This window comes from Lycium barbarum, chromosome 7 (assembly GCF_019175385.1).
Source record: "Lycium barbarum isolate Lr01 chromosome 7, ASM1917538v2, whole genome shotgun sequence".
NCBI lineage: Eukaryota > Viridiplantae > Streptophyta > Magnoliopsida > Solanales > Solanaceae > Lycium > Lycium barbarum.
The window spans coordinates 113,770,141-113,832,951 of record NC_083343.1 but is presented as its reverse complement, the minus strand read 5'-3'; the positions used below and the strand labels follow the sequence as shown (position 1 = coordinate 113,832,951).

The following is a 62,811-nucleotide window of genomic DNA, read 5'->3' as shown; positions in this document are numbered from 1 at the left end:
AATCTGAAAATTTATCTTCAAATTTTTCATTTCTGATGGTTAGTATCCATCTTTATAAGTTGGTTGAGTATGACTATTAAAATTCAAATTATAATTGTGAGAATGACTTATCAAATTCATCGACAGGAAAAAAAAAGTTCAATCAGTGGTTTGTAAAGGAATAATAGAAAGATTCATGAATTTACTCTAGCTAGAAATCAATACAAAGATTACCAAGTGCACTAAACATTAATATGTTTATATATTAAAGAGATTTTATGTCGCTGATTCATCGTACAATATTCAAAAAATAAATGTATATTTACACTTTTGTATAAAGTTATTATAGGAGTAATGATTGGTTGAAGGGTAAAAAGTTGTTCAATATTTTACGGATATTTTGATAATTCAACTTTCAACTTAGGACTTCTCACTTTTAGAATAGTATAAATAGATAGATATGAATGTGAGTTTAACTGAATCAACCTTTTCTACTTAAATTGTACATTATATATATATAAAAAGAATTTGAAATATAATAAAATTTAAGTTTTGAACCCATTAACTCAAAACTCATAACTTAGCAGATTTAAATTTTAAATTCGTCTCTATATTTTTTGACATGTAACCAGGGCTTTCTTATTCAAGTGGGGCTGGAAAATCCGGGCTGGAACCCTACTGGCAGATACGAAACCGCTTTGGTGGATTTGTTTGATTATTTGTGTGTCTCCACGTTTTATGTGTGCCAAATTATTGCAAGGTCAAACCACCAACCTCACTTGCTACCCTGGAAATAGTACTGAAATTCAAGGTCTCAATTTAACTCTAAGGAAGTATTTGAATGGAGGAGATATTTTGTTTCTAAAGTCATATAATACAGTAGGAAAAATCTACATATCTAGATATTAAGAAAAAAAATAGAAGTTTGTATAGACATATAAACCAAAGATAAATTGTACAATTTCACCTATATATCAATTATTTCAATGGGGTACAGTATTATTATTACGATCCAAAACTGGAGGGTCGTGTGATTATTGGCACCTAGTGAACTATCCCACCCACAGTATGAAGGGACTTTTACCTAAGAGATATAAAATTAGGGGTTAAAATTACCCGGTAAGCAGAATAATTTGTTTCTCAAAAAGTACAATAATTCCCTTCTACAAAATATATATAATCTGATAAAAAAAAAACACAATTATGTTGTTGTATATAATATGTATGTCGTGTGTATGTCAATACTAGCAAATTATGCCCGTGCGATGCACGGGGCCCAACATAATTAATTTGGTTACTCAATTTAGTTATTTTTTATGGTTTATATATTTTGCAAAAGATACTGTGATTCTCCTTAGTGAGTCTCCATAATTTTTTTTTTCTTTTCCTCTTATTTTTCCCCTTAATTTATCAATTGTTGTTAAAATTTGTTTTATTTTAATTATGTTCGCCTCTTTTTATATACAGTAAGTTGACAATTAAAGTATCATACATGTCAAGTTTATAATCACAAGATTCAAAAGATTTTTTATTATATTATACACATTTTTAATTTAGAACCACAAGATTTAAAAGTCTATTTTTATTTCTTAAATTTCGTGTCTAGTCAAACATAGACACTTAATTGAGATAGAGGGAGTATATGCCAAATGAAGGAAATGAAAGGACAATTGATACATTGCGGACACGTGGGACCTAAAAAGTAAATACACAAGAGATAGTATTAATGTTAAACTTTTGAAATGTACACATGTTAGTCCCGGCTTAGAGTACAATTTCAGTTGTTTTTTGTATAACTTATTGTTGTTGTGTTGGTCCACCTTGGACATTTGTTGTTAAATTAAAAAAAATTATGTTATTTTGGTTATGTCTGCCTCTTTTTATATTTAGTAAATTGACAATTCAAATATCCTACATGTTAAGTTTATTATCACAAGATTCAAAGGATATTTTATTATATTATACACATTTTTAATTTAGAATCACAAGATTTGAAAGTTTATCTTTATTTTTTAAACTCCTCTAGTCAAACGTAGACACTTAAATTGAGACAGATGGAGTACATGCCAAATGAAACAAGATGAACTGATGAAATTAATTTGAACAAAATACACAAAAATATAGAAAAACTTACATAAATACACAACCAACCACAAACAATTGGTAGCTATATCATAGAACATACACAAATACATATATTTTTCATCTTCTCAAAACCCTAAAAAACTCTAGACCACCAAAAAAACCCTAGTCACAGAGCAAATGCAACTCAGTCCAAATTTATGGGCACTGGTCCACAACCCAAAAGTCTTGGCATTTACAGCTACAACTTGCATACAATGGGAGATAAGCCGTCAACCATAATGAATGATCATTCTAGTTGGAACATCATTCACATAAAAAAAAAATGGAAAGGTTAATTGCCTTCTTATGTTTAATTTGTCCACAAAGCTTGAAATCATGGAAACCAAAAAAAAAATTGAGAGAGGGGCGGCCGCCACCCGTTGTGGTGGTGGTTGAAAGAAGGAGATAGAGAATTTTTAGGGATTTGAGAAATGAAAAATCTGAAATGGATAGTGAGTGAGAATAGAAAATGTCAAAAAATTATGAAAAAGAAGAGAGAATGGTAATGTATATTAAGTGATTAATATTGTTACCATTAAAAGGGGGATATGAGATTGGGAGTGCTAAATTGTAGGTGTATTTGTACACCAATAACTGAAAATTACTGTGTAGCTATATTAGTTAAATTCAAAAAGTATTTAGTTATTATTAGTAATTAAAACAAAAGGTAGTTAATATCACTAATTATGTACTAAAAGTAGCTATAACACGTAATTTTTCCCAAAATTAATCCTTAAACTTCAAAAGTACTTTTGAATTTGAATTAAATGAATGTTTCCAAGTTGTAACCAAGATCCAAAAGTCAGTAGAGTAAAATTACATAAAACACTTGCGTGTTGTCAACTAGAAACTTAGGTGGACCCAAACCCAAATAGGAAATATCTCAGGCTAGTCCAAAATTGTATACATAGACTTAACTCAATAGAAGGATGAGAAACGAAAACAAAATGACAAGTCAGATTCCAAAATGTCCACATTTTTAGATATTGAAAGTGATACAACAATCAATATACATCCAACACGATAAAAATTATAATTACTGCCTCATTATTGACCAAAAATAAACATATACCAATTTTTTCTTTGGTCATCAACTCGATAAAATTACAGTTGCAATAGCTTGAACTTATGGGTATTGGGACTTCGTCTTTCAGGAAGTCCAATATATAGCTGTGTCTCTACATCCACTGTTTGTCTCTGAGGATCTTCCTTTTCTTGTCGATCAATAAATAAAGGCAGCGGTCAGACTTCACACTGAAGAACAAATAAAAGAATGTTTAGCTTTTACATATAGTTCTTGAAATACATATCGGAGACAAGCAGAGGCGGATCCAGTAATTAAGTTTTATGGGTTCTTTAATTTATCGGTTCAAATTTGAAATCCCAGGGAAATCCGCAGCCGCTATTCTTTGGGTGCGCACTGGGTAATCTGCTCACTGTGTAATACCTCGCAAACTACACAGGAAATGTAAATCGCACTAGACAAGTCTGGTGCGACGAGCTCTGACTAAGAAAGCTACTTGTGAGGGGAATCGAATCTCAGGTCTCCCACGTGGAAAATATGGATTCAAATTTACTATAAGTTGCAATTTTAGAAGATGTTTACATATATATTTATGCTCCACATCAATGGTACTTAGTTTAGATGACTCTGATGCCACTAACAGTACCTCCTCCTCAGAGAAAAGTGATGAGTTTTCAGGGTGAAAGTACAAGAGAGGGGGGGGGGGGGGGGGGTTGAATTGTAAGCTTGTTTAAAAAATCTAGTCGACTGATAGCGAGACAGCCTGTACAAAATTATCAGTCCTTTGATTTGCACAAGTATAAACCACAATAAATAGTAAGGGTGCAGAATATAAGATGAGAGCAATAAAATAAATAACATCAGGAATTTTTATACTGGTTCGGAACCAATGTGGTATCCTAATCCAGTACCCTTGGGTTGCAAGGAGGTTATCTCTTTAAGCTCTTTGTAGTTTGAGTTGAGTACAGCCTTTGTGGTTTTCCTCGTTCACCACCAACGTTTTTACAAGGTTGGTTTTCACTCGCTCACCAACAACGAACAAAGTTTGGTTTTAACACGCTCACTAACAACGTACAAAGTTGGTTTTTCACTCGCTCACCAAATAAACAAACAATGACACAACCTCTCAATACAAAGCCTCACCAACTATACTATATCTCTCCTCTTTTTTTTTGTTTACACAGTAAGTCACTCAGGATTACAATGCTTATGAAAAGTAGAGCAAAGAATTTGAGAAGGTTGAGACGAAAGTATAAGTGGTTGCGTGCTTTTTCTATGCTTCGCTTGCTCCTATTTTGTACTTGCTCTTTTTTAGTTTCGACCGTTGCAGTAATATCTTTCTGTAGCAGTAAAACAGCTCAGCGATTCTCTTTCCATAGTTTGATAGCTCCGAAATATTAATTCTCCAGATCTATATTGGATGGCATATCTTTGGTCATCTCCCTTCATTAATTACTTATATGGACTTGTGGAATATTCTTCTTGGATGATGTGCTTCCTTTTTTGTCCACTTCTCTTTAATTGGTGCCAGCAAAATTTTCTTTTTATTTGCCTCTTCCTTGCACCACAAATCTTGTTACCTTCCTTCAATGCAAATACTTTCCAAAATATTTAATCCTTGCTCTTGGAAAATATCTCGGTCAAGATTATTTGTAGTTCTTGATTTTGTAGTAACTGGAAACGACACCTTCCTTCCAAAGTGTATTCAATTTTGAGATTTAAAATTGAATTTATTTTTCTCCAAGATAATAATAATAATAATAATAATAATAATGTTCTCCCCAATAATTTCTCTGCACTCTTTTTCTGGCTTGTACAAGCATGCGCTCTTATTTAAGCAACCCAAGAGAATTTCAAGATCGTCTTCATTCACCGTGGATCTGGATTAGAATGTAATCACATTCGTCTTCTTGAATTTGGACTTTAATCACTTTGAATATAGACTCTTTTGTGAACTTGAGACTTTTTTGATACTTCACAGATTTTGGATCTTCCTTGAGCAACAAATTGATCTTGATCTTTTCCTTTTGTAGAATATTTTCCTTCCATAGGATTGTAGTAAATATTCTTTCCATAATTCTTGCACCTTGATTTAGGTAAGTATTTTCTTCCACATCTTCTTCCTCAATTCCATCTCGTAATATCTTCTTTTCCATATTTGATTAGATCTTCACCAAATCCCTTTTCATCAAATAAACCTATACCAAAAATAAATTTACCACAGGTAAATGTTCTTTTATTAAAACTTATGTTGGTTTGTTATCATCAAAATTAATAGGTGAAACCTTGGACCTAACAATCTCCCCCTTTTTGATGATGACAAACCATTGAGTACAAAACTTTCAATTTTAATAAAAGACAAAATCAAGTATGATTAGAAGGATGTGAACTTCCCTGAATTAGTGAACTCCCCCTGAATGTATGTTCCTTGACTCTTGAAGCACAACTTGAAGGAGTGGCTCCCCCTCGCTTTATGCTTTCTCCTTCTTCTTGAGCATTTCCTGTCTGAAGATACTAACAAAACAAATGTTTTGTACAAGAAAACTTCTCCCCCTTTTGGCATCATCAAAAGGGTGAAATAGAAGATACAGTCAACTTCTTATAGACAAAGTATCGACTAATCAAATCTCAATATATTGCATAGAATATAACAATTAGCACATGTTAGAGCTACCAAATCTAATGATAGTTGCTAACCACATAAAGCATAAGATCCAATTGGTGAAACTATTTTAAGTCAATTTTAAGAGTACGTTATTGGAAAAACACAAATTGACTATCATGAACTTCCAAACCCACAAATAAGAACATATGAGTTAAGAGGAAAATTAATCTTCCTCACCAGAAAAGGATACAAAATTATCCACCATATATTATCATACTAAATCCTTTCTTCAATGTCCTCAAGGCAGATTCCATGTAATCTTTCATCCGATATAGATAAAATTGTGAAGCTCTTGAATTTTCATGATATACATGAATGATGTTCTTCTTTGCGAGAGAGATAGGATGAGTTTACTAGAGTATTCATGTTCAATGAATTTTCCATACACAATCTCATGAGTAATCCTTTGGAATACTTGGCTTCACTGAAGAACCTTTCATCTACCTTTGCATTATTTGAAACTTGAAGAAGTATGTTAACTCACCCTCGTAATCATCTCAAGTTCGAATACCTTGTAAAATCTTATGAAATTCTTTGTACACCTTCTCGTTAGTTACACGAGATATAAATATATGCAACTATAAAATGACAATCATGATTTTTGAAAAATCATTTTTGGAACAGAGAATTAACTTCCCTTGCTGTTCTCTTGGGAAGGTTTCAAATCAAGAATAAAATTCCAGTAGCATAAGTACTCTTTTTAAAAAATAAACTATTGGGAGATGCTTGACAAAATATTTTTCAGTTGTAAAATCATCTAAAGAAATACTTTTGACATGCATTCTGAAAAAGGCTTTATAATATGCTCATGAGAACTAACATACTAATAAAAATCTTAAGAATGAAGCAAACCTTCTTGTTGTGAAACCTTGGGCTACAAGTTTACCCTTAGTTCCTACAACCTTACCATTTCGATCTAGTTCATTTGAATATCCATAATTTCAACTCGTTTGTCTTGTCAATAAGTTCCCATATGTTATTTCCTTCATTTGCATTCAACTATTTTTGCATTGCTGGAATCTTTCATTTATTTCAAAGCTTCATCTCTGAATAATATCGTAAATACATATTCATATCAATCGATTTCTTGTGGTCCAGAGTACGCTCTTCATCTTCATTCTCAATTTCACTTCAAGAAACATTAGTCTAAAGAGAACGTGCATAAAGATCTTTCTAACTAATTGTCTAAAAGCCATAAGAATTATAAGTAGTAAAGATTACAGAATATACCATAAATTTTACCACTCTGTCCTTATCATGACGATAGACATTTGCAACCAAAGGGATGAGAATAATCAACAATTGATTTTTCTTCCTTTCCATATCTCATAAGAAGAGTTCTTAAAGATAGATCAAAAATCATAACACATGTAACTTGTGAATAATTATCAATAGTAGAAATACATACCTCTTGCCTTCAAGATTTTGAATATGTTCATATGAAGAGGTTATGAAGGCCTTGAGTTATACACCGTTCTTGGGCATTGAATAAGGCATTATTATTCTTACCAAGAGAGAAAATATCATACATTCCTTCAAAAATAATCTCAGACCCACATATATATGAATTAAATTTGTATGATATCAATAACGATTGCAAGCCTGCTTGTCCTAATAACTTATGACAGATTTAGATTTCAGAAAAATGCAAGACATGTATTCGAGTTATTCAAGGTCTCCAGGTAAAGGTTATAACCAGTACCAACAAAATAGTAGCATGACGCAATTAGTCGACTCAAACCATATATAGTTGACTAATTAAACAACAGCTAGATATACATCACCTAATGCAGTAAGAGAAACTTGAATAATCTTCAGTAATACCATTCATTTGAACTTTACCATCATATGTTGTAGTTCTTTCAATTTGTAGAATACATATGAACTTTGAAGCAACTTTAATCTCGTTCCTTGACCAGCCGCTATGCAAATGTCAATGATTCTATTTATGGCTAGACTCAAGGAATTCCTACAAAACAAATTAGTTTATGTTTGGTACCCAAGTCTTTTTGGGTCCTTCATGGTTAGTAAATTGTATAGTTGGAGATGCATGTAAGTGTTTGGGTCTCCAAACATATTTAGATCTTAAATGATTTCTAGTATAATTGACCATGCTTTATGTCCAGAATTACCACAGTAATGACATATAATATGAGAATAAGAGTGTTCACCTGTCACACCCTAACCTCGCTAGGGTGTGATGGGCACCCGACCCCATTCGCGGAGCCGAGCGAACCCGCTGACTCTTAGTGCACACATAATGTTTTTTTCATGAACTTTTAAATCAAACCGAAATGACATACATAACAGAGCTTTCAGAAACTTCCTTTATATCGTTCTCAAATCAGACAAAATCTGTAATCATATAGAGTTTATAACATGGCACAAAAGACACATCGACTGACGAAGCCGCCTACATAACTGACAACCAATACCCACGACTCTGTCTGCAAAGTCCCTAACTTCGTACAAAACCTCATAGCACACATACCCTGACTCGACAACACTCCAGGAGAAAATGGAGTTGTCATCTCCGCTGGAACATCTTCTATAGTATCTTCAACTCATCTGGGTGTACCTGCGTGGCATGAAACGCAGCCCCCGAAGAAAGGGGGTTAGTACGGAAAATGTACTGAGCGTGTAAGGCAAGAATTACAGTAAAAGAGAATCATAGCTGAACAGGGATTTACCAGAATCAAGTATGAACTTTTAGAACATCAAAGTACTTGCCTTTTCAAATGAAAATCGTGTATGTCATCATAAATCATAAATGAAAATCATGTATACCATCATCGTATATCACATATCGTATAACGTACCCCGGCCCTCCAGTAAGAGACGCGGTGAAATCATCATATATCATATATACACATGAGCGATCCACATGTAGTATGATAGTGCCGAGGAATGCACGACCCTATCCGCATTTAACATATTAGTGCCGAGAAACGTACGGCCCGATCCACACACATATATAACATATACTGCCGAGGAACGTTCGGCCCGATCCATAAATATAACATATACTGTCGAGGAACGTTCGGCCCGATCCATAAATATAACATATACTGCCGAGGAACGTTCGGCCCGATCCATAAATATATTATTTTGCTGCGGAACGTGCAACCCGATCCATAAATATAACATATACTGTCGAGGAACGTTCGGCCCGATCCATAAATATATTATTTTGCTGCGAAACGTGCAGCCCGATCCATACATATATATATATATATATATACCGTACCCGACCCTCTAGTGAGAGACTCGGTGGATCAAATCATCATATGCCCTCCTGGCCACCATAACACATCATCATCTCATCATGTCAGAATATACATATCCATAGTAATACTTCCTTTGAAAAGCATATCTTGTTCATATATACAAAAAACAGAACATATCATGTTGCCGAGGCGTCGACTCCGATCCATATAAAACATAACAAGTTAGTAGCGAATATAGCATAGTGCACCCAATGATATAACCGGCCCGAGGCTCGGCGGACGATACAATAGTAGCACGCACGAGCGGGGTAGTGAGAACCATATGTATATAAATTAATTTTAAGACTCGGTGGACAAGTATACTCGCCGACCACTGAAGGCGCAGAAACAAGTTTCGGGTCAATCCGACATAGTATGAGAAAGTTACGAGCGTTTGAAGTACAGAACGCTCTAGAGACGTTTCAGAAGCCATTTTCGGAAAATCAAAGTCATAATCATGTCACGTATCTTTCGGATATCGTTATAGAGCAAATCAAATAGAACTTTTGGAATCATATGTATGTATCAAACATATCCAAGACCCGATGGAATAATCGAACGTGTTAATATTTGGGAAATCCAAACTTTAGTCATATTAATTTTCTTTCGAATGTCATACTGAAACATATTAAACGGACGTCGGACATTATGGGTACGCATCAACACCATCTGAAATACCTTATGGAAGTCAAGGATATTAGCCATCCTAGTGGCTCTAAGAATAGGAAATTTCTTTGAATTCATACATATACGTCATTTGTTCGTTTCATAGAGATCATGCCAAAAGAAAGAAAGGTAAGCCTTACATACCTGTGTCACGCCTTATTAGCTACGCTTATTCATCCAAGCTTGCTATTCTACATTCAAGAAGATTTTGCATAATCATTAGATTCATTGTCGTTCACTTGCCTTAGCTTCTCAAACAAATTCACTTATAATCTGCCGAAATTTCGGCAGCATTTATTGTAAACACATCATCCCCGAGAACCTAACTCGGCCAAAAATACAACAACATATCCGAGAATTTAACTAGGCCAAAATATCAACAACAATACCAACAATTATTCTAACAATATCCACAGTAAGTTCAAAAAGCATACTAACATTAACAACTTCTTTCTACAAACTTTGACGACTTTCCATTTACGTTCAATTCATAATTGTTTACATATCCCAATACCAATCCGCAACCATTTAAACAATGTTCAAGAATACTTCAAAAACTCCGTACAATATTCACAATATTCCAACCCATAGGCTATGCCACCCGAAACCTTCCAAATGGAACAAGAACAATAACAACAACAACACATTTTCTTCTTTCACTTCCATGAACTTCACCAACAATTCACACACTAACAACATTGTTTTCCATAGTTACAAGAAGACTATATTCAATTCACATTAACCTCTAAAACAAGTCTCCAACCATTACAACTTCACTAGGATCATTAAACTTTCATTATCAACATGGAATCCATAACAACAACCAAAATACTAAGCAAAATTGGCCCCTTAATCTTACACAACACACACGGCCACACACATACATATACACGGCCACACCCCAACATGCATAGTTTCATGATTTCCATCCATTTCCACATACTACAACATACACAAACCATTCATAACATATAAAAATAGATTGAATTCTTACCTTTTCCACTTATTTTCTCTCTTGGCTAAAATTGCCTTTTGCAAGAATAGATATTTTTCTTGCTTCAATAATTATAGCACGTTAAAGAGGACCCTTGAATTAGTAGGAATACTAGAAGAAATTATTTTTTTGAATCAAGTTGAAGGCTTCAAGAATTGTTTTTTCTTTTCTTGGCCGAAAGGCCTCTTCCTCTTCCTCTCAATTTCTTTTCTTGAAAGTTCTTGAACAATGATGAATAATAGTGGCCCTTTTTCCCTTTTATTTACTTAATTAGCCTTTACATGGGCCTTGGCCCATGTCCCCCTTTTTGGCCGACCACTTTGGGCTTATTTCCCTTTTTTTTTCCAAGCCCAATTATTTGTGAGTAATTCTTGTAATTCATGAAACCTTTTTCCAAATTTCCAATTTTTTCCTTAGCCTTCCTCAATATTTCCGCATCAATACTTTCATGAACAACTTATGTATTGATTAAGATCAAAATATTGTCTTATCTCTTACTAGTCACAATTATCTGGAATCATCCGAGTATGTAAAATACGGGATATAACATCCTCCCGTCCTTTAGAACATTCGTCCTCGAATGTTAAACTGGCCTCATGGGGTGTCATAATACTTCGGGAGGCTCCTTTTTATAGTTGTCCTTTTTCTTCCTGCCCATTCCTTATCTCTCACCCTATTTACTTTATAATCAAACTTCTTAGTCTTTACATGAGTCCTCATTCCGTGTCATGGGCTTTCTAATCAGCTGTGCCCACTCATGATCTTTGTGCTCCCAGATTATCTCTTTTCTGTTATTGATTCGTTGTCACACCCTAATAGAAGCCCTGTTTTTGGTACGCAATCTTCGCTTAACGATCCATATGGCCACAGGCTGTTCCTTGCTCTCATTTGATCTACAGTATTACAGTCTTGCTTATCATACTATAATTATCCATCGGTTTTTTGGTGTTCCCTTTTCTTCGCCCCCCTGTTTCTTTACGTCCTTGTCACTATCCCTTTTAATCTTTCATTCCGAATATTTACCCAAAACATATGTACATAATGTTTCTTTGCTAATTATTACCCTTCGCAGTCCAGTCGCTTTTATGGTGACTTATGATTTGAATTCACCTAACTTCTTAGCTCGCAACCTCTTGAGTTCTTACAACAACTTTTTCTTTACTTCCTTCCCTCGCATTTCTCAACTCAAGTATACTTGTCTTTATTTTTTTTGTGTTGGCGCTCGTTTCATCCATCGTTTTTCCTTGTTGGCCCTTCGGTGTGGATTCCTTATAAATATGATCGAGCATCACTTTACATCGATGGTTCATATAATTCCATGGCATATCTTCTCATGTTTCATATAATTAATAGTCCACGAACTATTTTCTCGTACCCGATGAAATCTTTTATTTCAATAGTCGTTATTGTCCGAAATATCCCTTTGAATCTTATCGTTTTCTTCATTATCCTTCGGGAGTTTAGCTTGTAGATTTTTCTTGCTCCCTCTGTTACCCCTTAAAACATGTCGCTGCCTACTTAGGTACGACGCCAATTTACCCGATATGAGGGATTCAAATTGTAGCATAAACATAGCAGAATTCATGCTGGCATGAAGCATTCTCTTAAGGTGTCTTCTCTACTTTCCTTTCATGTCGGCTTCTACTTCTTTCAGATATCCTTTTAAGTCCAATACAATATGTTCTCCCCCCCTCCCCCCCTTTTTAAAGGGGATCCTTGTATGCCAACTGTATTCGAGTACCTTCGTCTACGATAATCACCTTATTCCTCGTTTTCTTTCCAACTCTGGGCATAACATATTGAAACTTTGGCACCCTTATTTGGTTAATACCTTCTTTACCGTGGCACCGGTTGCTGGGACACACACATGCCCACCGAGACAATCACATATGGGATATCCTACGCATTCATATATATATATATATATATATATATATATATATATATATATGTATAGTTGCTACTACCTTGTCCACAAAATACCTCCAAACGCTATTCAAGCCTATCCTAATTCCAGAGTTGTGACGCACTTTCTATCTCTTCACCAGGCTAGTCTGTCTCGTCCTACGCGACCTCTCGTGGCCTCCAACCATCCCATATACTCTAGCTTCCCTTTAGGTTACTCTAGCTTTTCATCCGTCTCTTACATCTAAATCTTTAGGATTTCTTGCACACTTCCCAGGTGGTCACCCGTCCTGAAATTTGTCCCACCTTAGCACGCTTAACCTCGAAACCTCGATGGAATTCAGTGCCTTAATGCTGATATAATCACGTCCACTTTCTCGCATGACCTTTATTATATGATCTGTAGTAGGTCGAAGTCTTACAGATTTCGAGACATTCTCGTAACACGTCTTTCCCTTTATAATTACTATTTTACCCTTTTCAATTTCCAGTGTTTACCTCTCACCCATGTGCATAACTGTCCTTCGTCGCCATTTCTTATAAGTACTCAGGTATCAGTATGTTCAGATTTCCACTCACCATCCGTACATAATAATCTACAGCAAAACTGCTTGTCAACTTTCTCTCAATCATTCAACAGACCTGGTTCCTCTTATACCATTCTTTCCTTTCAAAATCTGTACACAGCAAATATCAACAATACCTCACAGAGCATACGGCTATTTATCACATTCTAGCTCCGGAACTGCCAATTTCAGGTAACAGATCAAATATATCAATACTTACCGCAGTGACTTTCCATATCATCACTTACCTCCTCCCGTCATATGTAAGGCTTATATATGGAATTTCATTTTCCTATGACTTGACTCTATTGCACGATCTATGACAGAAAGAAGGTCAACAATCCCTAGATGCCCTGTAGCCTCCTGTTTATAAATGTGGCGCGCTTCACACCATAAGCAGGACTCTACTGGACACGACTTTGCAGACAACCCCTAGGACAACCTGCTCTGATACCACTTTGTCACACCCTAACCTCGTTAGGGTGTGATGGGCACCCGACCCTATTCCCGAAGCCGAGCGAACTCGCTGACTCTTAGTGCACACATAATTTTTTTTTCTTGAACTTTTAAATCAAACCGAAATGACATACATAACAGAGCTTTCAGAAACTTTCTTTATATCGTTCTCAAATCAGACAAAATCTGTAATCATATAGAGTTTATAACATGGCACAAAAGACACATCGGCTGATGAAGCCGCCTACAGAACTGACAACCAATACCCACGACTCTGTCTGCAAAGTCTCTAACTTCGTACAAAACCTCATAGCACACATACCCTGACTCGGCAACACTCCAGGAGCAAATGGAGTTGCCATCTCCGCTGGAACATCTTCTATAGTAGCTTCAACTCATCTCGGTGTACCTGCGTGGCATGAAACGCAGCCCCCGAAGAAAGGGGGTCAGTACGGAAAATGTACTGAGCATGTAAGGCAAGAATTACAGTAAAAGAGAATCATAGCTGAACAGGGATTTACCAGAATCAAGTATGAACTTTTAGAACATCAAAGTACTTGCCTTTTCAAATGAAAGTCGTGTATGTCATCATAAATCATAAATAAAAACCATGTATACCATCATCGTATATCACATATCGTATAACGTGCCCCGGCCCTCTAGTAAGGGACGCGGTGAAATCATCATATATCATATATACACATAACCGATACACATGTAGTATGATAGTGCCGAGGAACGTACGGCCCGATCCGCATTTAACATATTAGTGCCGAGGAACGTACGGCCCGATCCACACACATATATAACATATACTGCCGAGGAACGTTCGGCCCGATCCATAAAAATATTATTTTGCTGCGGAACGTCCAACCCGATCCATAAATATAGCATATACCGCCGAGGAACGATCGGCCCGATCCATAAATATATTATTTTGCTGCGGAACGTGCAGCCCGATCCATAAATATAACATATACTGCCGAGGAACGTTCGGCCCGATCCATAAATATATTATTTTGCTGCGGAACGTGAAGCCCAATCCATACATATATACTGTTACGGAACGTGCAGCCCGATCCATACATATATACATATATACCGTACCCGACCCTCTAGTGAGGGACTCGGTGGATCAAATCATCATATGCCCTCCTGGCCACCATAACACATCATCATCTCATCATGTCAGCATATACATATCCATAATAATACTTCCTTTGAAAAGCATATCTTGTTCATATATACAGAAAACAGAACATATCATGTTGCCGAGGCGTCGGCTCCGATCCATATATAACATAACAACTTAGTGGCGAATATAGCATAGTGCACACAATGATATAACCGGCCCGAGGCTCGGCGGACGATACAATAGTAGCACGCACGAGCGGGGTAGTGAGAACCATATATATATAAATTAATTTTAAGACTCGGTGGACAAGTATACTCGCCGACCACTGAAGGCGCAGAAACAAGTTTCGGGTCAATCCGACATAGTATGAGAAAGTTACGAGCGTTTGAAGAACAGAACGCTCTAGAGGCGTTTCAGAAGCCATTTTCGGAAAATCAAAGTCATAACCATGTCAAGTATCTTTCGGATATCGTTATAGAGCAAATCAAATAGAACTTTTGGAATCATATGTATGTATCAAACATATCCAAGACCCGATGGAATAATCGAACGTGTTAATATTTGGGAAATCCAAACTTTAGTCATATTAATTTTCTTTCGAATGTCATACTGAAACATATTAAACGGACGTCGGACATTATGGGTACGCATCAACACCATCTGAAATACCTTATGGAAGTCAAGGATATTAGCCATCCTAGTGGCTCTAAGAATAGGAAATTTCTTTGAATTCATACATATACGTCATTTGTTCATTTCATAGAGATCATGCCAAAAGAAAGAAAGGTAAGCCTTACATACCTGTGTCACGCCTTATTAGCTACGCTTATTCATCCAAGCTTGCTATTCTACATTCAAGAAGATTTTGCATAATCATTAGATTCATTGTCGTTCACTTGCCTTAGCTTCTCAAACAAATTCACTTATAATCTGTCGAAATTTCGGCAGCATTTATTGTAAACACATCATCCCCGAGAACCTAACTCGGCCAAAAATGCAACAACATATCCGAGAATTTAACTCGGCCAAAATATCAACAACAATACCAACAATTATTCTAACAATATCTACAGTAAGTTCAAAAAGCATACTAACATTAACAACTTCTTTCTACAAACTTTGACGACTTTCCATTTACGTTCAATTCATAATTGTTTACATATCCCAATACCAATCCGCAACCATTTAAACAATGTTCAAGAATACTTCAAACAATCCGTACAATATTCACAATATTCCAACCCATAGGCTATGCCACCCGAAACCTTCCAAATGGAACAAGAACAATAACAACAACAACACATTTTCTTCTTTCACTTCCATGAACTTCACCAACAATTCACACACTAACAACATTGTTTTCCATAGTTACAAGAAGACTATATTCAATTCACATTAACCTCTAAAACAAGTCTCCAACCATTACAACTTCACTAGGATCATTAAACTTTCATTATCAACATGGAATCCATAACAACAACCAAAATACTAAGCAAAATTGGCCCCTTAATCTTACACAACACACACGGCCACACACATACATATACACGGCCACACCCCAACATGCATAGTTTCATGATTTCCATCCATTTCCACATACTACAACATACACAAACCATTCATAACATATAAAAATAGATTGAATTCTTACCTTTTCCACTTATCTTCTCTCTTAGCTAAAATTGCCTTTTGCAAGAATAGATATTTTTCTTGCTTCAATAATTATAGCACGTTAAAGAGGACCCTTGAATTAGTAGGAATACTAGAAGAAATTTTTTTTTTGAATCAAGTTGAAGGCTTCAAGAATTTTTTTTTCTTTTCTTGGCCGAAAGGCCTCTTCCTCTTCCTCTTGCTCTCAATTTCTTTTCTTGAAAGTTCTTGAACAATGATGAATAATAGTGGCCCTTTTTCCCTTTTATTTACTTAATTAGCCTTTACATGGGCCTTGGCCCATGTCCCCCTTTTTGGCTGGCCACTTTGGGCTTATTTCCTTTTTTTTCCAAGCCCAATTATTTGTGAGTAATTCTTGTAATTCATGAAACCTTTTTCCAAATTTCAATTTTGCCCTTAGCTTTCCTCAATATTTCCGCATCAATACTTTCATGAACAACTCATGTATTGATTAAGATCAAAATATTGCCTTATCTCTTACTAGTCACAATTATCTGGAATCATCTGAGTATGTAAAATACGGGATATAACATCACCTGCAGTTACCTTATTAGTCGACTTGAACCTTACCTGAGTTGACTTGGTTGAAGTAGGGCATCTACTGGTGGACCACTTTTCAGTCAACTGGTAGTTCTTAAGGAGATGAGTCGACTTCCTTTGATCAAAGTGGTGACTAGAAGATTTGTGCAAAGTCTTCATTTGCTTGTGCAACTCAGAATTTTCTTCTTGAAGTAAGTCATATTTAGTCTGACATTCCTTAAGTCGAATATCCAAGTCTTTATTTTCTCGTTGAACTTTCTTAAATGCACCAAGAATTCTTTGCAAATCTTTCAAAGATAGATCTAGAGTTTCCTGCAAATCATCACAATTATTACAAGTCATGATAGGAGTATGACATACCTCGTCGGTTTCTTCCTCGTCACTTAAAGAAGAGGTTCTATGGTTTTTGTCGGTTTCTTTTCCTTCCAGGAAGCACATGAGCGCCATTTCTCCGTGATTACTCTCTTTATCAGATTCATCCTCGTCGCTCCAAGTTGAAATTCTAGAATTATTCTTCTTCTTGTTGTTAGGACACTTTAATTTAATATGTCCAAGTTTACCACATTCGTAGCAGTGTATGTTCTCTCTTTGTTGGACCTTTTGATTCTGGATGGATTGAGCTTTTTGCTTCTTTCTTCTTTTCCGTTTGACATTGTTGGATGCCTTATCGAAGTTTTCTTGATATTCCTTAGTTTTTACGGTGCCCTCATGGATAGCTTCCAATCTGTCCCATATTACTTTAGCAGTTTTACAAGCGGATATTTTCTCATATTCTTCTTCACCAAGAGCACAATAGAGCAGGTACATTGCTCTAGCATTTGTTTCCATAATATCCAAATATTCTTTTGTGTAGTCAAACATAGATGTCTCTTTTTCAACCTTCTTTCCATCACTATTATTTGGAATAGGTTGTGGCCCATTCTGAATAACTAGCCAGGCTATAATCTGTCGATTGAACATAGATCTTCATTCTGGCTTTCCACTGACTGTAGTATAATCTATTGAAGTAGGGTGGCCTGCTTGTTGAGAGTCCCTCTTGAAATATGGCTTCAGTAATTTGATGCCCTGCCATGGATCTTTCCTCACTTGCTGTTAAGCAAAAACAAAAATGTGAGACGAGGCTCTGATACCAATTGAAAGTACAAGAGTAGGGGGGGGGGGGGGGGGGAGGGGGGGGGGGGGTTGAATTGTAAGCTTGTTTAAAAAATCTAGTTGACTACTGTTTGGTGCCAGTCGACTGATAGCGAGACAACCTACACAAAATTATCAGTCCTTCGATTTGCACAAGTATAAACCACAATAAATAGTAAGGGTGGAGAATATAAGATGAGAGCAATAAAATAAATAACACCAGGAATTTTTATACTGGTTCGGAACCAATGTGGTATCCTAATCCAGCCCCCTTGGGTTGCAAGGAGGTTATCTCTTTAAGCTCTTTCTAGTTTGAGTTGAGTACAGCCTTTGTGGTTTTCCTCGTTCACCACCAACGTTTTTACAAGGTTGGTTTTCACTCGCTCACCAACAACGAACAAGGTTTGGTTTTAACACGCTCACCAACAACGTACAAAGTTGGTTTTTCACTCGCTCACCAACAACGACTCTTTGGTTTTCACTGAATAAACGAACAATGACACAACCTCTCAATACAAAGCCTCACCAACTATACTATATCTCTCCTATTTTTTTTTGTTTACACAGTAAGTCACTCAGGATTACAATGCTTATGAAAAGTAGAGCAAAGAACTTGAGAAGGTTGAGACGAAAGTATAAGTGGTTGCGTACTTTTTCTCTACTTCGCTTGCTCCTATTTTATACTTGCTCTTTTTTAGTTTCGACCGTTGCAACAATATCTTTCTGTAGCAGTAAAACAGCTCAGCGATTCGCTTTCCATAGTTTGATAGCTCCGAAATATTAATTCTGGATCTATATTGGATGGCATATCTTTGGTGATGCTTCTACCGTGCTTAAATGGACTTCTTTATCTCATTAGGAGAGAACATTTATTAAGGAATGAGTCATCAATGATTATTCTCATTCCTTATATAACTCAATACCATTACTGCATCTCCCTTCATTAATTACTTATATGGACTTGTGAAATATTCTTCTTGGATGATGTGCTTCCTTTTTTGTCCACTTCTCTTTAATTGGTGCCAGCAAGATTTTCTTTTTATTTGCCTCTTCCTTGCACCACAAATCTTGTTACCTTCCTTTGATGCAAATACTTTCCAAAATATTTGATCCTTGCTCTTGGAAAATATCTCGGTCAAGATTATTTGTAGTTCTTGATTTTGTAGTAACTGGGAACGACACCTTCCTTCCAAAGTGTATTCAAATTTGAGATTTAAAATTGAATTTATTTTTCTCCAAGATAATAATAATAATAATGTTCTCCCCAATAATTTCTCTGCACTCTTTTTCTGGCTTGTACAAGCATGAGCTCTTATTTAAGCAACCCAAGAGAATTTCAAGATCGTCTTCATTCACCGTGAATCTTGATTAGAATGTAATCACATTCGTCTTCTTGAATTTGGACTTTAATCACTTTGAATATGGACTCTTTTGTGAACTTGAGATTTTTTTGATACTCCACAGATTTTGGATCTTCCTTGAGCAACAAATTGATTTTGATCTTTTCCTTTTGTAGAATATTTTCCTTCCATAGGATTGTAGTAAATATTCTTTCCATAATTCTTGCACCTTGATTTGGGTAAGTATTTTTCTTCCGCATCTTCTTCCTCAATTCCATCTCGTAATATCTTCTTTTCCATATTTGATTAGATCTTCACCAAATCCCTTTTTTCATCAAATAAACCTATACCAAAAATAAATTTACCACAGGTAAATGTTCTTTTATTAAAACTTATGTTGGTTTGTTATCATCAAAATTAATAGGTGAAACCTTAGACCTAACACAGGGAGCGGTAAGAAAAATTAATAAATTCAAGAAATTTTTCACCTTTTTCCGCAATTCTGCATTTTCCTCCCGTAGGGCTTTTTCCTGAGAAGAAAGAAACTTATAAAAACTGAAATGTAAATAAATAGATTAATAAACTAATTAATCTTCTGGATACAGTAGTATGCATTTACCTCGTCCTTTAGAAGAACAATATGTTCCATGAATAGCTGGTTCTGGAATAAAACGGAAGAAGATTGCCGAATATTAATTCCATTGTAAGAGCTTCACTTTACACTATTACTTCATCCATTTCACTTTTGCAAGAACATGTTTTCTTTTAGTCTTTTTAAAAAAGAATGATTTCTTATTAATTTTAAAAATAATTTCATTTAACTTAAACTTCACATTTTACGCGAGAAATTTTATAGTCACACAAATACTATCGTGTTAAATATTAGTATAAGTTTCCAATAGTTTTATCTATAGCTACAAACAATTATGGCATAGTTAAATAAAGTTCCAAGTCGTCATTTTTTCGCAAATTTGTACACAATCAAATAGATTATCATTTGGTAGCTACGATACGAGTCAACATCACCTAACCACACAAAATAACAAAGAGCAGCAGCAACAACAGCAACAAAGTTACTATTCTCCTTCGTTTCAATTTAAGTGTCAGCTGTTTACAAAAAATGTTTTCTTTTTATATTTGGTCACTCTCTAGTTTCAACATTCTAAATGACATGTTTAATTAGGACTACAACAGTCAAAGAGGCATTTTGATACATCAACACATCTTTAGTTTAAATCCACAAGATTCAAAAGTATTAGGAGTGAACATAATTTGAAATCAGTGATGTGAAATCATGATAATTTGAAGTTGAAGTTTTATTTGGACATGCGATTTGAATTTCTTTAGTTGTATGTTTGCTCATAGAGATAAAAAACCCACAAGTTGTGAAAACCATAAAAAAGAGAAGAAAATCGTATACAATCTTATTAAATGAGCAAATCATAGTTTATAAAATTAATACGCTACAAGAAGGTCTTTTTAAAATATATAATATTAATTGATCAAACTTTAGTTCAATAAAAAAGAAAATTGAACATGAGTTGTAGTACGTAACTACTCTTTAATATAATCCCTCGCATGATTAATAAGAGTAAATTTGTTATAATATACTATCAACTTGCAGATCATTTAATATTTGATATAAATAATTGGTGAATATATCTATTAACTTATGGATATTTGTTTACAAAATATAAACTAATGGGTCAAGTTTTACATTTAAAATTTTTGAAATCATGATTTGGAATCTCAATTCATACCTTTTTTGATGATTTAGGATTTGAAATCATGATATGAAGTTGAAATTAAAATTTTATGCAAATTGCATAAACAAATGCTGATTTGAAATTACAATTTCATATCGCAGTCCAAACGCGTACTTAGTTTCTTAAATTCGTGCTCAGTCAAACTCAGACGTTTAAATTAAGACGGAGGGTTTGTAATACCTTTCTTGCCCTAATGTTTCTTAAACTTCGATCTAACTGTTCTTCAACCTCTTCAAGTTCATCAACGGAGCAAGAATCTAAATCTTCTCCTAAAAGCCTTCTGCAATAAACAAGAAGAAACGAAATATTTCAGAATCATGCCAATTTGTTGCTTATTGCTTAGCTTAATTATGATATTAATGCAGCATTGAAAAGTAGTAGAGAACCTTTTAGAGTTTTCAAGAAGCTCCAGCTTCCTACCCATGCTAATAACCTCCTCTTTCAAATGCTACAAAACAATTCAACAAACAAAAAAACTTTAGGAGCCTATATTGAAAAAGTTCTGAATGAAGAGCTGTTCATCTATAGCAGCACCCGTTATCAAACATAACAAACTTATAGCAAGATCAACTGAAAAACATAGAATTTCTATGTATGCACAAATCTATACTAACCCAATATTGCGTTTCAAGTAGAAATGTTTGGAAAATATTAAAGTAATCAGTCTTGATCGTTAGAAAGTTGGTACAAGGGTTATAAAATATTTGCAAGGAACCAAGAATTTTAAACTTTACTTTTAAATATTCCGGGACCTTAAAGGTGGTTGGATATTCAGTCCCAAATATGGACTGGTGTAAATTTACTTCGGGGTACATGTTCCTTCTTGTTGGAGGTGATGATTCTTGCATAAGTGTATAGCAAAATATTGTTGCAACATCCACATTTGAGTCTCAGTTTATAGCATTACTATGAAGCTACGTCATACACGTTTGGGATTTAGGAAGGTGATTTTTTTTCAAGGCCATAGAGAATCTTTTGTAATATCAACATAAAATATTTGATGGTTAGAGATTACGTCAAAAGGTAAGTTATGCGTATTGAGCATGTTAGTACTATTTTGAAGATTGTTGGTCGATGTTCATGATGAATCAAAGAACTTTCCCGATACCGATGATGTTCGGGTGAGTTTGGTCTTGTAGTACTCCCTCTGTCCTAATTTATGTGATACAATTTAGATTTTGAGAGTTAAACAAGAAAATCTTTTGACCGCGATTTATTCATATGCCCTATAAATATTTTAAATTGTTAATTATCGTGACTATTAGTACTTTTTATGTAGTTTCTAAGTATGTAAATTATTTTTCCAAAAACCTAAAGATTGTATGTCCGAATTCACGGTCAAAATAAAAAAGTTTGACTCTCGAAATCCGAACTGTATCACATAAATTGAGACAGAGGGAGTATTTTTGAAAATTACGGTTTAGGATATCCCTTAAACTTATGCACACCACTATTAAGTATCGCATCAATTCAAATGCTATGCGTACTAAACACTACTAAGAAGATGAGAAAATTAGAAGCTACCCATACACAAGCAATATGATAATAGAAAGATTGAACTATAGGCAAGTTGAGCTCCACAAGTATAGTGATGCTCACGGTACTCAGTGGCGGAGCCACATTATGTCGATCGAGGGTGTTCATCCGAACCCCCTCGGCGGAAGAAAATACTATTTTTATAAGGTTAAATTATTTTTTATGTATATATAATAGATGTTGAACCCTCTTAGGCTTTTCTTCGTATGTTTACTTTTTTATATTTTGAACCCCTTCGGCGGAAATCCTGGCTCCACCACTTACGGTACTAATATTGTGATTGCAAATTAAAATGAATTGAGTTATATAAACTAACATTTTAAAGATTTTTTACACGGTCAAGTAATTTAATCTATTACAACAGATTGCTTACAATTTTATAGAGCTAGTTACCATAGTTAACGTTTTTTTATAATATTTTTTGTATTATTACTTTACAAGTGAATTGACTGTGTTGTGTTTTTATACCGCCAAAGAATAAAACTTAAAACTCTTGTAAAATATATATATATATATATATATATATATATATATATATATATATATATATATATATATAGATATATATATATATATATATATATATATATAGCATATATAAACATGGCATAAACGAAAAGGATACTAACCTCTGTAGTCTGTCGAAGTAATAGTTTGTCATGTTTCAAATTCTTGTCATTCTTCTGATAACGTTCTATTGTCTTTTTAGTACTGTAAAAAGAAAAAAAATCAAAGAAATCACACTATTAGTTCTCCAATATGTTACTAAACAATAATGGGACGAAAAATGAGGTGGTATAAAGTTGGGGAATCACGATAGTCTAGCTGATTGGCAATTTTAACTTCTACTTTGTTGTGATTTTAGAATTAAATTAAATTCCAAAAATAGGGAACATATAAATCGGCTTTAATTTGATAATGTAATTATAGTCCTTAAGAAACTTAACCTCACTTATGTGTTGTAGGGTTGATGGAAGAATTTCTCTAGGATTTTACAAAACCAAAATGAATTTCGAGTTTTCAACAAATAACTCGAACTCTCCACAAGAACTAAAAATAGATGAATTCTAATACTTTATTTTTGGAGACGACACGGGTACCTATAATACCTCCACGAGACTGTTGGAATTAACAGACTGAATCCTTATAAACAAGCACCTTTTTGAAAAAACAATCACGTATTTGAATAGAAAGACTATAAAAAATGTTTTGAATAATTAATTAGTAACAAAAACGTATTAAATGAATAGGAAAAAGGGGAAATGACCCAATAATACCACTTAAGACACTATTCACAAAATATAAGAATATTTTTCTTATTTACAAAAACATAACAATTTATTAATAAATCATACCAGATCTGGAAATATAAAAACCCACACTTCCCTTGCCCTTTTCCCAACCGCCCACGCTTCCCTTCCCCTTCTCCCCCTTCTACTCAACCTCTGCTTCAGATCTAAGAATTATAACAGATGTCTATGTCCAGTTATGTCAGAGTTGATAACCGAATTGCAAAAAATTGATTATTGCAAAGGAACATATAGTGACACTCAAAAAAGGTTTACCGTATACGGGCTAGAATTCGGCCTTGGCAATTAATCTGAAAAAATAAAGCTCCTCTAAAAGTCTCTTATTTTAATTGGAAAGCATAATGAAGCGTGTCACGCATGCTAACTCGAGGAGAGAAACGGTGGCTTTTTGTGCTATTATTTCTCTATCATCCTCCATAATTATGGCTGCAACATCAGTGATTGCTTTAAGTGAAAAATGTTGATCATGAGGAGAAGAGTATGAATTTACTACAATTTCACAACCTCCACAAAGATAACCGCTAGATGAAGGAAATATAGTTTTTAATTGGTATTCAAATGTCGGAAGTAGCAGCGATAAAGTTTTCCAAAGAATAATGTAAGAAATCTATACATATTTTGAGTAAAATTTGTAAGCCTTGAGCGAGATATACATATTTCATACACAAAATTTTAAGTGAAATTTTTAAACCTTTAGTGAGATATACATATTTCATACAGTTTTCATACACAAAATATTGAGCGAAAATTTTTAAGCCTTGAGCGAGATATAAACATTTCATACAGTTTTCATACACAAAATCTTGAGCGAAAATTTTCATATATATTTTGTAAGAAATCCATGTTATATTTTGTAAACTAAAAAGTATCGTCACATTTTATAAATATACCATATTCTTATGTATATATGTCATTGTCCGGAAAATGAATCTGATAGGTGACTAAGAGCCCGTTTGGATTAGCTTATAAGTTGCTTATAAGCTGTTTTAAGTTTTTTTGAGTGTTTGGCTTGTCAGCTTAAAGCTATTTTGTGCTTAAAATAAGCCCAAAAATTAATTGGGCCTGTTTGGCTTAGCTTATCTAAAACAGCTTATAAGGTGAAAACTGCTTATAAGCCAAAAAAATAAGTTGGGCTACCCCAATTTCATTTTTTTTTTGGCTTAGCTGCTTTTTTTAAGCCCATCCAAACTAGCTCTAAGAGCCCGTTTGGATTGGCTTATAAGTTGGTCAAACCAGCTTATAAGCCATTTTTAACTTATTTGAGTGTTTGACAAAAATAGAAAACAACTTAAATTAAGTTAAAAAGTGCTTCAAATAAGGCAAAACTAAGAAGTTGCTCAACCCCAACTTATTTTTTTTTGGCTTAAAAGTCATTTTGATTTGACCAACAACTTTACCTTTTTATCCCTTATATCCCTTACTTCTAAAAACCCTTTAAGCTTTTTTATCCACACAAGTAACTGCTTATTTATAAAATAACTTTCAGCACTTAAAAGTACTTTAAGCACTTATGCTTAAAAGTCATTTTTTTCAGCTAATCCAAACGGGCTCTAAAACATTTGTTAATTTCAGGATGCTTATATTCGGCACAAGCCCAAGTGTCCGGCTTTGATTATTATATAATATGCCAAACAATTAGGTTCTCTCCAAAATTTCCTTCAATTTATTCAAATCAAGTAAGACAGAACTGTTTAGAAACACTTCTACTTTCTTATATCTTATCAATGAGGAACAAATTTCTTTTCTCTCAAATACTCCATCAAACGCTAACTATTCTAACATATAAAGGTTTAATTGTCCATCTTATAATTCCCTCTCCTGTTCCCTTTAATATCTCTTCTATGTGTAACAAAAGTTCGAAAAGAAAAAGGTGGTATTAGTTAAATTATTAACCTAACCGTGACCGGCTTATGAAAGGGTACTAGATTAAAGGAAAAAGAGCCAAATTTAACCCTGTACTTTGAGAAAAAAATTATATTTACCCCTAGTAAGTTATTCTTACCATTAATAAAATATTAACATTTATCCCCATCACTAACGGTTGCTCAATGTGGCGATGCTATGTCAATTAATGAGTCCACGTAGGCTGTCCACCATGGCACCCCAATCTCTCAAAAAATATACATGTGTCATTTCCTTATTGGACATTGAAGAACCAAGTATTTTCAAGCTTAATTTCTTAATAATTCTCATATTTTGAAATAATTTCTAGTGGTGGGTCCCACTACTCATTTATCTTTCCCTTCTTCTTTTTCATCTCTCTCTTCGGACCCAACACGCCCTACTGCCGTCCAATCCGCCATCTCCGGCAAATCGGCTCCTAACCTCATGTGAGCTCCAACACCCCTAAAGTTTTGTTACACCATCAGTCCAACACCGAAACACCACCATTCAGGGAATCCCATTTCCTCTGTTTTAATTTTCGAAGATTTTGATGCAATCGTTCATGGTGTTCTGTCGAGATGAGATTGTTTGAAGGTTGAAGTTAATATGGTTCCATACGACTCATTTTTGTGCTCTAAAAGTTTCTCAAGCCCTATCAATTGAGGTTTTAATGGTTCCCACAAAGATCCTAAAATCATAAGCTAAATTTGATTTTGAAGAATTTAATGTTCTTCCATTTGAAGAGAAAACATTCTCTCACAATACAAATATTTAATTCTTTCATGGGTAAATTTGATATTAAAAAAGAAGTTCTGTTTAGTGATTATAGTTGATTTATGGTAGTTGTATTAGTGGGCAAGAGAGAGAAAGGGGATTGATTGGGATGGTAGGGGAAATGAAAAAGAAAAGGAAAAATAGCAAAACTATAATGAAAAATTGAGACTTGAGAGTTTAGTTATTTAATTACATGACATTTTTAATTGGTAAGTCTCTTGCCACAGTGGACAGTTGATGTGGACTCATTAGCTGACATGGCAACGCCACAATGGACAACCGTTAGAAATGAGGGTCAATGTTAGTAATAGTTTATTAACGGCAAGGATAGAGGCTAGTAGCAAAACTTAAATAGGGGTAAATATAACCCTTTTCTCAAAGTATAGGGGTAAATTTGGCCTTTTCATCCATTGATCATTAGAAGTTTCAATATGTTCTCCAATTATAAAGGAGGTGATTTAGTAGTACCTGAAAAGAAGATTAATGTATTCCTCACATTCATCTAACCCGCCAATTTAATGTCAAGTGCGCAACTAGGTTAGTCTTTTTACAATTTTGTCATGTTACCAGATCAAATCCTGCTTTTCAATCTAATTCTAAACAACAAAAGGCAGTATCGTTCGCTCAACCTTCTTTTTTACTGAACTCATCTTGGTATCTTAAAGGGAGCATATAATCACCTTGATTTTGCATATCAAAGCATGATAATGTTGGGTCCAACTCAACCTTAATAAACTAACTTATGAGATGAGAAATGATCATAAGGAGATAGCATCTTAATTATTTCCCCCGTCAATATGAGACACTTAACACTTCCCTACACCCTATAAGGAGATAGCATCTTAATTATTTCCCCCGTCAATATGAGACACTTTAACAGTTCCCTACACCCTATAAGGAGAGAGCATCTTATTTCCCCCATCAATAGGATTGAACATTTTGGAGAATGGACATGGGGGCTCAATATTGAGTAAACCAAAAATATGAATGAGTCTTGTTTTAATACCATGATAAAAAATAAACAGGGGTTCTAACTCTACCTTATAAGTTAGTTCATGAGGTGATAATCCCAAAATCATATAAGGAGATAACAACTCATTTTCTCCACTGATGTAGGAAACTTACAAAGCACATGATGGATTTTTGTTTTTTCTCTCCTTCGTTCCTCACACCTTCACAATATATTTCATGTCCTTGAATTCACGGCTGATAAAGATGAGTACTTTGAATAAAATCACCTTTCTTATTTTCTTTGTAAAGATCGGGCAACGGGAAAATTATTTATAGAGAGGAGCCTTGAACATGGTCTCTATAAACTTCATGCAGCTAAAAAGTTTACCTCTCAAACAACAAGTATTATTGGTGTCAAAATCCTCTCATGATTTTCAGCAGGCATAATCATTTGGGTTATCTTGGAATAACAATTATTTGTTAATTAACTGTCGCTAGATACTTAACCTTCCTAGTAGCCCCAATAATGTGTCTTAAGTTTCCTCCTCTACTCAAAAGTTGTATTTTCCCTTTCTCAGTCAAGATTATTTCATCCATTAACTTAATTAAGTCTAATGTATGGGCCTTGCCTTTTACCTTTCAAATAAGGCTTAATGCATATGCGGCCCCTTAAACTTGCCTTTTTTTTTTTTTTTTTTTTTCATTTTGACACCTCAAATAAGTTTTGTTCCTATTGAACCCCCGAACTCGTCCTCAAGTGTCTATCAAACCCACTAAATCTGATTATTATTAGAAGCAGAAATTAAATTGGGGAACTGAAAGTGGAATAATATTTTAGACATGTGATAAGCTATTCTTTAGGTCATGGATGTATCGGTTTCTGCTAGGTCTGCTCTTTCATTGCCAACTTAATTAAGAGCTACTTTTTCCCCCTCTCAATTGCTGTTAATCTTAGCTAAAAGATGACATAATTAAATTAGAATATATATTAGCATGTTGCTAAATTGAAGATGGAATATTATGTAAGTCAGAGTGTGTTTAATAGACACACTTGAGGACGAGTTCAGGGGTTCAATAGGAACAACACTTAGTTGAGGTGCCAAAATGAAAAGAAAAAAAAAAAGCAAGTTTAGGGGGCCGCATATGCATTAAGCCTTCAAATAATAATCTTTTTTTGAAATTGGTAACTGTATCTATATTTCATCCTGATCAAAACAGTACATAGGTTGTACTGAACCATATTTATAAAGGTATTCCTACTTTCTGAGATCCTACTCCCACATTGAATCTAATACATCAATGATGGAGACTGTATCATTAGAATAGACTCGATTACACCAGAAACATAATAACACAATACAATTCAGCTTGATTTTATGCATACTATTTTCTACATTTTCAAAACACCTAGAGTTTCTCTCCTTCCAGATTGTCCACCAAATGCTTGCAGGAACAATTCTCCATCTAACTCTATTCTTTGCTTGCAACCCTGCTTCCTCCCAGCTGTGAAGAGCCTCTGAATCTTTCCAGGCATAGTCCAAGATATGCCTTTAAGATTTAAGAATAATCTCTATAGTTGTCATGTTACCTTGAAATGTAGGAATAGATGGTTAACTGCCACTGCATTATCACCACAAAAAAGCACCAGGAGCATAGTGGCAACCCTCTTTTCATCAAATTTTCTTGTGTCAACACTGCCTCTTAGCTAGTAACCATATAAAGCATGCTACTTTATGTGGAATTTTTGTTTTCCAAATTTGTTTCCATGGCCAGTTGTTTGGTTGTTGATTGTCCTGATTCATCCATATGTAAGCTAAATTTACCTTGAAGATTCCCTTGCTATTGTCCTGCCACCATAACACATCTTTCCCCATCTCCAGTCCACTGAACTGCTCTATTGTACTAAAAAATTCAGCTACCCTTGGAATTTTCCAGTCATTTAAATGCCTCCTGAAATTAAAGCTCCATCATTGAGGGGTCTAATGATCTGCTATACTCCTTTGCTGGTGCAATACAAGATTATGTATGTCTGGGAAAAGTAATGCCATCTTTCCTACCTCATGCCAAACACCCTTCCAGAAATCAGTCTTTGCCCTATTACCCACTTTTATCTTGGTATTCAGCTTGAATTCATCCCACAATGCTCTGATGGATCTCCATAAAATTACTCCATATGGTGTAGTAACCACTTTTGTCATCCAATTATCCTCCTTTTCATACTTAGCTCTGATGACCTGCCCCCATAAAAGTTGATTCTCATTATTATTATTGTACTTCCATAACCATTTCATTCTGAGTGCTTTACAATGAACTTACAGATTCTTGATCCCTAAGCCTCCATACTTCTTCCCTACTAACAAAGCTTTCCACTTGACCAGATGATATCCTTTCATTTCTTTGTTCATTTTCCACAGAAAATTCCTCCTTATGCTATCTAACCTTTTGATAATCACAGGGAATAAAGACGTTATGTATGTTTGTAGAGCATCAAGAACAGAGTTAATAAGTGTCAATCTACCACCCAAGGATAGATATTGAGTCTTCCATCTTGCCATTTTTTTCTCACATTACTCAACCACAACAACAATAACAACATGCCCAGTAGAATCCCATAATGTGGGGTCTGGGGAGGGTAGAGTGTACGCAGACCTTACCCCCACCTTGAAAGGTAAGAAGCTGTTTCCGAAAGACCCTGTGGATTTAGACTTTGCTCAACCACACTGATCCAAATTCCTGTGGATTTAGACTTTGCTCCTAAAGGCATTCCAAGATAAGTGGTTGGTAGATCACCAATTTCACCACCTAAGATAGCATTCAACAACTCCATATTTGGCACTTCATTAATGGAGTATAAGAAGCTTTTTCTCCCGTTGATATGTAAACTAGAAAATCCTTCAAATAAAACCAGAATTACCCTTAAGATTTTAAGTTGTTCTTCTTTTGCATCACAAAATATGAGAGTATCATCTGCATATTATGGTGAGTAATCTTCATATTATCCCTACCAGCTCTTGCAATATCAAAACCTCTTATCTAACCAATGAAATTTGCAGTTTTAACCATTTTGTTGAGACCCTCCATAGCTAATAGAAATAGAAAAGGTGAAAGTGGATCTCCTTGCTTGAGTCCTCTTTGAGTTTTGAAAATACCTATTGGTGACCCATTTATCAGTACTGAAAAGCTTATTGTTAAAATACAGTATTTGATCCAATGTATCCACTTTTGCCCAAAACCCATACACTCTAATAACCTCAGAAGATATCCTCCATTAACATTGTCACGACCCAACCCCGGGGGCCGCGACTGGTACCCTAACTGGGTACCCGTACATACCTACCTGACCGAATTTCGTATCATACAAATTTTTTTTTTTCAAACAGATGTTACAGAAGTAGGCCGATACAGATACGGCACGCGCGCAAACATATATATATATATACCTGAACATGCAGACATTTACAGATAAGCCGATAAGGCTAACATACAGACGAAACCCGTAACCCACACATCTATCTACAGGCCTCTACAGACATACAGAATCATATGACGGGACAGGGCCCCGCCGTACCCAGAATTTCCATACATACAGGATATGCGGAAAACAGAAGATATATACCAAAAGTGTACGCTCCGGATCAAAGGAGCTCTTCAAACAGCAGAGTCAGAAACCTACGCTGGCGGCGTATCACCTGGTGCGTCTGTACCTGCGGGCATGTAGCGCAGCCCCCGAAGAACGGGGGTCAGTACGAAAAATGTACCGAGTATGTAAAGCAGAAACATAACAGATATAATCATAGTCCGAACCGGAGTCACAGAAATATAACGGACAGAACCATAAATCAGACGGACGGACGAAGTCATGATCCAGACAGACATACAGAATTGTGGCCCATACAGATAAACAGAATCGTGGTTCGGACAGACAGGCGAGATCATAATCCGGACAGACGAGCAAAATCAGTATCCATGCAGACGTACAGAATTGGAACCCATACGGACGTACAGAATCAGAATCCATACGGACATACAGAATCAGAATCCATACGGACATACAGACATAGTCGTAATTCAGACGGACGGACAGAAGTATGCCAGACAGAATTATGCATGCAGAGTAGTGCAGAATCATACTGAATCATACAGAATCATACAGAGGCATGTGCTTATATAAATACTGATGGCACATGCATAAAAACATACAAATCCCGGCCCTGTCTGGGGGCGCGGTAAACAGAACCCGGCCCTCTTAGTACGGGACGCGGTGGACAGAAAGAATCAGATCAGATCAGATCATATCATATGCCATCCTGGCCGCCATCCCCATACACAGATCATAATATCATAATCATACAGATATAACAGATCCCGGCCCGCACACCGAGGGACGCGGTGAACAATGCAGAGGAATATGCACGATAACAGAACCTGGCCTGGGACGCAGTGAAGGAATGCATTGAGACAGCCACGAACAGATCAATGAGAAACCACATAGATACAGACTCAATCAGACTGAAGGGTGCCAAACGGCGAGCCAAAATCAGAGTATCCAGATAGTATGCATAGTACGTGCCTACATCCTACTTGGGAAGGCACGACAGATTATTAGCAGAATCAGATTCTCAGATGTTCAGAAATCATTTTGTAAGAATTGCATAAAAATGGTCATATCATAAACAAAATAATAGTCCAGAGGTTTTCAGAGAAAATCGGACAAAACAGAGGTATTTAAAATTATACAGAAGATTTCGGGCCTCGTGGGCCCGCCTCGGACCAACTCGAGGCAACATATGTAAATTATTGATAATAGACCTTATGAGGTCATTCATAATCGTTTGGAAGTATTCCGACTCCGTTTAGGGAAGTTTTGTACAAAAATCCACTTTAAAGGCAATTTGTAAAGAAATAGTTTCAATTGTACTGAAGGAATTGGAGCGGTTTTCCGTCTCGAATTCCGGGGAACGGAGTCGTGCTTAAGGCTCGCGGCCAAGCCTATCACATCCAGAACATGCCTAAGAACAAAGGGAAAGGCTTCACATACCTCGATAGCGCCTCACGCTCGCTTGGCGTCGATCCCAAGTTCGTCCAAAATCTAGAAATGGTCAAGTTTACCATTTGTTAGTTTCAAACTTTTCAATAATCCAACTTAACACAGACTTGCCTACCGAAATTTCGGCAACATTCCCTCTGTATATAAGTCATCCCCGAGACTTAGCTCGGCTCAATTCATTAACACAACAACCCAGAAACAACATCATAAACAATCAACAGACATTAAAACACATACTATGGCATCACTAGCCATCTTTCGACATAACGAAACATCTTTCGTTTCAATCTTACATTTCCAAACCAAACTTGTTATTTTGATATTCATCACCCACCAAATTCATTACAACATACATCGGAGGCATCCATACCATTTTCACACAATATACACAAGATATGCAAACATTCAAACTTTCCATTAAGCCACTACTTATCCAATTTTCCTAACCTTCAACATACAAGTTCATTATACATTTCCATCTTCCAAATTCATCAACAATAATCATAATTTGCCTCTTGATACTTTCATTTCTATTTTTGCATAAATCATAACAAAGTTGCATGTTTTCCTACAACAACTTGATAACCATTTTTTCCATGACAATAAAGATTGTTATTTTTCCATTCACTTCACCATAACACACTTAACATGCTAACAAGATTTAATTCATACTCCATCACCACATAACAATACCACACGGCCACAACCTATGTTTCTCCAACTTCCACAATTCATTCCACCTTCATTTCTAATACAATTTCCACCATACTACAACTAAATTACAACATGAATTCAAGCCATCATGAACATACACTTCATGCACACATTCGGCCAACCCCTTCTCATTCCAACACACAAAACTTTCATGCTTTTAATTCATTCACACATACTACAACATACATACATATATTTCATGGCATAGAAATGGTAAAATTCTTACCTCTCCTTCAAGTTTTCACTTGGCACCAAACTTGTCCTCTTGCCAAACTAATTGTACCAAGTTGTAGAGGACTTTGCACTTAGTAGTATTCCCACAAGAATTGAATTTTAAACTCAAGGATTAGGCTCCAAAAATTTTCTTTCTTTTTTCTCTCCTTCACCCGAAATGGTCTTGTTCTTTTTTCTTGATTTTTTTCTTGCTTTCTTGAACATTCTATGGATATGTATAACCATATATAATATTACCTAATTAAATCATGGACTTGGGCCCTTTTTACATAGCATGGCCGGTTGGGCCTTCCCTTTTGGGCCTTGTTTTCTTATTTATTATTATTTTTTTTAAGTCCAACTTGTTGGCTACATATTGTAATCCATAAGGCAAATTTCCAAAATTCCAATTTTGCCCTTGGCCACCTTTCGTAATTCCACACCATTGTATTCATTACCTACACATTCATGCCATGTAAGGTCCAATTATGGCCTTATTCATTGCAAGTCAATTTACCTTGAATTTTTGAATAAGCAAAAATGTCGGATGTAACAAACATGATCATATGCTTTCTCAATATCAAGTTTGCATAAAATTTCAAGCTTCTTCTGCTTCATTCTGGAATCTACTACTTCATTGGCTATTAAAACAACATCCATGATTTTCCTTCCTTTGATGAAGGCAATTTGTTGGGAGTCTACCAGTTTATCCATCACTCTTTTCAATCTTTCAGTGAGAATTTTAGATAGAATATTATAAATGCTGCCAATCAAGCGGATTGGCCTGAAATCCCTCATCTCTTTAGCCCATTTCTTCTTTGGTATAAGAGCTATGAATGTGGCATTGAAACTTCTTTCAAACATTCCTAGTTCATGAATTTTTTGCAGCATATTCATAATATCTTACTTCACCACCTCCCAGCATTTGATGAAGAATCCCATAGTGAAGCCATTTGGACCAGGTGCTTTATCAGCTGCACACAATTTTAAACATTTCAGCACTTCACTTTCCTCAAAGTTTCCTTGCAGTGACTCGTTCTCCTCCTCTGACAACACTGGGCAATTAGTGAAATGACAAGTGGGCCTCCATTGTGTTGTTTCTGAAAATAGCTTTTGCTAATAACAAACAATTTCTTCTTCAATCCTGGCTGGATCCTGTGTTATTTCTCCTTGAACAAGCAGTTGATCAATATTGTTGTATCTTTTATGTGCATTTGCCATCTTGTGAAAGAACTTCGTATTTTTATCACCTTTCTTTAACCATAGAGATCTTGACTTTTGTCTCCATGATATCTCTTCATTTTAAATCAGCTCTTCATACTCCATCAGCAATGTTTCCTTTCTGACTGTCTCATCTTCTGTCATTCTCCTTTCTTCACGAACTACATCCAGCTCTACCATTTTGCTTAACAAGGATCTCTTTTGTGCACCCAAGTTTCCTTGCTCACTTCTACTCCACTCTTTTAGCTTAATTTTAAGAGCTTTTAGCTTAGAAGCTAATATGAAATCAGGTCTTCCTCTGAAATTAAAAGAGTTCCACCATTCCTTGACTTTGTCAGAAAAGCCTTCAGTACCTAACCACCAATTTTCAAATTTGAAGTAATTCTTATTGCTGTTCCAAGATCCACATTGTAAAGCCAATGGAATATGATCTGATACTAATTTCTGCAGAGGAATTTGTTTCAAGTTGTTGAAACTGTCATCCCACTCTTCAGAAATCAAACTTCTATCAATTCTAGATGCTATTTCTTGATTGTCCCCTTTAAACCATGTGAACTTAGCATCTTCTAATTGAAGATCAACTAGCTCCATGTCTTTAATAAGCTCTGAAAATTCCCTCATGCCTCTTCTTCATCTGGCACAATTCCTTCTTTTTTTAGATGAACCTAGTGACATTAAAATCTCCACATACTGTCCAATGTCCATCCATCAATCCCCTGACTGAGCCAATCTCCTCCCACACTAGCCTTTTTTAAATGTAGCTATTAGGCGTATAAACCCCTGTAATATGACAAGAAAAATTTTGAAGTTGTGCCTCAAACTTGCAAGTCAGGGTATAAGCACCTATTTCCAGAATCTCTCCCTTCCAAATTCTACTATCCCACATCATCATTATCCCTCCTCTTGTTCCACTAGCCTCCAAACAAGCATATTTAACCCATCTACCTCCCCATATTTGCATTATCAACCCTGATATGTCCCCCTCCAGCTTTGTTTCCTGGAAACAAATAATATCTGTATTCGAGTCTGTCACCAAACTATTAATCATCCTTCTTTTGTCCCTATCTTTCAAACCCCTTACATTCCATGACACAAGTTTGAATTGCATCTAGAACTAGTTAAGGTTTTCCTCCCTTTGCTCCTATTCCCATTGCTCTTGAATTTAACATCAAAGGTCACAAGATTTTTCAGTTCTTGTGCACCTTTGAATTTTTTTATCTCTTACTCCTCATCTCAATCTCCATTTTCCTAGCTTATCTAGGACTATCAACTTGTAACAATAATTCCAAAGCCTCTTCTTCGTGGCCCTGAAAGTCTACCCCTAACATTTACCCCAGTTTGATCATATTCTGTAGTACTCAAATTGATGTCTCCCTCTGTTTATCCATAATCAATTGATGTTGTAGAATATGGATTGGTTCTGCCTCCTCAATCTCCCATTCTTCAATTCTGGCGACTGTATCTTCGACAGCTGATTGGGTTGCAACATATGTACCTTCCTTCCTTCTGTACTTCATCACTTGAGTTTATCTGGTCTACTGTGGCATATTGGACAGCCAACTCCCCATTCGCCGATGCTGTCAACATCATCTCCTCCGGTGGAAATTATCGTTCTATGTTTTGCATGCCTTCATGCGTTGGTGACTGAAGAAATCTAGGTTCCAATGCTTCAAGTGAACAGTCTCTATTCTGATTTGGGGAGCCCAAGCATTTTAAGTCATTAAATATGATTTGGCCCGCTAGATTAAGCCCAATCTTCCTTGAGGTTGTATTCTCAGTAATGAGCTATTTAAATAAGCCCAGTTCTGAGGTTTCAGTTAAGTTGATCATGTGCCTCTCACATGCTCCACCTATTCCTTTCACAACAGCTATAACAACTGTAGGTTGTACCTTTCCCATGTGCCCTTTCTGAATTTAAATCCCTAAATTGATGGGATTGTTTTACTTTGTTGCAATTGCAACTCTCCATTACCTGCTGGGTAATCTATTAGACCGGATTTTTCACTACCCTTCCTTCTCCAATTGTTTCCCTTTCAAATTCCGGCGAAGTTTCGAATCAGATTTTGCTTTTAGCCCAAGTCGGAAAATGGTAAGTGATACCATTTCGGGAAATCGTGACTTCTTTTGGCAGACTTCTCCCATTGTTCAACACCAAAATTCTAGCCCACTTCATGTGATTTTTAAGCTCTGCTTCTTCTTCTTCAGTAGTCACCCATCCCTCACATAGTTGACCTATCCCTTGAAAAACTTTGTGCGACCACAAATGTAATGGAATTCTAACAACTTTGATCCATGTTTCTTTGATATTAATGGTGTTTGACATAGAGCCCACTGTTAGACTCCACCATTCAAGATTGAATCTGTGGTTCTTCCAGTTCCATTTTGAACAAGTTATCATTATTCATCAAGTGTCATGTCCACATACACATGAACAAAATGGGATGTTGAACGAAAACATTGTCATATAAGGAGTATTTGGTATGAAGAAAAATATTAGTTTGGAAAATGTTTTTCAGAAAAATAAGTGGGTTTCTTACTTCTCTTTTTTTGTGTTCAATACGTAACCAAAAAATATTATTCTAAAAACATTTGTATATAATCTAGACAAATACTATAGGAGGTGCGGATAGTAGTATTGGGTGGTGGGATGGGGTTGAAGATGAGTGTTGGAGGATGGAAAGAACATAATCAATATGGAATGCCACTTGTGAAACTTTTTTTTTTCTACTTTCACTAAGGAAGTTATTTTCCTCATTTTTAAGGAACTTATTTTTCTAAAGAAAATATTTTCCAAAAACTTTGACTTATAGAAGATGAGAAAAATTAGAAAACATTATTCTCTCGTCTTACTATTGTTTATCTTAAAATTTCTATGGATGAGGTTAGTTTTATCCCTCCGTGGTAGATAATATGAGGAAGGCGAGGCGGAGATGCTTCGAGCATGAGAAGAGGAGAAGCACATATGCCCCGGTAAAGAGGCGTGATAGGTTAGCTATGGTGGGTCTTAGGAGAGGTAGAGGTAGGAACAAAAAGTACAAGGAGAGGTGATTAGACAGGACATGACACTGTTAAATGCTTTCCAAAATTTTGTCTAAAGAAATCCCAAAATCTCATTCAACCTAAGTTACTCGGACTCACCTAAAATGTCGTCGGGTACATGTCGGATCCTTCAAAAGTAGTGTATTATTTAAGAATCCGACACGGGTGTGGCAACACTTTAGAAGATTCCGAGTAACTTAGCATTCAACACATGGAGGATTTTGAAAAGAAAACTACCTTTTAATGACACACTATTTCTAAATTTCGGAGCAATTCTAATTCAGATTGCATATGCTATAGAGATCCCAACCCAGACTCTCTTAATCATTTGTTTGCATCTAGTGACTTGTTTACACATGTTTGGAACCACTTCTCTACTCCTCTTGGCTTTAAAACAAGAAGAATAAATGCCATGTCCATCCTTAACCAGTGGTGGTCCAAACATGCTGAAAACCAAGCTCATAAAGTTTTACTGCATATCACCCCTATTAATATTTTTTGGGAATTGTGGAAAGCCAGGTGTAGCAAGAAGTATGGCAACAAGAACAATTCTAGTTATAGAATCCTTCAACAGGTACTTCTCCAAATCAAAACATCTTTGGCACACAAATTTAACACTATGGATTGCAGTTGGAGCTGGAATACAGTTTGTCTTGTAACCGAATCCTACAAGGCTCAACTTAGAAGCATCATGGTAATGTGATCAAGTCTGGGAGATAATGAATGGAAACTTAACACTGATGGGAGCTACGTAGTTGATCAAGGCAAAGTTGGAGCAAGGGGCATTGTTAGAAAGAGATGTGGACACATGGTAATGGCATTTGCCTCCCTAGTCCAGTTCTCCACAAACAATTTCTCATTAGTGCAAGTTGTTATCCAAGGCATCCAGTGGTGTATAGATCAAAACTTCAACAGCTTAATACTGGAGTTGGACTCAATGCTAGTGGTGAACATGATTCTTGGTAAATGTAAAGTTCCATGGAAATTTCAAGGAGATATAAACATCATCTAGCAAGCTGTCCTTCATAATAACATCATTGTACAACACTGTTTTAGGGAAGGAAATGAGGTTGCAGACCTCTTATCCAAACATGCTAACTTTCTCACTAACAGAGTCACCTACTACAATGAAGTTGATCTTCCTGATGACATCAGAGAAGCAATCAGAATTGACAGGATGCAAATCTCTGCTTTCAAGATCAGGGCCAAAAAATACTCTGGATAGCACTATGATCCTCCATAGATCACATTGTTGTCTAGCCAAACTATCCTTGGATAGTTTGATGCCATTTTTTATGCTTGGTAAATTCACCAAACTTGATGTAATAATTCCTTTTGTTCATCTTCTCTTGGAGGTTTTGGTTTTATGTCCCCTCTAATGTAATTATTTAATTATTTATATACGAGGTAGGGGATAATGTCGAATCCCCATCACCTCAGGTTAGCATAACATGGGTGAATGGCTTAAAAAAAAAAGACTGGACATGACACACCTGCAACTTATGGGAGACATGACCTTAGATACGAGGATATGAAGCGAGGATTAGGGCAAAAGGTTAGTAGGTAGTCGAGCATTGTCTAGTTTCCTCTATTAGTAGTATTATTAGTACTCTCCTACTATCCTACGCTTTGATTTTATTATTACTTGTTTCCTTAGCTTCAGTTATCATAATATTTGTTGCTGCTACTTTTTTTTTCTCTCCATTATTTTCTATATGGTTTCTTCACTACCGTATTTCCTTTTCTTACTGATTTTGATATGTCTTACTTTAGCCGATGATCTATTAGAAACATCTCTACCTTCACAAGGTAGAGATAAGGTTGCGTATAGATCACCCTCCTCAAACCTTACTTGTAAAATTATACCGAATATGTTATTGTTGTGAAACATGATGTATCTTTTGTGGTAATAAAAAAACACTATATCATTTCCTGCTTGACCTCTGAAAACTTTCATTCTTTCTTTTGAATGCCTCTCTAATTCCAATGGAGCTAGTTTCTCGGATGATAGACATTCAACACATGGTTAATCCAATTTAGTCTCTTGTGCCCTAAGAAACGACATACTGTGGCCTGGTTAAATACTAGGTCAGATATCAACATTTATTACATCAGATTGGTGTATATCTTCTTGTTCTCGTATATTGTGGTTGGACAGTATCTCAGACATGCACCAACATTACTACAAATCCCATATTCCATGCTGGTATAAAACATGTTAATCTAGATTTTTATTTTGTTGGGAGGGGATGGGTGGAAGGCCTACAATGACCTTAAGGTGTGTTACATTAGCTTATTTTACCAACTAGCTGACATATTGACAAAGAGCTTGTCTACTAGGTGTTTTCATTTTTCTAGTGACAAGCCTACAATTGTGTGCTTGTCACTAACTGGGGGAGATAATTAGTTATGTCATGACACATCTTTAGTTTACTGAGGACATGATCCTAAATAAGAAGATTTGGAGGTCGAGAATTAAAGCATAGGGTAGCAGGTAGCCATGTGTTATAGTACTTTTACGAGGGAGACAGGGAGCTAGCCTCGTCTTCTATCGTCTCCTACTTAATATTCACATAATATCTTATTCTTCAATTTTACTACTACTTATTACTTTGTTTGCTTTATTTATCTTGCTATTTTACTGCCATTAGTTTCCTTTTTATCCTGCTTTGATTCACTTATTTTGAACCGAGGGTCAAGGTCTATCGAAAACAACCTCTCTACAGCAAAGGTAAGATAAGGTCTGCGTACATCCTACCCTCCTCAAAACTCATTTATGAGATTACACCGCATATGTTGTTGTTGTTTGTTGTGGTTAAGCTTGCTGTTGTGCATCCATAGCGTTAGAATTATACTTTGGGACTATAGTAACTTTATTTTTAGCGGTTCAATTTTTGAATAAATATTAACTAATAGTTTGTTAGCCAGGTATTCTTATGTCTTAGAATTATTTAGTTGAAGTTATGATTTCGTGGAGATATTCTACGTTAGAATCATGATTATTTTTTACTGATTTTTATTACTCCAAGTATTTTAATATAGAGCTCAACAAAGCCAATTAACTAAAATAGTGCCTTTTGTTTGTATAGTCCAATATATTTTGCTTAGCCTTCTTATGGTATTCTCTAAGTTTCTTCCGTTAAAAAAATACAATTGGTATCAGAGTCGGTCATCTTATTAAGCGACTTAAGTGAGTGATATTTTTCTTGAGTGAGATGCAGATTGAAACGTGTATTTCCCAATTGACTCATCCAATCTTTGATAGTAAAAAATACCAACTCTAGGAAGTGAGATCCAGTCTCTTGAATAATAATAGCAAATAATTTTTTTTTAAGATTAATAATCCGTCTTTTTATGAGCGGTTACATGTTACTATCATTTAGCTGAAATTAGTATGCAGAAGTTAAAACTCTTTCTCTTTGCTATCACTAGAGAAACTAAAAAAGGAAAGATTATCAGAAGTTGGTTTCCACTTTGGTTTAGCACTAATAAGTCATAAACAGGCAAAAAGTGAGTGGGGTATTGGGAATAACGATTGTTTGGAAGTACAATTTCCCTTCAGGTATCTCCATATTATATTCCATAAAGCAAGCCACAAGTAGCATCTTGTCACATACTTCAAAATTTTACTTTCTTGTTAGTAGAGTAGTACGCCACATATTTTACATAAAATCGTCTGGAAAAATGTAGAATTTACAGCTTAATCAAGAATCGTACATATATTATAAATACTTCATGTATTACTATGATCATGGAATGAAGAGAAAGATATGGGAGAAACCCACAAAAGAAGGATTATTATTTGGACTCAAAAAAGAAGAAAAAAAAAACAATAGCAGAAACAAGAAGGGACCCTTCAGCACAGTGAGCTGTTGTGATCATTGTACTTGGTACTTGTTTTGTCAGATTAAATCCCTAAAGGCCGGTTATTAGTTCATAAGGATCCTAAAGAGAAGTATAATAACGATTATTAAATATAGAGTAATCTTTATTTAATTTGTAGCAAAGAGATATATGTATGTACCTGGAACTTGAGAACTCATAAAGCTTTCCTTTTTGAGAAAAAACAATAAGACTTACTTCAGCATCACAAAGAACTGAGAGCTCAAAGGCCTTCTTAAGAAGTACACTTCTCCTTTTAGAGAAAGTCACTTGCCTGCTTGTGGCATTTTCAATCCTTTTTAACTCAGTTTTTCCCCTTACCATTCTTCTTGAGAAATAAAATCAACAACCTAAGAAGAAGTAATCAAGATTTGAGACAAAAGCAAACCTTGGATGTGAATAATCTCTTAAAGGGCCAATTTTTAAGTCAACTAAATCAAGAAAGCCTAGCAATTCATGGGAAAAAAGTTTCCAAAAATAGAAAGGTACTAAATCAAGATTTGAGACAAGCAAATCATGGATGTGAATAGTCTGTTAAAAGGGTCAACTTTTAAGACAAAAAATTCAACCAAATCAAGAAATCCTAGCAATTCATGAGAAGTTTCCAAAAATAGAAAGGTACTAAATCAAGAAGTGGATAAATTGATTGACCCCAAAAAACAAAAAACCTGATATGGGTTTTTTCAGATCTGAAAATGACAGGAGAGGAAGAAAATTTAGTAGGTAAATTGTAGAATGAAGACTCAAATGCTCAAAGAGTTGTATAAGAAACCCTAGCTAAGAAGATTGTTGACCAGGAAAAAGAAAAAGTAAAATATGAAGAGCATTGATTTGTCAAGACTTTTCTGCTAGTGTATTGTATTATCCTTCCCTTTGAGTTGCAACCAGTGGATATATATATATATATATATATATATATATATATATATATATATATATATATATATAGTAAAAAAGACATAAAATGATTAAGGAAAGAATGCCTCTTATGTCCTTCTCTTCTTTTGGTAAACTTACTAAAACAGTTCCAAAGAAAGAGATAAGAATAAAATAAGTATATGGTTGGCCACAAGGGAGAATCATCGAGTATTTAATTTGTCGAGACGCTCTCTAGGACCACCAATGGCTAAAAAAACGTTTTATCTGAGATCCCAAATGAAAACCTTATTTTTATTTAACCCGTATTCAGAATCGACTAACTTGATTAATGTAAATTCGTGTCTTCCCGTTGCATAAGACCTACTTAAGCGGCAAGTGCTCCCTGTCATAGGGAATTTTTTTATGAAACTTGAACTTTTTAGTTAAGAATGCAGAAATTTCACTCACCCCGGCCACAATATCCCTATATGACTTCACATTCCAACCAACAGTGGTAAACTAAAGGAATATTTTGATTTTTTTTCTTTTTTTTTTTCTTTCTTTTCTTGCCTATTCTTTCTTTATATACAGTCAAATCTCTCTATAACTGTATCTAGCATATAACAACATCTCTCTAATAGCATTTAACCTATAACAACAACAGCGAACTTTATAACCATACTCAATTTGTAAAATTACCCCCAATATAACAACTATTTTTTTTTGTAATATAATAATTAACCATCTTTGTAAAAATGGAATATCTACTATTATCAATAATAAGTGTAGAGATTTTGACCAAATATTTAACATGATACTTTAATATACTATATTTGTGACAGAATATTACATATGAATACGTATTTTGCAATATAGTTGTCTTCTATTTTTATTTATAAACAATTTTCAAAAAGGAAAACAAGTGTTATATCATCACTAAGAGATTAGAATCTACCAAACAAGCTACAATTATAAAATTTCTTTCATCAATCTTGAAAGAAATTAATTTTCAAGTAGATTTAAAATGTGCGTCTTCGAGCTTAAAACTTTATAAATTCAATTATGAATGTATGGGAAAATTGAATCAACTTTCTTTAATTTTTAGTTAGTGAAGTATGTATATCTTTGAAATTTAAAATTTAAATAATTTTGTTATTTTTTATAAATTTAAAAAATTAAAAATCAGATTTTATGCATCTTTTTTACCTATAACAGTTAACTATTATGTAAATGTCAAATGTTGTTATAGGTGTATAACAGTCGTTCTCAATAACATCAAAAAAATTTCGAACTCAACAATGCTGTTATAGAGATGTTTGACTGTAGTATCATGACCTTATTCCTTTCTCTATTCCGGTATATCTTTAAAAGAAAAATCAAGAAGTTAAAATTTAAATTTGAGAAATATTGAAGTTGTACTGCTACTTTTCATTATTTTGTGTTTGGTCGTTCTTATTAATTCGTACTTGTTATAAATTTGTTTTGCATGTCAAACTAGTACATATATAACTCACAATTAAAGTGACATATGTTCTTATGTCACTCTAAATTGAGATGGAGTCACAATTTTAAGTTTATGGATTTTCTATTCTATAATAAGTAGTTTATGAAATTTTAAATAAATTATTTACAGATGTTAAGTAAATTTTTAACATAAAATAGAATTTTGGCCACAGCTACTGAATTTGTTGAACCCCTCAAGAGTAGAACTGTAGCTTGGTCCGTGAAAAGAAGTTATTTGCTCATTTGACGGAAGTATCATTCTTCATCAATTGATATTCTCATCATTCTTTATTAATTTTCAAACTCAACTTTTATGTTTCTACCCTAAAATAAATTTAAGTTTGATTCATTAATCTAGCTAAAAAAATATTTACTCACAATCAATTCACTTATAAAATAACTACAGGAGTTTATTATAAGCATTAGTGATAACATGATACAAATGAGAACTAACTTATTTATAATAGTTTATAATCTATATAAACTACTAGTGTACTTATTCCTTGCTGGTTTTACTTATTCCTTGCCTCTCGCAGATGTTACATATTTTTGCACGCGGGAACGAAACTTAAGTATTATTAAGGATTCACATGAACTGAATAGCTTTTATCTTATAAGTATTTAATGTGAACTCATTTTAATTTAAAGCCATTGTGAAAATTCATATTCGACTCATGTATCCGCCTCTGACTTTGGGACAAAAATTCTTCTCATGCCTTCACAAATTTGCCCGGGGGCCAATCTTGAAAATGCTAAAGCTTCAGGTCTTTCAACAATATTGAGGAAAATATAATTAAAAATTAGTACTCCAATTGTTTTTATTTATGTCCCCAAAAGCCAAAAGCGACTCAAAGTCCTTCCGTTCATTTTTATTTGTCCATATTTAATTTAGCGTATTTTTTTAGAAGTATGGAGTAATTAATAAAATGATAAATTTATTTTATCACTCTTTAAATATAATTCCTCCAGTTCAAAATAAATGTCAACTTAACCTTTTTATTTGATTCAAAATAAGTGTCCACTTACATAATAAAAAATAAATTAATTTTATCTTTTCAGATTTGCCCTATTTATTCAAGGCAATAAATAAGCAAGAGTCCTATTAATTAAGAGCAATTTAGTCAAAAGCGATTTTTTCTTTCTTTCTAAGAGTTAGTATTTTCTTAAGGTGTGTGAAAAAAGACTAAGTGGACATTTATTTTTAATCGAAGGAAGAAAAAATTTGAAAAATGCGCTGAAAAATGATTATAATAATAACAAAGGTAAATTAGGAACTAAATGATAAATTATGTCTTGATTTTTTAAAACTGGACAATTAAAAATGAATATCTCCTTTAGTACAACAACAATAACATACCCGGTAATCCGATCCATAAGTAACAGTGGACAAACAAAAGTGGATGGATGAAGTAATTATGAGGAAACTTCTTGAAAATTTTTTAAAAAATGAAACGCTTCACATAATAAAATTGTTGAGTATACTAGTCCCCTTATTAAGGTCATAAATTCTCGTAGAAGCAGGGGCGGAGCCAATAAAGATTAAGGGGTTCATCAGAACCTCTTCAGTAAAAAATTATACTATAAATAAAAGATAAAAATTAATTTTAATGTATATATATATATTAGACGTTAAATTCTCTTGACTACTTCTTTTGTCTGCTTCTTTAGATTTTTTAAATTCATTTGTGAAAATCTTAGCTTTACTACTGTCGAAGCTAACATTAATTATAGATAGGCACACTTGAGTAGTTGAGTTGCCTGCAATAACAATTTAACAAGCCTCTAATCTCCTGGCTGTGTCAGAGTTTAAAATAGATTGTCCGTATGATATTAAAAATTTGGTCCGTACTATATGATAGTTCAACAGCCAATAGTAATTTGCCAGCTAATCTCCGGTCACGTTACTTCACGTGGATCATTATATGTCAGCGTTTTGCCTCCAGCCTATCTGCCATTAACTATTTTTGACTCCTCTTAGCCCCCATTTTCACAACACAACTTCCACATATTTTTGTAAGACGTGGGCGGATGTAGCCCTTCGGTTACCCGTTCATCTTAACACATATTTTCAATATGAAGTAAAAATTTATATGTACTCCGGTCGCTCATTTTTCCTTGTTTTGTGTTAATTGGATTAGGCATTTTTGTAACCCAAAAAAAAAAATTTGAAACCAAACTAATTCATTAAAAAAAAAAAAGGAACCAAACTAAGTTTCACGCACAGATTTTGTGCGTGAAAGGGCCAAATTGTACTTTTACAGTTTGGCCCTTTTACGCACAGAATCTGTGCGTGAAACCCTTCCCTAAAACCCTCGACCCCAACCTTTTGTTCATGGGAATTCAAACTCAAAATTAAGGTTTTTTTCATACTTTGATCGAAGATTAGTCACGTTTTAAAATACCGGAATATAAACATTTTATATAGAACTTTATATTTTTTTTTAGTGTACAATAATATCGGCTCATTACATCAAGTATACATATACATTTGGATCGTCGTTTTAGGGGTTGTAAAGTGCTCCGAAATACGTTTGAAAACTTGTTATATTTAGGTTTAAGTGTCATATTTTATAGGGTTTTGATTAATCTCTTTTGTTTTACTCCCAAAGCTATGAAAGTACTTTCTTGGTTCAAGAAAGATAGAAAAAAAAAAATTACTCTGCTTTGTATTAGTTTTTTTTTTCTTTTATGTCTTTCTTATTTTATTATTGTATTGTATAATCGGCACATTTTGAATGTGCAAAAATAAATATAAAATTTAAAAATAATTCCAATACGAGAGGTTCATAATAATTGAAAAATATTTCATTCCATTAACAACGAAATACATCATTAAATTACAATAGACTTAAAAAAAATCAAGTTCTAAACACTCTTCTACTTCAAGATGTGCTGCCACCACGAGAGTTTTGCCCACATGAACGCTTATCATGCCCAAATTGCTTACATGTCGAGCACTTGCGAGAGTAAGCCTTTTCGCTAACATCCATTTGATTGTGATAACGAGTTAGCTTGTTTTTTCCCAATTTACGAATATGGTTCTTGTTCGCAATCATAGAAAAGGCGCGCTTGACCAATAAGCTTGATCACCAGGGGGACGGAAGTGGCCTTCATATGATTTAAGGTATTTTACGACCTTATATTCCTCCGCCACATAATCAGTTACATTTCTGGTCATTCTCTCAAAGCACTTGACTGCATGAGAACATGGCATGTGGTACGTTTTCCACTTACCACAAGTGCATGATTTTGTACGCTCAATAACGATATGTTTGTTTCCTCCTTTACCGTCGCAATAACCCGTTCTAACTTCATACACTCGTTGAACGATGTCATACTCGGTCATTTGGTGACCCTCTGCCTTTCTTCTATGGTGCTCCATCTTTTTGTAGGGCTTTGACATCCATGTTCTCTCGTCGGTTAATATAGCTCTTGCCTGCCTTGTCCTATCCGCAAATCGCTCCACGACCTGCCAGAAAGCTAGTCTTACCATTGCGGTGATAGGTAGTCCTCGAGTAGATTTGAGGAGTCCATTGAAAGACTCCAAGTTGTTCGTTGTGAGCATGCCCCATCTCCTTCCTCCATCAGCATAAAGCGTCCATTTTTCAACTTCTAATTTCATCAACCAAACATATGCCTCTTCACTCACTTCCTTTAGCAGCTCCATTTTTGCAGCCCATTTTCTTTGTTGATGCTGCATCGCAGCCCCCAATATCAATTTGTTTACAGTGCCATTTCCAAACTTTGTTTGCAAATTAGCCTTTAAGTGCCTTAAACAATATCGATGGTAACATGTGGAGGATACCACCCTTCTAGAGTACGCAATTGTGCAATATGCCTTTATGACGATCCGATAGGATACATATGCCCTAACGACCCTTAATAATATGAGTTTGTAGATGAGTCAAGAATATCCCCCATGTCTCGTTGCTCTCGTTGGCTGCAATTGCGAAAGCAAGAGGGAATATTGACCCATTGGCATCCATACCTACTGCAATTAGGGGCTTAATGTTATATCAGCCATATACATGCGTCCCATCTATCGATATCACATTCCGGCAGTGAGCAAAACCATCAATACTTGGTTTGAATGCCCAAAAGATAAATTCAAAAATTCTGCCCTCTAAAAGCCGCCACTATACAACAGTGCCAGGATTAGCATGTTTTAGAGCCGCCATATACTCCTGCAACGCCTGAAAAGAGGATTCCCAAGTTTCAAAGATCGTCTCAAAAGCACGTCTACGCCCGAGAAATCCCTTTCTCTTGCTTATGATTTTACCATATTTTGAGTGGACATGCTAATACAAGTTTTGATAGGCATCCTGCATAAGTTTAAACAAACAGCATTTAGCAATGATATTTTAATTGCTATAAGATAAATAATGTAAACGGTCTGATAAGTTACCTTGGAGTTTCCTCAATGTGTTTAAGTAACACATGAGCAATCATGTTTATATCTAGATTAAAATGATCTGCTCGACTTTGTCCCATATCACAAGTGTGCTTAGGGTGGAATTTTGTGATTTCCCACAGACCATCAGGCCTAGCAATTCCCCGAAGCAACCACCGCCAGCCTTGAGTATGTTGCTTACAAATCAGCCTCCATACCGATTTGTTTGAGTCATCAACCTTAAACTCCCTCATATCCTTTATACAATACATTCTGACAGCCAGTTACAACATCTTTTTTTATGTGAACTGCATTCCCTTTGCAAGGACGCATTCATCAGTTATGGGATTTTTTGGTTCAATCTACGTTTTTTGGCAACTTTGATCATCATCTCTTGTGAAGACAAATACATCCTCACGACCTTGGAGACTGTCAAGATATGGAATATAGTTAGAATGCCATTGCATTGGGCTGTCAGGAATTGGGTTTTCCGCCATCGGAGGTGGTGCGTGGTGGTGAGTTGGTTCTGGTTGCCTCTGGGACTAAAATCCGTATCTTCTTCATCCCCTTCACTATCTTCATCATCGGTTACCTCTGCATTATTGGCTGGTTCATCACTATCACTTTCTCATGTATTCACATAACTTGCACAATCAACGACATCTAAGAAAGGCCTCCTCCTACATGATAAAAATCATATGTTAAATTCCAAATTCAAACATATATATATATATATATATATATATATATATATATATATATATATATATATATATATATATATATATTATTTAACATCAAGGTGATGAACCTACACATATTGATAATGAGCATGGTTGGAGAATGATCAACTCCACCAAACTGAGAGGATTGTCTTTCATCCACAGTTGGTACCACTGGTGAGTTTTGATAATAATCAGCTGCACCGAACTGAGAATTATTATAATAATCAGCTCCACTGAACTGAGAATTATTATAATAATCAGCTCCACTGACCTGAGAGTTCTGATAATAATGAGTTGCTCCACTAAATTGAGATGATTGCCCATTATTACTCGTATCAGGTATATAACCCCTACAAAGATTTAAAAATTGTTATTTACCAATACATACAATAAACACCTGCTACTGCACAAAATAATAATATAAGAATGCATATTTACCAAGTTTGATTTAATTGTTGGGTAAGATTTTCCAGCGGCACCTGGCCACTCAACATACCCCCGTAAGAACTAAAATCTCCATACGTGTTAGCTTGACTGGGCCGTTCTTGCGGGACCTCTCGGGGTATCTTTTCAACATACATCTCAAGAACATTAAGGGCGACTAAATGTTTTAATTCTTCTGGCGCATTCAAATAATCTCTCAAAGAATCATCACCATTGATATAATGTCTACCATAAAGCACTATATCATTGGAAACTGATTGTGGATATCTGCCTGTTATAAAGATTTCATACTCATCTATACTAACCTTAATTTTTTCATATATGTAAGTGACTAGTGATTCATAAGACATTTCAAGTGGACATTTAACATGCACGTTTGGTCTTTTATTGTAATGAACTGTACTATTGTCATCAAGGATAATACCATCCCAATGTATTGAAACCTTAACTGGTGGAATATCTTGAGCCATTTTTTGTAGGACTTGAGAGAAGTTTTTTTGAATGACTTAAGAGACTTAAACTTATGAAATGGATGAGTTTTTACCTCGTCCAACATTCTTCTTAAATAGATTCATATTAAGTTATTTGTGCATTGAAACATTGGCATGCATGATGTGTTGTCAAATCATGTCCTTTACATGTCATAAATTCATACATGTTCTAATGCGCACAAGAATATTGCGTAATATGAATTTAATTCAAATAAACAGCCAAAAGTGCAGCATTGTGTTGTCAAATCGGTTATTTACGTGTCATAAAAAAGCTGAAATTGGCATGCATGATGTGTTGTCAAATCATGTTCTATTGCGCACAAGAACATTGCGTAATATGAATAAAATTCAAATAAATGGTCAAAAATGCAGCATGGTGTTGTCAAATCGGTCCTTTACGTGTCATAAAAAAACTGAAATTGGCATGCATGATGTGTTGTCAAATCATGTTCTATTGTGCACAAGAACATTGCGTAATATGAATTAAATTCAAATAGACGGTCAAAAAACGCAACATTGTATTGTCAAATCGATCCTTTACGTGTCATAAAAAAGTTGAAATTGATATGCATGATGTGTTGTCAAATCATGTTCTATTGCGCACAAGAACATTGCGTAATATGAATAAAATTCAAATAAACAGTAAAAAATGCAGCATTGTATTATCAAATCGGTCCTTTACGTGTCATAAAAAAGCTGAAATTGGCATGCATGATGTGTTGTCAAATCATGTTCTATTGTGCACAAGAACATTGCGTAAGATGAATAAAATTCAAATAAACGGTCAAAAATGCAGCATTGTATTGTCAAATCGGTCATTTACGTCTCATAAAAAAACTAAAATTGGCATGCATGATGTGTTGTCAAATCATGTTTTATTGCGCACAAGAACATTGCGTAATATGAATTAAATTCAAATAAAGGGTCAAAAAATGCAGTTACTATATATAACATGATTGACAAACAACTACTATTCACTTTAAAACGAGTTATCATGATATTCTACAACCAATTTGGTAATCTTGATTCTATTACATGTTTTACCCAAGCAAAAATATTTGAAGTAATAGGTAGGGCATGAGAACTAGATGATGATGATTTTCATTACTCAAATAACCCTAACAAAAGATTCAATCAAGAATACAATAAAACAATGAGAGAGGAGTGGAATTGGCGTGTTAGGGAGGCTGAAGCACTAGAGCAAAAGTTAGCTTCAATATGGCTTAAACGCCCAAAAAAAGTGCTAGGTCAATGCCTCACGGAACTCCACAAGAGTTTAATTTTGCTCTTAATCGTTTTCGCGAAGAGAACAATCGGCTGCAAATACGTTACCATAGGATAGAATATGGTATACATGGTAGCACAAGATTTAGATCCAAGTGGGATTCGGACTGTGAAATGTCCGATGAAGATTAATATTTTTCTTATAATAAGGTAAGTAGGTAGGGTCATAAAGAACCCTCCCCCCCCCCCACACCCGAGGGTACTGAGGGGTTTGCAACTATATAAGTAGCCATTTCTTTTGTTATTAGAGCCCGTTTGGATTGACTTATAAGTTGCTTATAAGTTGTTTTTAGCTTTTTTGAGTGTTTGACTGGCCAGCTTAAAGTCATTTTGTGCTTAAAATAAACTCAAAAAAATAATTGGGCCCATTTGACTTAGTTTATCTAAAGCAGCTTATAAGCTGAAAACAGCTTATAAGCCAAAAAAAAAAATAAGTTAGACTACCCCAACTTATTATTTTTGGCTTATAAGTTGTTTTCAGCTTATAGGCATAAGCCCATCCAAACAGGCTCTTAGACTACAACATATTCAATGTCGAGTAGTATAAACTCAGCTTGGTTTTTACTCCTTCCAAAAGATTCAAATAGCAGTAATGATGAGAGTTCAAATCATAGCAGTTTTTTGTGTGATACTAGTGATTTCAAACTAGACGAGCTAAATCCGAACCTTCTTATAGAGCGTAATGATGATTTCTGTAGTGTCAAATATTCAGATCCGCGAGAATATTATTGCGGTTTACACAGAGAATGGTCACATCGGATTGCCGAATCAGAACGTCGTGTTCGTGACTTGGAAAATCTCAACGCTCCAATCCCAACAAGGTACTCAATAACCATGCCTCGAGTAGGTCCAGCAACTTACGAGATGGCCGTACAAAGGATTAGAAAAGAAAACAACAGAATGCTGGCAAGACGTTGTAGATTTTACATGCTAAAGTTGGCTGAAGAACAGCCATCATCAACCGGTAGAGAACTAACATTTCCTGAAAAAATATGTGTGTTAAGAGACAACCAATATCGTTCGGAGGACGATATTGAGGACTTCTATTCTGATGACGATTAGTGTTATATCCCGCATTTTGTGCAATCGGATAATTCAAGACAATTGCGGGAAGACAACAAGCAAGGCCATATTTTATTTTGTTTGGCATATGAGTTGCTTATGAAAAATTTAGAAGTGGAAATAATGAGGAAGGTCAAGGGCATAAAGGGAAATTTGCAATATGACTCGTGGATATACGGAGGAACACGAAGGGTAAATTTGGAATTTGAAAAAAAAAAAATTCATGAAGTGTAAAACACAAAAAAAAATGGGCTTGGCTAATTGAGCCATGTTTGGCCATCCACCTAGTAGTGGGCTTAAGCCCACATGGGGCTTTAATGAACAAATTTAAAAGATGACTAAGTCATCTTTATTTGTCATAATTCTCTAGAAATTTCAAGAGTCTTGAAGAATAAGAGAGAGGGAGAAACACTTCAAAGGCCATTTCGGCCATAACAAGAGCAACAAGAACTTTGGAAATTTTTCATAAAAAATCTACCTCTTCTAGCTAAACAATTCCTTGAAGGGTTCTTAACATAGTGAAGAGTTCTTTGGAGCAAGGAAAATACAAAGCTTGACAAGTCTTCAATAGTAATCCAAGTGAAGGTTCAAAGTAAAAAGGTGAGGTTTGAACTTTTTCTTATGTGTTGTGGATGTGTAAGTATGTGGTGGTGTATGAAAATGGATGAAATTTATGTGATGGAAGTATGTATGTGTGTGGCCGTGACTTGCATAGTCAAGCCGTGTGTGTGTGTTGTGTGTTGTGTTGTGTTATGTTGTGTGTTGGTTATTGTTGTAAAGTGTAGAAAATATGGAAATTCATGAAAATATGTATATGGGGTGTGTTGGCTGAATGGTGTGGGTTATGGAAAGGTGTGGTGAATTAATTTTACTTAGTACTGTAATTGTTGTTATGGTAAGTTCCATGATGTAAAATAAGGATTTAATGGTTAAGGAGTGAAATTGTGTTGATTGTGGATTCTAGATTGCTAATGAAAAGCTTAATGTTCTTAGAGAAATCATGGTAGTTGGAGACTTGCTTTAGAGATTATGTAAATTGAAAATAATGTTCTTGAATGTATGGAAGGTAATGTTGTTAGTGTGGTGTTGTTGGTATATGAATTATAATGTTGTTAATGTTCTTATTGGAGTTGGAAGGTTTTGAAGGAAGTAGTATATTGATTGAGTTGTTACAATGTAACTTGGAATGAATATGGAAATTTCTAGTATGGTCGTTGATATTGTGTTGTTAGTTTGGCCGGGTCGAATTCCCGGATTGTTGTTGATTGAAATTGGCCAAGTTGAACTTGGTGGGATGGAGTAGTTTACAAGGGAAGTGCTGCCGAAATTTCGGTAGCGAAGTATCATTTAAGAATTCAATTCTAAAGGCACTAATCATGTTTGGTAAACTTGACCAATTTGTAGATTTTGGCGGATTTGCGAGTTGAATTCGGGATAGCCAAAGGAGCGGAAAGAGGTATGTAAGGTCTCACTTTCCTTCTTCGGCATGTCTTAGACATAATAGGGTTGAATACAAACTTCTGGGATGCTCCTATTCCTAGAAACCCGAGATTGAAATTAACCCTTTTTCATTCAATAGAATTGACTTAAATGCTTCATATCTTGTTGAAACAATGGCCCCCACTTCTATAACTTGCCAAATGAAACCGGATTTTGATTGTCACGACCCAACCCCGTAGGCCGTGACTAGTGCCCGACATGGACACTCGTACATACATGCTAACCAAATTTCACTTGTGCCTACATATTATGAATCTCGTGCGTCCCAGAATATAAACATATCCTTTAAACCATTATTTATATCATAAAACATAGATCGAGCATATTAACGTAGCGTAGGGGTAAACCGGGCACAAACCAAGCAAACATCACGGACCAAACACGACCCATGACCCACATACATGTCTACAGGCCTCTAATACAGACAACAGAATCATATGACGGGACAGGGCCTCGCCGTACCCAAAAAAAGAATAACCATAATCACGAAACCATATACAACAAAGGGTCCTGTACCAAAAGTATGGGCTCCGGATCAAAGGATCACTCCAAGCAGCAGACTGTGTACCCTAGGCAGGCGAATCACCACAATGAGCGTCTGTACCTGCGGGCATGAAACGCAGCCCCCGAAGAAAGGGGGTCAGTACGGAATATGTACTGAGTATGTAAAGCACGGAATATAGAAATCAGAACTATAGTCGAAACAAGCGGTAAAAGAATAAGTACATGGTCCAGAATAACAAGATCACTCACTTCCCAGACCCAAGACATACAGATCATCACATATCATATAAACCGATAGAACCTGTCAGAAGGGTTGCCAAACTAACAGAGTTTCCAGACGCAACTTGTGCCTACCTAGCTTATGTGTCCGACGGTGTGTATAACATACAGAATACTCAGATGGCGTCATATATCAAAAGGAATACGGAACTTACCGAATACTCAGATGATATAGTATACCGGTTAGAATACAGGACGTACAGAGTATTAGAACTTACTTTCCAGACGCAGATCACACATAGTGCACATTATAGTCATATTCCATAATAGGACGCCGTAGCGTATCGGATCAGACGTTGTAACCTGTGAATCATATGATGTTTACAAGGAGTGTGCCACCTCGAGCTCAGCCCAGTACAGTGGTCACACCGTACATAAACGTATCGTATCAGGCGGCGTACAGCCAGAGTATATCATATCAGATCATATCATATCATATCATATCAGAACACGCGTCTACAAGGCGTATGCCACCTCGAGCTCGGCCCAGTACAGTGGTCATCCCATGCAGAAACTGCCCGTTGTTCCCGCTCGAGCTCTGCCCAGTACACGGGTCACGGATCAGTCTCGGGAGCTCGAGCTCTGCCCAGTACACTCCCAACGCGTCTGCCTGTTATCAGATTATGCAGCGCAAATACTGTCCGCTTTGGGGATCGAGCTCAGCCCAGACCACCCCTCACGGTTTTATTTTAGAACGCAGTAGACAACGTAGGGGAACAGCGCACGATAACATATCCTGGCCCGGCTCAGTGAATAGGCATGCTAAGGCTTGCACGAGCAGAGTAGTGAGAAACCAGATGCACACATATTTTCAGACTCGATAGATACGAATACTTATTAACATTTGAGGATTATAAACATATTCCGGAACGATCAGAATTGATATGTGAAACTTACAGACACTTTTACCACAGAATCGTTACGAACATTTCAAAACAGATTTCAATCGACGGATCAGTTCAAGGAAACAGACAGTAGTCATAGTGTACATACATAGCCTTTTGGATGGCACAATGGATTATATCAACCCAGAACATCTGGGATCATTTTTTTACGTGTCAAAGCATTTTATAAAAACTGTTGGAATGATTGAACGTACTATCCGAATATTTGTAACGGATTACTCGAACAGAATATTCATATCCGAATACTTATATCAGAATGCTTCTAGCAGAGTACTTATATCGGAACACCTATGCCAGGATACTTATGTCAACAAAAGGGCATACGGCCGAGTTGGCATAGTGCGCACAATCAGTAACCGGCCCGGGAGCCGGTGAACGATATCATAATAATGGGCACGAGCGGAGTCATGAGCGACTAATACAATTTATAAATCGAAATAGCTATAAAACTTGATATAATCATATGTCGGCCCACTAGTCAAACTAGTTTGGAACAATTGGTCAATACAGGGTTTATTTCACAAAAATACTTCCAAAATTATATTTATAGTTCAAAATGTAATTTAGAATGTCAGGGACAGTCAAAACATTATTCAATGATAGCCAAAGTCATAAACAATAATCCTTTTCCAACACTATACAAAAATAAGCCTATTAGAGCAAACAAAAGAATCTCGGGCTTAGTGGGCCCACCTCGGGTCAAGTCGAGGTGGCGGACCTGAATCACGAGTATTAGGGTCTATGGAATCATCACTGGAAGTTTCAAAGCAATTCTACTACATTTGCAAAAGTTTCGGACGTTTGATCACTTTCCAACAAAATGTAAGATTTATAGTTCAATTAGATTGAATGAATAGTACCCAAATTCAAATTCAAATTTCCATGAACGGAATTGCGCCCGAGGCTCCAATATTGACCTAGTATACTTAGGACATGCCAAAAGAAGGAATGGGTTGGCTTTACATACCTTACGTGCGTCTTACGCTCGCTTAAACTCAAATCCCGTTTCGCCCGGAATCTACAAATGGTCAAAGTTACCAATTATGAGTTATGGATTCTAAGGATTCAACTTAAAGTCATAGTTGTCTACCGAAATTTCGGCAGCACCTCCCCTATAAATATAGCAACCCCGAGAATCATCTAGGCTCAAATAGCAGCAACAACAACCCAACAACATCAACAATGTCAACAATCATCACAATACAGCACAATATACGGCAACTAGTTCTACTTTCCGACATAATGCAATAACGTTCATTCCGACTTCACATTTCCAAACTAAGCTCAATACTTTCATATTCATCATTAATCAAGATCATCACCATATAGTTTAGAAGCATTTCATATCGTTTCCACGAAATATTCATACGATATACAAAATATACAACTTTACACCAAAGTCATAATTCATTCAAAACTTCTAACCTTTGACATACATATTCATAACATGTTCCCATCTTCCAAGTTCATCAATAATCATCATAATTTGCACCCTAACAACTTCATTTTCATAATGTCGTAAGACCATACCTAAAGGACATAAGCTTCTACATTCCATTTCAATGCAAACTTATATCATATTATCTTCATTTACATTGCAAGCATCACCACAACACAACTAACATGTTAAACAAAATTAATCCATTCCCATTTCAATGCCTATACCACACGGCCATATTCCATTTTTCCAACTTCCATCCCATTCATTCAACTTTCCTTTCCAATATAAATTCCATCCTACACACAACTAGAATACAACATAAATTTCAACTCATTTCACTTACACATTGACACACACACACGGCCAAACTCTATATTCCATACCCACTTTGCAAACTTCAATTTTTCCATACAATCAACTCATTCCCACATACTACAACACAAACAAGACTTCATACCACAAATAAAAGGGATGAATTCTTACCTTTTTCCCTAGTCTTCTTCACTTGGATATGTGATCAAATTTAGGAATTAAGTGCTCCACCCTCCAAAACAACTACACCAAGTTGTAGAGGGACCTTGAATTAGTAGGAATTCAACAAGAAAATAATTTTAAAGGTATGATTTTGAGGGTTGAATTTTCTATGGCCAAACCCGAAATGGTCTCCTCTCTTTCACTCTTGTTTTGCTTTGTTCTTTCTCAAGTCTTCTAAGAGATAAAGATGATATATAATATGGCCCCTTAGTTTAATTTATCACATGGAAAATTTAATAAAGACATGGGCTTGGGCCATGGCATGGCCGGCCACCCCTCTCTAAGTTGGGCCAATTTTTTTTCTTTCATTTTGAGCCCATTTTATTAGAATTCTCGTTTTGTAATTCCCGAAACAAATTTCCGAAATTCCAATTTTTGCCCTTGGCCTTCCCCGATGTCTCCGCGTCAACACTCTTCATAAACAACATCATATATGTCAAATGAAATCAAAATGTGGCCTTATTCTTTACAAGTCACAATTATTCCAAATTTTCCGAATACGCGAAAACACGGGATATAACATCCTCCCCCCTTTAGAACATTCGTCCTCGAATGTTAAATTAGCCTTATAGGGTTTTACAAGCATTTCGGGGGAGTTCTCCTTATTTCTTTCAAAATTCTGCCAAACGTCACAATTACTATCCCCTTTTTCACACTCGCCTTTGTTCTATTCTCGAATATCATTACGCTAAGACTTTTCGGCTTTAACTGGTGGTGAAACCGACATTAGTCTACTTATAACAGTTATATCGCGTCTTTCGCTTTGTCTTTTAAGTTCCGTTCAGTCAAAGTTTTCATGTATCGTAACACTGACTGCTGGGGTCCACCTGTCAGCCAAAACAGTCGTAACTGGGATGTGATCTGCACACATATACATTTATTACCATTTCCCTTACAATACATTTTCAAACGCCATTTAAATTTATTCTAATTCCAGGACTGTGTCGCACTTTCCTTTTCTTCGGTGGCCGAGTTCGCCTTAGCCTACCCGACCTATTTAGGGTTTCTAACCCTTCGGTACATTCTAATTTGTTTCGGTTACCCCAGACTTTCCATCGGTCTCTTATATCTACGTTTATAAAAATTTTTGTACACTTCCCAGAGGGTCACCCATCCCAGAATTGCTCTGGCCCCAGTACGCTTTACCTCAAGACTTTAGTACATTTAGACGCGTTAATGCCGGTATAGTTGCATCAACCGCCCCGCACGACCCTGGTCACATAATTTAGGACAAGTCGGGGTCTTGGAAATTTTGGAAAGTTCTCGTAGCGGGTCCCGCTTTGCTATAGAGAGAGCCCTTTTATTTTTCCGATTATGTAACTACTGCGTTAGCCCTTTTTAACTTTACAACTCTCACTTTTATCCACATATATCATTACCTCAGACGATTTTATCAATTTGGGCCTTATCTCAGTTCTACTAGCAATCGGGGAGGAATACATGATGAAACAGAATCTGGACCTACCAATGCGTGTGTGTATAAGTATGTATATATATATATATATATATATATATATATATATATATATATATTCGGAGAAAGTGGACAATATACCTGTAAACACATCTGGTGACGCCTCTGGGTCCTGCCGGCTAGCCAAAGCATATAAGCGGTTCAAAGGACCGCTAGAACCGGAAGCTGCGCCACGACCTCTACCGCGGCCCGATGGTGTCGGCACACTCTGCCCCGTAGGGCGTATCGCTACAGAAGGAAAAGGTAAATCAGCAACTGACCCGCTGGGCTGGGCTGCACCACCCGAACTGGTCCTATACGAACACTCTCTCATAATGTGGCCTTGACGGCCACAAGAAAAACAAGCATCTGTAGCATAATGACATTCTCTCCAGAGTGGCGTCTCCCACAATAAGGACACCGAGGTCTGGGTGGCCTCGACCGACCGGAACCTCCGTCCACCCGCAAGCTCAAGACTCTGGAGCTCTGACCTGCCCCGGAGTACCATAAGTCACCAGACCTCCTGCCCGAACTCTGTGGAGGGGTATCCCATGCTGGCTGGGAAAAATGTCTACTGTGCTGCTGCTGAGGCTGTCTGCCTAAGAGTTTCCTAGAATACCCAGCCAATCTAGCCCTCTTGGGCTGTCTCCTGTCACAACCTCTACCCGACTGATCCTCTCTGTGCCGGTCCTCCATCCCTAGAGCATAAGCCTGTAATCGGGAAATGTCCATATCAGTCTGCGATGCCATCGCCATACAACTGTCAACCAAGTAGGGGTCCAAACCTATCACGTACCGGTGCATCCGATCAGCCATATCAGCTACTATAGCGGGTGCATACCTAGCTAGAGAATCAAACTCCAAATTATACTCACGAACGCTCCGACCCCTCTGCTGCAGATGCAAAAATCGGTCAACCCGCGCCCGCCGTAACTCTGGGGGAAAAAAGTGACGGGTAAAAGCAGCCACGAACTCGTCCCAAGTAGCTGGGGAAGCACCCTCACCCCTGGATAGCTCCCAGGACTCGTACCAGTTAGCAGTAACATCCCACAATCTGTGCGCGGCCAACTCGACAGACTCGGTCTCTGAAGCCCTGACCAAGTCCAATGAGCGACGCATCCCCCGAATAAAGTCATGGGGGTCCTCGTCGGGCTTAGAGCCGAAAAACTCTGGGGGGCCACATAATAGAAACTCTCGAACCCTTAGGCTATCACGCCTGCCATCATCATCGACATCTCTCCGCCCGCGTCTGCGAGCCTGCCCCGCTACCAACGTAGTCAACAACTGCACGGCCTCTCTCAGTGTCCTGTCCTCCGCCCCTGGCTGAGGAGCTGGAGGCTCGGGCACTGGAGCCTCTGGAGCTAATGGCGGAGCTGCTCCAGGATCGTCTGCTGATGATGGCGTAGCAGAATCCTCTGAATGGGGTGCAATATCGGGCATAATCTGAGTATGAGCTCGGGTGACTCTCTGTATCTAACTGGTCACTCCTGTTTTGCCCTTCTGGGCAGCCGTCGCCTTCTTCGGAGGCATCGCTGTAAACATAACAATCCGTTAGAAAGGAGCCACCCTAATAGCACAGCTCTATCGCACGATCTAAGATTCAAAGAAAGGGTAACATCCTAAATGTCCTGTAGCCTCCTGTTTATAGATGTGGTGCACAACACACCGATAAACAGGACTCTACGAGACACGGCCTGTAGACATTCCGAGGACAAACCGCTCTGATACCACTTTTGTCACGACCCAACCCCGTAGGCCGTGACTAGTGCCCGACATGGACACTCGTACATACATGCTAACCAAATTTCACTTGTGCCTACATATTATGAATCTCATGCGTCCCAGAATATAAACATATCCTTTAAACCATTATTTATATCATAAAACATAGATCGAGCATATTAACGTAGCGTAGGGGTAAACCGGGCACAAACCAAGCAAACATCACGGACCAAACACGACCCATGACCCACATACATGTCTACATGCCTCTAATACAGACAACAGAATCATATGACGGGACAGGGCCTCGCCGTACCCAAAAAAAGAATAACCATAATCACGAAACCATATACAACAAAGGGTCCTGTACCAAAAGTATGGGCTCCGGATCAAAGGATCACTCCAAGCAGCAGACTGTGTACCCTAGGCAGGCGAATCACCACAATGAGCGTCTGTACCTGCGGGCATGAAACGCAGCCCCCGAAGAAAGGGGGTCAGTACGGAATATGTACTGAGTATGTAAAGCACGGAATATAGAAATCAGAACTATAGTCGAAACAAGCGGTAAAAGAATAAGTACATGGTCCAGAATAACAAGATCACTCACTTCCCAGACCCAAGACATACAGATCATCACATATCATATAAACCGATAGAACCTGTCAGAAGGGTTGCCAAACTAACAGAGTTTCCAGACGCAACTTGTGCCTACCTAGTTTATGTGTCCGACGGTGTGTATAACATACAGAATACTCAGATGGCGTCATATATCAAAAGGAATACGGAACTTACCGAATACTCAGATGATATAGTATACCGGTTGGAATACAGGACGTACAGAGTATCAGAACTTACTTTCCAGACGCAGATCACACATAGTGCACATTATAGTCATATGCCAAAATAGGACGCCGTAGCGTATCGGATCAGACGTTGTAACCTGTGAATCATATGATGTTTACAAGGAGTGTGCCACCTCGAGCTCAGCCCAGTACAGTGGTCACACCGTACATAAACGTATCGTATCAGGCGGCGTACAGCCAGAGTATATCATATCAGATCATATCATATCATATCATATCAGAACACGCGTCTACAAGGGGTATGCCACCTCGAGCTCGGCCCAGTACAGTGGTCATCCCATGCAGAAACTGCCCGTTGTTCCCGCTCGAGCTCTGCCCAGTACACGGGTCACGGATCAGTCTCGGGAGCTCGAGCTCTGCCCAGTACACTCCCAACGCGTCTGCCTGTTATCAGATTATGCAGCGCAAATACTGTCCGCTTTGGGGATCGAGCTCAGCCCAGACCACCCCTCACGGTTTTATTTTAGAACGCAGTAGACAACGTAGGGGAACAGCGCACGATAACATATCCTGGCCCGGCTCAGTGAATAGGCATGCTAAGGCTTGCACGAGCAGAGTAGTGAGAAACCAGATGCACACATATTTTCAGACTCGATAGATACGAATACTTATTAACATTTGAGGATTATAAACATATTCCGGAACGATCAGAATTGATATGTGAAACTTACAAACACTTTTACCACAGAATCGTTACGAACATTTCAAAACAGATTTCAATCGACGGATCAGTTCAAGGAAACAGACAGTAGTCATAGTGTACATACATAGCCTTTTGGATGGCACGATGGATTATATCAACCCAGAACATCTGGGATCATTTTTTTACGTGTCAAAGCATTTTATAAAAACTGTTGGAATGATTGAACGTACTATCCGAATATTTGTAACGGATTACTCGAACAGAATATTCATATCCGAATACTTATATCAGAATGCTTCTAGCAGAGTACTTATATCGGAACACCTATGCCAGGATACTTATGTCAACAAAAGGGCATACGGCCGAGTTGGCATAGTGCGCACAATCAGTAACCGGCCCGGGAGCCGGTGA

General features: G+C 36.2%; 1 pseudogene; it reads right to left on the bottom strand.

The window, feature by feature from the left end:
* Window positions 1–3,090: 3,090 nt before the first annotated feature.
* LOC132603859 (MADS-box transcription factor 50-like) lies at window positions 3,091–42,635 on the bottom strand (annotated as a pseudogene).
* Between the last annotated feature and the right edge of the window lie 20,176 nt (window positions 42,636–62,811).